Source organism: Amblyraja radiata, chromosome 38 (genome assembly GCF_010909765.2).
Source record: "Amblyraja radiata isolate CabotCenter1 chromosome 38, sAmbRad1.1.pri, whole genome shotgun sequence".
In the NCBI taxonomy this organism is placed as follows: Eukaryota; Metazoa; Chordata; class Chondrichthyes; order Rajiformes; family Rajidae; genus Amblyraja; species Amblyraja radiata.
This window is the reverse complement of record NC_045993.1, coordinates 8996519-9068249: the sequence shown is the minus strand read 5'-3', so window position 1 is coordinate 9068249 and position 71731 is coordinate 8996519. Positions and strand designations below refer to the sequence as shown.

The 71731-nt window shown below is 46.4% G+C and overlaps 2 protein-coding genes and 1 non-coding gene across 3 annotated transcripts; all 3 read left to right on the top strand.

The window, feature by feature from the left end:
* Positions 1 to 23438: 23438 nt before the first annotated feature.
* Positions 23439 to 31700, top strand: rpl3 (ribosomal protein L3). Its single transcript, XM_033013511.1, has 10 exons — positions 23439 to 23511; positions 24225 to 24417; positions 26385 to 26553; positions 26806 to 26941; positions 28607 to 28793; positions 29094 to 29254; positions 29731 to 29832; positions 29915 to 30010; positions 30822 to 30941; positions 31563 to 31700. Exons 1-10 carry the CDS (start codon positions 23509 to 23511, stop codon positions 31605 to 31607), a joined length of 1212 nt encoding a protein of 403 aa, XP_032869402.1. The 5' UTR covers positions 23439 to 23508; the 3' UTR covers positions 31608 to 31700.
* On the top strand, positions 28925 to 29015 carry LOC116967140. Its single transcript, XR_004410158.1, has one exon. It is a non-coding gene; the product is annotated as a small nucleolar RNA U83B (small nucleolar RNA).
* A 7047-nt stretch (positions 31701 to 38747) lies between the features above and the next one.
* ift27 (intraflagellar transport 27) lies at positions 38748 to 51270 on the top strand. The gene is made up of 7 exons (XM_033013094.1): positions 38748 to 38953; positions 41236 to 41315; positions 43156 to 43215; positions 43820 to 43879; positions 46823 to 46940; positions 47893 to 48002; positions 48701 to 51270. Exons 1-7 carry the CDS (start codon positions 38920 to 38922, stop codon positions 48797 to 48799), a joined length of 561 nt encoding a protein of 186 aa, XP_032868985.1. The 5' UTR covers positions 38748 to 38919; the 3' UTR covers positions 48800 to 51270.
* Positions 51271 to 71731: the final 20461 nt, after the last annotated feature.

The window sequence follows — 71731 nt, the reverse complement described above, 5'->3', positions numbered from 1 at the left end:
GTACAGTTTGATAGCCACAGGGAAGAAGGATCTCCTGTGGCGTTCTGTTGCTGAAGGTGCTCCTCAGGTTGACCAGTGTGTTATGGAGAGGGTGGACTGTATTGTCCAGGATGCTCAGCAGCTGACGGAGCGGAGTGGAGCCCTTACTGCAGACGTACAGTCGTCTCTGTCCCTTCTTGTACATGTCTGAAGAAGGGTCTCGATCCGAGACGTCACCCATTCCTTTTCTCCAGAAATGCTGCCTGGCCCGCCGAGTTACTCTATCTTTTTGTGTCTATCTTAAGCAAGATAGTAAGTACATTACTCTGAGGCAGTGCATTAGGATTGCCACGTTTCCATCGCCATCTTCTACCCTTAAAGTTCAGAGTTCAAGTTCTTAATGGGCATTAATGTCCATTGTCCTGGTGGTGGCTTTGTGTCCGAGTTGCCGGGCTCAGTCTGTCCAGGTGATACTGTGGGTGTCCCCCACCGTTGCTCTTGCTTCACGAAACATGCGCTTAGACACTTGGATCTGCGCTCGATCTAATTGAATCCCAGGCTGTCATCAACACACCTGTACTCCAGGTCCAGTTCCAGACCGAGAGTCTGAAGGAGTGTCCCGACCCGAAACGTCACCTATCCGTGTTCTCCAGAGATGCTGCCTGATCTTCCGAGTTACTCCAGCACTTTGTGTCCCTTTTGTGTATTAACCAGCATCTGCAGTTGTTTGTTTCCACTACTTAGAGTCACAGTCATATAGCGTGGAAACAGGCCCTTCGTCCTGACTTGCTCATGCTGACCAACATGCCAGATCTACACTAGTCCCACTTGCCCACACTTGCCCATAACCCTCTACCCTAACCTATCCTATCCAAAGATTATAGAGCAGAGCAAGATAGGCCACTCCTCCGAAATCCAATGGGCTGACGTGTAGTACGTAACGGAACGTCACGGCCGCCATTTGTTTATGCCAAACGCGACATCTTTGATAGCGGGGACGGACTCCACAGTTCTACAATCTGCTCTTACATCAGGTCGCAGGGAAAAGCAAAGATACTCGAGGCTCCTCGAGTATCTTTGGGGGAAGAGGACGTTTCCTCCACTCCTGAGTTGATCCAGGACTGATTCTCGGCCCCCCGGATACCAGATGAAGGCGGCCGGCGGGAGAGCCTCAAGCTTCTGCCCGCGGTCGGCGCTCCCGAGGGAGGCAGCGGGCAATGCTCCTCTAGTATCTACGGTGTAATCCGTTCCAAAGATTGATCCGCACAATCATCTTTGGTGTAATCAGTGTTGTAGGGAACAGTGTTTTATATATAATCGATCACTTCACATATTTAGTTCATATTATTGTAAATTGCAGCTCATTAAAATGGCGTCATGTCATACCCATGTCATACTACGCTTTTTTCGCAGAGTGGCGCATCTTGCTCTGCTCTATAATCTTTGATCCTATCCATGTCTTCTCCGTGGCCTTTGATACCCAGTAAGATGTCGACTTTATTTGCTTGGTTTGGTTTCTTATTTTGATTGCTTTGTTGCGTGGTTATTGTTTTTTGCTCATGTTTTATCTGACACAACGACAATACCTTATTCGGTTATAGCTGACAATCGGCAATAACGGACACCAGTTGAGTTTAGTTTATTGTCACGTGCATAACGGAGGGTTTACTGTATCTGCAATTCTGCACAGAGCACAGGGAGGATCCAGGATTTGGGGCCTAGTGATATTGAAGTGATTCCAGGCTGGGAAGGTACAGTGTATGACTTCAGGCTTTAGAAATACAGCATGGAAATAGGCCCTTCAGCTATCCTACACACCAGGGGCAATTCACAATTTTTACCAGAGCCAACTAAACCTACAAACCTGCACGTCTTTGGTTTGAGGGTGGAAACCGGAGAAACCCACATGGTCACAGGGAGAATGTACAAACTCCGTATGACAGCACCCATGGTCAGGATCGAACCCGGGTCCCTGGCGCAGTGAGGCGGCAACTCTACCGCTGCGCCACCGTGCCGCCCTTAATAGAGGGGAACTTGCAAACAGGGGTGCGCCCACACGCCCGCTGTTCCTACCCTCGTTCTGCCGACCTTACGATAACAACAGGCACTTGCGAGGTGTGGTTGAAGATGCCTTGGCCAGTTGCAGCAAGTGTGTTTTGTAGATTGCTACCGAACGGGTAGATTAATGCCTGGCCCAGGCAGATTATATTGAATTCAGCCCGCACACTTCTTCAGAAGCCAGCGTGTAGAAAGGGTCATGATCGGAGACATCGCCTGTCCATCTCCCTCCTCAGATGCTGCCGACATCCACTGGCTTCCTCCAGCAGTTGGGTCTTGCTCAAGATTCCAGCATCTGCAATCCCTGTGTTGCTTGCTTCCCCTAGAGATACTGCGCGGAAACAGGCTCTTCGGCCTACCAAGTCCGCGCCGACCAGCGATCACCCCGTACACCAGCACTGTCCTGCACACCAGAGACACACTATGTTTCACCCAGAGAGTTGTGAATCTGTGGAATTCTCTTCCACAGAAGGCAGTGGAAGCCAATTCACTGGATGTTTTCAGTAGACAATAGACAATAGACAATGGACAATAGGTGCAGGAGTAGGCCATTCGGCCCTTCAAGCCAGCACCGCCATTCAATGTGATCATGGCTGATCATCCCCAATCAGTACTCCGTTCCTGCCTTCTCCCCACATCCCCTGACTCCGCTATCTTTAAGAGCCCTATCTAGCTCTTTCTTGAAAGCATCCAGCGAACCTGCCTCCACCGCCCTCTGAGGCAGAGAATTCCACAGACTCACCACTCTCTGTGAGAAAAAGTGTTTCCTAGTCTCTGTCCTAAATGGCTTACTCCTTATTCTTTTCAAGAGAGAGTTAGATTTAGCTCTTAGGGCGAAAGGAATCAAGGGATATGGGGAAAAAGCAGGAACGGGGTACTGATTTTAGATGATCATATTGGATGGTGGTGCTGGCTCGAAGGGCTTAGTTCAGTTTGTTTAGTTAACTTTAGTTTAGTTTAGTTAACTTTAGTTTCATATTGTTTCGTTCATTGCCACGTACCGAGGTACAGTGAAAAGCTTTTTGTTGTGTGCTAGTCAGTCAGCGAAAAAGTACATGATTACAGAGTACAGATACAGGATAATGGGAATAACATCTAGTGCAAAATAAAGTCAGCTTAAAGATAGTCCGAGGGTCTCCAATGAGGTAGATGGTAGGTCAGGACCACTCTCTAGCCGATGAGAGGATGGTTCTGTTGCCTGATAACAGCTGGAAATAAACTGCCCCTGAATCTGGGTTGCGTTTTCACAATTCTGTACCTCTTGCCTGATGGGAGAGGCGAGAAGAGGGAGTGACCGGGGGTCCTTGATTATGCTGGCAGCCTTGCCGAGGCAGTGAAGTGTAGATGGAGTCAATGGAAGGGAGGTTAGGTTGCCTGATGGGGCCGAGTGGCCTGCAACTTTGCTGTGTATGGCACAAAATCCTATGTAACAATTAAATTATAATGATTTGTAGACAATAGACAATAGGTGTAGGAGTAGGCCATTCGGCCCTTCGAGCCAGCACCGCCATTCAATGTGATCATGGCTGATCATCCCCAATCAGTACCCTGTTCCTGCCTTCTCCCCATATCCCCTGACTCCGCTATCTTTAAGAGCCCTATCTAGCTCTCTCTTGAAAGTATCAAGAGAACCTGCCTCCACCGCCCTCTGAGGCAGAGAATTCCACAGACTCACAACTCTCTGTGAGAAAAAGTGTTTCCTCGTCTCCATTCTATATGGCCTACCCCTTATTCTTAAACTGTGGCCCCTGGTTCTGGATTCCCCCAACATCGGGAACATGTTTCCGGCCTCTAGCATGTCCAAACCCTTAACAATCTTATATGTTTCAATAAGATGCCCTCTCATCCTTCTAAACTCCAGAGTGTACAAGCCCAGCTGCTCCATTTTCTCAGCATATGACAGTCCCGCTAATCCCGGGAATTAACCTTGTAAACCTACACTGCACTCCCTCAATAGCAAAAATGTCCTTCCTCAAATTAGGGGACCAAAACTGCACACAATACTCCAGGTGTGGTTCACTAGGGCCCTGTACAACTGCAGAAGGACCTCTTTGCTCCTATACCCGACTCATCTTGTTATAAAGGCCAACATACGTCTGAAGAAGGGTTTCGGCCCGAAACGTCGCCTATTTCCTTCGCTCCATAGATGCTGCTGCACCCGCTGAGTTTCCCCAGCAATTTTGTGTACCTTACCATTCGCTTTCTTCACTGTCTGCTGTACCTGCATGCTTACTTTCATAGTGTTCAAGAAGGAACTGCGGATGCTGGAATAATGGCTTACTTTCATAGATTGATGATGGCTTACTTTCATAGACTGATGAACAAGGACCCTCAGATCCCGTTGTGCTTCCCCTTTGCCCAACTTGACGCTATTTAGATAGTAATCTGCCTTCCTGTTCCTGATTTGAATGCCTGCGGCCAGCTAAAATTCACTGAGTTCCCCTATAACGTAATCGCTAAGGTTAGGGCACATCTATGGCCCAATTAGTCTAATGGTCTGTTAAAATATTCATTTGTTAATGGGAACCTACTTAAAGGACATTAATGTCACAACACAGAGCGAGCAAGGAGCTGTAAGGTGAAGTTGCTGTTCAGCTGCAATGTAATGTGACTTTGTAGTTACAGGTCTACTCAAGACACACACTCAGCTGTACCCCAGCATGGCTCAAACCGTAGACCATTGGGTTCTGAGTCAGGAGGTTGTTTGGTTCAGATCCTGCTCTGTTCAACAATGTTGAACATTAACACCTCCGATGTTGTCCTCAAGAGCCAAGGCACGTGGGCACCAAGTGTCCCTACCTGCTGAGGTTCTACCTGTCTGGTTGTGAAGGATGGGCCTGGTTAGCATGGAGTCGCTAGGCCAAAGGGCCTGTTTCCACACTGTATCTCTAAAGTCTAAGAAAGATAATTTGGAGAGGGAATGCTGGAGCAGCACAAGATTTTAACACTAAAAACAATAAAGTCTGGAAGCTGGATATAAAATGCTGTGGTAACTTAGCAGGTCAGGCAGCATCTCTGGGGAAAAGGATTTGATGACATTTCGGGTCTGAACCCTTCTTCAAGTCGTCAAGTCACATTTATTTATATAGCACATTTAAAAAACAACTCTCGTTGGCCAAAGTTGCTTTACATTTGTTATAAGAATAGCACAACAAAACAAGCTACAGACATATATACATGTAGCCCTCACTCAGAGGATGTCAGGAAAGGCTTGGGAGTATAGATAAGTCTTTAGTCTTGACTTATAAGAGTCGATGGAGGGGGCAGTTCTGATGGGAAGGGGGATGCTGTTCCACAGTCTAGTGGCTGCAACCGCAAAGGCACGGTCGCCCCTGAGCTTATGCCTAGACCGTGAGATATTCAGCAACCTCAAGTCGGCCGATCTGAGGGGCCTGGAGGTGGAGTGGTGGGTGAGAAGACTTTTTATGTAGGTGGGGGCAAGCCCATTGAGGGCTTTGTAGACATGGAGGAGAATCTTGAAGTTTATACACTGTTTCCACACTGCATCACTCTGTGACTCTAGTTCCTCTCTACACATCTGCAGTTCCTCCCTACACATCTTCAGACTTTGTACCTTTCTGCCCCATCACCACAAATTCCAGGCCCACCATGAGGTAGAGCTTTTCTTCCGTCAACTCCACCTCCGTGTCTTTTTCTATGGGAAGGAGTCCTCACCTCCCAGTTTTCACCCCATTCTCCCATCTCCAACATGTCCTCCCCCTCTCCTCCAGCCAGTCTTCTACCCTCGTTAGACCTTTTTTCTAAATGAATCTCCAGAGATGCTGCCTGACCCTCTGCTTTACTCAAGCGTTTTGTGTCAATCTTTGGTATAAACCAGCATCTGCAGTTCCTTGTGTAACTCAGCGGGTCGGGCAGCATCTCAGGAGAGGAGGAATGGGTGACGTTTCGGGTCGAGAACCTTCTTCAGAAGTCCTTCAGGAGGAGGACCGTTGGAGACGGAGGAAGGGGTCGTCCTTCTCATAGAAAAAGGCACGGAGGCGATGGAAGAAAATACTTAAGTCATTGCGGGCCCAAAACACATTGAGATGGGCGTGGAGGGGTACAAGGGTGTGAAGAACCTTCAGTCTGAAGAAATGGTCTCGACCCAGAACATCACCCATCCTTCTTTCCAGAGATGCTGCCCGTCCCGCTAAGTTACTCCAGCATTTTGTATCTATCTTTGTTGTAAACTAACATCTGCAGTTCCTACCTGCACATCTGCAAGACAAGTTTGGAGTGAAATGGACCAAATGCAGGCAGGGGGACTCGTGTAGCTGGGACATGTTGGCCGGTGTGGGCAAGTTGGGCCTGTTTCCACACTGACTCTAGTTCCTCTCTACACATCTGCAGTTCCTCCCTACACATCTGCAGTTCCTTCCTACACATCTGCAGTACCTCCCTACACATCTGCAGTTCCTCGCTACACATCTGCAGTTCCTCCCTACACATCTGCAGTTCCTCCCTACACATCTGCAGTTCCTCCCTACACATCTGCAGTTCCTCCCTACACATCTGCAGTTCCTTCCGACACATCTGCAGTTCCTCCCTACACATCTGCAGTTCCTCCCTACACATCTGCAGTTCCTCCCTACACATCTGCAGTTCCCCCCTACACATCTGCAGTTCCTTCCGACGCATCTGCAGTTCCTTCCGACATCTGCATTTCCTCCCTACACATCTGCAGTTCCTCCCTACACATCTGCAGTTGCTCCCGACACATCTGCAGTTCCTTCCGACACATCTGCAGTTCCTACCGACAAACTGGAAGCTGTGCAGTGCATTGCATACGAAAACCTTTTGAGCACTTAAGTGTTTACAGATCAATTCCCAGCCAGTTCCTGCTGGTGGAGATGTTTCTTTAATCTGCCGTCATTCCTTGCACTCTTACTCAATCTATAATTGAATCTTATTTGGTTTCCTCATTAATAAAACAACAGCACTCCCTGTGCAACAGTCAAGTGAAAGTCAAGAATATCCCAAACCAAACCGTGTGCTGCTGAAGGTGTGATCTCCGGGTCAGGTGAATGTGACTTTCCAAATAACAATGATGAATGGTGATATAATAATTATATTTCTGCCGGGAATTGGCTTGATTGGTAGCGTGAGCATATCTTCATGTGGATGGAGTTTTAATTGTAACTTGGCTAAATATCTTGTCAAAATCCATTTGCTCTAATGCTGTCTCAGTATGATCATCTGCCTCACTATCTATCCCCTCTGGACTCATTTAAAACTGATTTCATTTTTAAAGTCAGAGCAATAGCGAGCGGTACAGCATGGAAACAGGCCATCATCGTCTCTATCTCTCGTTTCCCTTATCCCTAACCAGTCTGAAGAAGGGTCTCGACCCAGATCGTCACCCATTCCTTCTCTCCAGAGATGCTGCCTGGCCCGCTGAGTTACCCCAGCTTTTTGTGTCTATCTTCGGTTTAAACCAGCATCTGCAGTTCCTTCCTACACATGGAAACAGGCCATTCAGCCCATTGAATACTAGTTTCCTAATCCTTTAGGGTAGCGCATTGGTGCAACTGGTAGTGCCGCTGCCTCACAGGGTTCGATCCTGACCTCGGGTGCTGTCTGTGTGGAGTTTGCACGTTATCTCTGCGACCGCATGGGTTTTCGCCTCGTGATCCGGTTTCCCCCCTCATCCCAAAGACGTGTGGGTTTGTAGGTCAATTGGCCTCTGTAAACTGCCTCTAATGTGTAGGGCGTGGATGAGAAAGTGGAATATACTAGAACTAGTGTGAATGGGTGATCGATGGTCGGTGTGGACCTGGTGGGCTGAAGGGCCTGTTTCCATGCTGTATCTCCAAATTAAACTAAACCTATACTTATCCAACTCATAAAATGCTGGAGTAACTCAGCGGGTCAGGCAGCATCTTTGGAGAAAAAGGATGGGTGACATTTCGGGTCAGGTCCCTTCTTGGTTGAGGATCTGAAATGTCACAATAGACAATAGACAATAGGTGCAGGAGTAGGCCATTTGGCCCTTCGTGCCAGCACCGCCATTCAATGTGATCATGGCTGATCATCCCCAATCAGTACCCCGTTCCTGCCCTGACTCCGCTATTTTTAAGAGCCCTATCTAGCTCTCTCTTGAAAGCATCCAGAGAACCTGCCTCCGCAGCCCTCTGAGGCAGAGAATTCCACAGACTTGTCACCTGTCCATGTTCTCCAGAAACTCTGCCTGGCCTGTTGAGTTACTCCAGCACTTTGTGTCTATCTTTGGCATAAACCAGCAACTGCAGTTCTTGCATAATGTAACAAAATGCTGGAGTAACTCAGCGGGACAGGCAGCATCTTTGGAGAGAAGGAATGGGTGATGTTTCGGTCGAGTCCCTTCTCAGGCTGGTTAGAGGGATAAGGGGAATGGGAGGTATAGACGATGATGTAGAGAGATAAGAACAATGGGTTCTTCATTATCATGTTTACCAGGTTCAGTGAAATACATTTTTTGCACACAGCTCAACAAGACTGTCACCATACATAGGTACTATCCCCCGGTTGGTATAGAATGTACACAACAGCCCACCGAGTCCATATGCAAGAGCAGTGGTGGACTGGCCAGGGTGTCAGCTTGCCTGATGGCAAGTGGGCCCCTGATGAAGTGATAGCAAGTGATGGCAAGTGGGCCCCTACTCTCTAGAATTTAGGAGATTGAGAGGGGATCTTATAGAAACTTATAAAATTCTTAAGGGGTTGGACAGGCTAGATGCAGGAAGATTGCTCCCGATGTTGGGGAAGTCCAGGACAAGGGGTCACAGCTTAAGGATAAGGGGGAAATCCTTTAAAACCGAGATGAGAAGAACCTTTTTCACACAGAGAGTGGTGAATCTCTGGAACTCTCTGCCACAGAGGGTAGTCGAGGCCAGTTCATTGGCTATATTTAAGAGGGAGTTAGATGTGGCCCTTGTGGCTAAGGGGATCAGAGGGTATGGAGAGAAGGCAGGTACGGGATACTGAGTTGGATGATCAGCCATGATCATATTGAATGGCGGTGCAGGCTCGAAGGGCCGAATGGCCTACTCCTGCACCTAATTTCTATGTTTCTATGATAGCATTGTAGTTGTGGGTGGGCCCCCTTTGTCTCCTGGCAACCAATATTTTTAGACCCAGTCCGCCACTGTGCAAAAGGTGCCATTTTGACGGCATTTTGCAGTCCCACGAGGGCCCGTTGCAGCCGTCACCTCCATTCCGGGCGTCCCGCGATCCGATAGCCATCTTGCGACGGACGAGAATGGACCACGTGGAGTGAGGACGCCACTACCGATGGAAGGAAGAATGTAGGACCCTGCGTGGGGGGGGGGGGGGGCGCTGTGAGGGGGGGGGGGCTTGTAGAACATGGAGGACCCTGCGTGGGGGACCACGGGAGGGAGGGGGGAGGGGGGAGAACAAAGATGCAAAGAATTCCGCAGCTGAGCAAACTCTGCTTTCCAACGAGGTTATGCCTACTCCTCTGCCTGGACATTTCACTTATCCTTTGAATCTCATAGACTCCAAAAACCTATTGATCCCGGCCTTGAATGAAGTCAGTGAGACAACATCGACAACTCCCTGGAGACAGCAGTGAGTCAGAAGGTCATGGGTTTGACACCACGGATTTGATCCAGAAGGGCGGCAAGTTGGCACAACTGGTAGAGCTGCCACCTCGCCAGCGCCAGAGACCCGGGTTCGATCCTGACTACAGGTGCTGTCTATAAGGAGTTTGCACGTTCTCCCTGTGACCCTGTGGGTTTTCTCCAGGTGCACCGGTTTCCTCCCACATCCTAAAGATGCGCGGGTTTGTAGGCTAATTTGTCCCTAGTGTGTAGGATAGTGCTAGTGTACGGGGTGATCGCTGGTCGGCACGGACTCGGTGAGCCGTAGGTCCTGTTTCCACGCTGTGTCTCTAAACTAAAATACATGAGCCCAAGCAGCCACAAAAGGCATAAAATGTTGGGGATCCTCTTCCGGTCGGGCAGTACCCATGGAGAGAGGAGCAGAGCTAATACTTCTTCTAGGTGATATTCTGTCAGAAATAGGAAAAATAGTAAACCTCCCAGTGCTGTGTGTGTGGAGTTTGCACGTTCTCCCTGTGACCGTGTGGGTTTCCTCTGGGTGCTCAGGTTTCCTACCACATCCCAAAGATTTGCAGGTTAATTGGCTTCTGTAAATTGACCCTAGTGTGTCGGGGTCTACCTCTAGGTGGCGCCATACATCCTTACGTGGCAACCACGCCAACAGCCCGTCTCGTCTTTTGCTGTTTTGGTTTGTGTTTACTTGTATGTTTTTAGAGTATCTTTAGTTTTTGTATTATGTGGTGGTGGCGGTGTTGGGAGCGGGTTGGGGAAACATTTTTTTATCTCTTTCCTCGACGGAGATGCGACTTTTTCATCGTATCTCCGTCTGCGCTGGGGCTTTAACATCGTGGAGCTGGCGGTCCCTTTGTTAGGGACCGACTGCGGGAGCTCCGACCTCGGGAGCGCCGATCGCCCCGATGCAGGAGCTTCGATCGCCCCGACTGCGGAAATTTCGATCGCCCCGACCACAGGAGAAAAGGAGGAAAAATGGTATACGTTATTCGTTATTGAATGGCGGAGTAGACTTGATGGGCCGAATGGCTCAATTCTGCCCCTACAATGTAAAAAGTTATAGAAAATGGTGTTATATATACTTGCATTATTAGGATAAGGAGGTAAAGGGCTGGAGAGTTTCAGACTTGCGATAACAAAGTTAGTTTTTCCCATGGGATTTTCAGGAATAAAGCTCTTTTCAATAACACAGACATTTTGTGTTTTATGAGTGTTTGATTGATGCATTTTTGAAATAACACACTTGATCCTTGAATACCGAGGGTTGATTTATGTGCTGGTACTTTTGGAATAACGTGCTCAGATTTACTGCTGACAGCAGTCGTCGCCTGTATGTTTAGTTTGCGCATTTTTGAATGACGCGCTGCTTTGCCAGAACGTATCTCCCGCGTAAAACGCGAGATGCCTGTAATATGTTTACATGTGTTGCTGCAAGATAAAAACGCTGGCGGTCGTATGTTGCATTAAGGGTACAGTTGCACAATTATCAACAGGAGCACTGCTTGTCAAATTCAGCGGATACCTTAAGCTAAAGTATCTGCTGTGTTCTTAAGTGATAAAGGTGTCTGGTCATTGATTGTACACAAAAATGCTGGATAAACTCAACGGGTGCAGCAGCATCTATGGAGCGAAGGAGATAGACAACGTTTCGGGCCGAAACCCTTCTTCAGACACAAAATCTGGTCATTGATTACTGTGGGGAGGGTGCACGGAAACAGTTTTTTTTCCCTCTAGACTGTTTTTTTTTTAACTAAGACAGCTTTTTTTCTTCTGCTTGTCAATTCCCAAAGTAACTTTAAAATGGTTTAGTTTAGAGATACAGTGCGGAAACAGGACTCTCTGAGAAAACCCACCCAGGTCACAGGGAGAACGAACAAACTCCGTTCTGACAGCACCCGTAGTCGGGACCGAACCCGGGTCTCTGGCGCTGTAAGGCAGCAGCTCTACCGCTGTGCCACCGTGCCATCCTTAAGATAACTGACAAAGGATAAAAACAGAAGGAAGAATCGTCTAATTGTGTTGGTAGTGAAAAAGATGGGAGGGACATGGGCCATGGGGAGGAAGGTGAGTACAAGGGAAACTCTATACAAGACATTGGTGAGACAGCATTTGAAGTATTGTATTCAGCTTTGGTCACTATGCTATAGGAAGGATGTTGTTCAGCTGGAAAGAGTGCAGAAAAGATTTATGACAATGTTGCTAGGAATTGAAGGTTTCAAGGTCAGTTTATTGTCCTATGTACCAGTTAAGGTACGGTGAAATTTGAGTTACCATACAGCCATGCTAAGTGAAAAGCAACAAGACACACAACCACATAAAAGTTGACATAAACATCCATCACAGTGGATTCCACATTCCTCACTGTGATGGAAGGCAATAACGTTCAATCTTCTTCCTCTTGTTCTCCCGCGGTCAGGGCAGTCAAACCATCCGCAGTCGGGGCCATCAAAGCCCCCGCAGCCGACGATCGAAGCCCCCCCCCCCCCAGTCGGAGTGATCGAAACTCCCTCGTCGGGGCAGTTGAAACTCTCTCCGTGCAGAGAGGCCACGAGTCAGCCTCTTCTTACCAGAGACCGCAGGCTTCACAATGTTAAAGTCCACAGGCCCCGCGGTTGGAACTTCCATGCCCGGCAAAGGGATCGCAAGCTCCGCGATGTTAAAGTCCCGTAGACTCCCGCGGTTTGGAGCGCCCATCGGTCTCCAGGGAAGGCCGGCAACTCCACGATGTTAGGCCGCAGTGCGGACGGGGATACAACACGGAAAAAATCGCATCTCCATCGAGGTAAGAGATTGAAAAAAGGTTTCCCCCAACCCTCACCCCCCCACCCACCCCCCACATAAAACAAACCAAGGAACACTAAAACATACTTTTTAACACATACTAAAAATAACAAAAAGAAGAATGGACAGACAGACTGTTGGTGAGGCAGCCATTGAAGGCCTGGGCAGGCAAGAACCTTATTCCTTGGAGCGCAGGAGAATGAGTGGTGATCTTAGAGAGGTGTATACTATCGCGAGGGGAATAGATAGAGTGAATGTACAGTCTTTTACGCAGAGTAGGGGAAATCAAAAATGGGAGGACATAGGCTTAAGGTGAGGGGGAAAAGGTTTAATAGGAACCTAAAGGGCAAATTTTCACACAGACGGTGATGGGTATATGGAATGAGCTGCCAGAGGAGGTTGTTGAGGCAGACATTTAAAAGACATTTGGACAGGTACATGGATAGGATCGGTTTAGAGGGATATGGGCCAAATGCAGGCAGGAGGGACTAGTGTAGATGAGGCATCTTGTACAGCATGAGCAAGTTGGGCTGAAGGGCCTGTTTCCGTGCGGTCCGGCTCTATGACTCTATCCTTGCAGGAGTGTGGGATCCATAACCAGTATACAAAATAGGTGCAGGAGGAGGCCATTTGGCCCTTCGAGCCTGCACCGCATTGTTGACAGTCCTGACCAGTCTGGTGGAGGGAAAGTTATGGTTAAGGAAAAAGGAACAGTCTGAAGAAGGGTCTTGACTGAAAACGTCACTCATTCCTTCTCTCCAGAGATGCTGCCTGTCTCGTTGAGCTACTCCAGCATTTTGTGTCCGCCTTCGGTGTAAACCAGCATCTGCCGTTCCTTCCTACAGGTCACTGAAGCAATGGTGTGCGGACAGTGGTGTCATCAGAACAGCAGCAAGGGCCCAGGGAAACTAGACAAAGGAAGCAGAGGTGTAATCAAGGAGTCTGTAACAGATACGGATCGCTATCCATTGCTTGAGTTGGAAATGTTACACTTGTGTACATGGAACAGTGCTAAAGCAGCATTGTTCCTACCAATGGATTGAGTGTTACATGAGATGATAAAAAAAGCCTAACACTGGACACTTGGCTACATGGATAAGAAAGGTTTAATTTAGAGAAACAGGCCCTTCGGCCCACTGAGTCCGCACCGACCAGCGATTCCCCCCCATACTACCATTATCCTACACACACTAGGGACAATTTACACATACACCAAGCCAATTAACCTACATGCAGTACCTGTACATCTTTGGAGTGTGGAGGGAACCGAAGATCTTGGAGAAAACCCACGCGGTCACAGGTGACGAAACGTCCCTTATATCATTCTTCCAGAGATGCTGCCGGACCCGCTGAGTTACTCCGGCATTTTGTGTCTTTCTATAACAAAACATTTTGTCGTTAGGTGAGCAAAATCTTGAAAGGATAAGTTAATCTAATTTAAAAGCTTCATGAACATTGAGCCTTGATGTATGCTATGGTTGCTATGGTTGATTTAATATTTCCATGTGCGGAAGCAAAATCAGAGTGGAACTGGCCGCAAGCATTGAACGAGGCCCTTGGAGCAGCAGGGAGTTAAATTGAAATCTATAGACGCAGCCATTAATCTGAGCTGCTTCAATGATTCGGCCTCCTCCAGTGATATCTGTTTTATCAGCCAGATCGCTCCGTGAAGCCTGAGGGAAGAGGTTGTAATTGAAGAGGGTGAGATTACCACGGCCTCAAATCCCTCAGTTTGCCGAGACAGATTTCGGGTCTTCGATCGAAAGGCACGGCATGGAAAGGGGGGTCTTCGACCCGTCGAGTTCACAATACAATACAATACAATTTTATTTGTCATTTGAACCTCATTGAGGTTCAAACGAAATGTTTCTGCAGTCATACACACAAGAAAGAACCAAGACACAACACAATTTACACGAACATCCATCACAGCGCATCTCCTCCTCGCTGTGATGGAAGGCAAAGACTTATCTCTCCCCTGCACTTCCCATTCCCCTCCCGATGTCAGAGTCAAAGTCAAAGCCCCCGGCGGGCGATGGTAATTGTCCCGCGGCCCTTTAACGCCGCGCCGGATGGTGCAAGGCCACGCTCCGGGTCTTGGTGTTGGAGCCCCCCGGCGGGCGCTAGCGAAGTCCCGCAGCCATTCCAAGCCGCGCGGGGCGGTGATGTAAGGCCCCACTCCAGGTCATCTTCAACCCCGCAACTCGGGCGGGAGAAGTCGCCATTGCGGAAGCCCCGAAAAGCGGTCTCCCAGCAGGGACCCGCGGGCTCCCGGTGTTACTGTCTACCAGACCTGCGGTTGGAGCCTCCGAAACTCCGGGGTCGGGTCGCAGCAGCGCGCCACCACCGCTCCTCCCGCTCCGAACTCGGCCAGCTCTACGATGGTGAGTAGGTCCGCAGGCTCCGCGATTGGAGCCCTAGGTCGTTCCTGCTGGAGGCCGCTCCACGTTGCTCAGCCCCAACGACAACGGAGACCCGACAAGGAAAAGGTCGGGTTCTCCGTGCAGGGGAAAGATTTTAAAAGTTTCCCCACCCCCCGCCCCCCGCACACATATACCCCGTCAAAGAAAATAAAAACTACATTGAAACAAGACAAAAAATAATTAAAAAGACAGACGGACTGCGGAGGCCGCTGCAACGTGAGTCGCACCGCCCACCGGTGACCTCCGATCACCCTTTCACATTAGTTCTACGTGGAAACAAATATGCCGGTCAATGCATAAAATGACACAAAGCGCTGGAGTAACTCAGCAGGTCAGGCAGCGTCTCTGGAGAACATGGATAAATGTCTCCAAAGTCACCTATCCATGTGCACCAGAGACGTTGAACCAAAGATGTAGCATCCCTGGAGAATATGGATAGGTGGTTTTGAGTCCCGGAACGTCACCTATCCGCGTTCTCCAGAGATGCTGCTTGACCAGCTGAGTTACTCCAGCACCTTGTGTCCTTTTTCACGCTATTTCTAAGTCATCCCACTTTCTCATCCACTCCCTACACGCGGGGGGCAACTGCAGAGGCCAATTAACGCACAAACCTGCACACCTTTGGGATGTGGGAGGAAACTGCGGCACCAGGAAGAAACCCACGTGGTCACAGGGAGAACGTGTGCACTACACACAGATAGTACGCAACGTCAGGATCGAATCCGGGTCTCTGGTGCTGCGAGGCAGCAACTCTACCACTGCGCCACCGTGCCGCCCACTTGAAGCATAATATTCACAGGACCGTGTGCGACCAACTCCAACCCTTTGTGTTGTTTTGCACGCTAGTTCTACATTAACCCACTTTCTCTTCCACTCTCTACACATTAGGGGCAACTTAACCTACAAACCTGCATGTCTCTGGAATGTGGGAGGAAACCAGAGCACCAGGAGGAAACCCATGCGGTCACAGGGAGAACATGCAAACTCCACACAAACAGTACCCAAGGTAAGGATTGAACCCGGGTCTCTGGTGCTGTGAGGCAGCGGCTCTACCCGCTGCGCCAATGTACCGCCTGTTCTAAATTCTGAGTTTCTGCAGGGCTAGATTGTGCTTAGTAGAATCATTGTAATGAAACATATAAGATCGTTAAGGGTTTGGACACGCTAGAGGCAGGAAACACGTTCCCGATGTTGGGGGAGTCCAGAACCAGAGGCCACAGTTTAAGAATAAGGGGTAAGCCATTTAGAAAGGAGATGAGGAAACATTTTTTCTCACAGAGAGTTGTGAGTCTGTGGAATTCTCTGCCTCAGAGGGCAGTGGAGGCAGGTTCTCTGGATGCTTTCAAGAAAGAGCTGGATAGGGGTCTTAAAGATAGCGGAGTCAAGGGATATGGGGAGAAGGCAGGAACGGGGTACTGATTAGGGATGATCAGCCGTGATCACACTGAATGGCGGTGCTGGCTCGAAGGGCCGAATGGCCTACTCCTGCACCTATTGTCTATTGTCTATTGTCTAATAGAGTGTTAGAGGGCTATGGTAATCAGGACGAGATGCAGCTTTTTTCTCTCAGTTTTCGAGGGTAAGCAGGGAAGGATATAGATCATGTGCAGGCAGTTGAGATTAATTTATTTTGGCATCATGTTTGGCATTGACATTGTGGGCCCCAGGGCTTGTTCCTGGGCAGTACTGTTCTACGTTCCATGTTCCATGCAGTTTGTGGAACAGTCTTATCAGTGTTTATAAATGGTGGGAAGAAAGCATTTAATGGGGGAAATTGTGGAATGATAGTATTGTTACTCTACAGGAAGAGACCACTCGGCCCCCTTGTGTTCGTGCCAGCTCTTTGTAGAGCAACCTTGTTGGTTGCTAGTCTGGCCAGAAGGGCCTCGACCCGAAACGTCACCCATTCCTTCTATCCAGAGATGCTGCCTGTCCCGCTGAGTTTCTCCAGCATTTTGTGTCTATCTTCATCAACAATGGACCATTGTGGGCTCCATCTTTCCTCGATCATCGGTGCCGGCTCTGATTTGTTCTGGACCTTTCCATACCTCTAGTTTCCCGCCCCCCTGACTCTCAGTCAGACTAAGAGTTCCAACCCAAAACATCACCTACTCCTTTCCTGCAGAAATGCTGCCTGACCCACTGAGTTACTCCAGCATCTTGTGCCTCTTTTGAAAGATCCTGCTTGATTCTTCTATCTCCACCACAGACAGTACACACCAGGTCTGAAGAAGGGTCTCGACCCGGCACGTCATCTTATCCATGTTCTTCAGGGACTCTGTCTGACCTGCTGACATACTCCAGCACTTTGTGTCTTTTTTGTTGCAAATCAGCACCTGCGGTTCCTTTTTTCTCCAGATCATAACTACTGTCTTTAAAGAAAAGCTTTTCCCTTGTCCTTGATTTATTTAAGCAAAATTTCAAAAATCTGGAGGCCAGATCAAGGGTCGGGGTGGGGGAAGGGGAGGGGGACCCATTTAAACCTGGACGTCTTTGGAGTGTGGGAGAAAACCGGAGCACCCGGAGAAAACTCACACAGTCTTGGGGCGAATGTACAAAGTTTGTACACACAGCACCCTCAGCCAGGATCGAACCTGAATCTCTGGTGCAGTAAAGGGCCTGTCCCACTTACGTGTCTGCTGGCACCGAAATTTTCAACATGTTGAAAATTCAGCATGTGGTCGTGAGAGGTCACCCGCGACATGGTGCGACATAGAGGGAGTACAGAGAAGGTTCACCAGACTGATTCCTGGGATGACAGGACTTTCATATGAAGAAAGACTGGATAGACTCGGCTTGTACTCGCTAGAATTTAGATGATTGAGGGGGGATCTTATAGAAATTTACAAAATTCTTAAGGGGTTGGACAGGCTAGATGCAGGAAGATTATTCCCGATGTTGGGGAAGTCCAGAACAAGGGGTCACAGTTTAAGGATAAGGGGGAAGTCTTTTAGAACCAAGATGAGAAAATCATTTTTTACACAGAGAGTGGTGAATCTCTGGAATTCTCTGCCACAGAAGGTAGTTGAGGCCAGTTCATTGGCTATTTTTAAGAGGGAGTTAGATGTGGCTCTTGTGGCTAAAGGGATCAGGGGGTATGGAGAGAAGGCATGTACAGGATACTGAGTTGGATGATCAGCCATGATCATATTGAATGGCGGTGCAGGCTCGAAGGGCCGAATGGCCTACTCCTGCACGTATTTTCTATGTTTCTATGTCGCCAGGGGTCGCCTGTATGGTCATGAGAGGTCTCCTATGGTCGTGAGAGGTCTCCAAAGAGTCGTAGCGTCTTTCTGGTCGCCGCTGAAGTTTCAACATGTTGAAAATTTCGACGACCTATCACGGGAGCCAGCAGTCGTTTGTAAAGGTCACGTAAGTGGGACGGGCCCTTTACTGCAGCATCGTCGTGCCACTGTGCGGCCCAACCTCTGAGAGTGGCATAGACTTGATGTGCTGAATGGCCAATGTCATCCAAAAATGTGAAGAATTACCTTAAAATGGAAGCAGGGCTGTTTTGGAAAGATAACAGGAGGCACTGCTTTGTTTAAAAAAATACGTGGTGAAAATCCGGAACTTTGGCAGCCACAGCTGAAATTTTAATACCGAGATTGATTGGGTTTTGCTTTCGGCAGTAGGATTAAGGGTTAGGGATGCAAGGCAGGTGGTTAGGATTGGGATATAGATCAGCCGTGATCTAATTGAATGGTGTAGTATTCTCGAGGGGTTAATGAAAGCAGTTGTTCGGAATAGTTACTGACAGAAACTGGGAGCTGGTCTGCCCAATATTTTAATTCACTTCAGTCAAAGACATGTTATATTAACTCAAACAACATTCAATCATGAGGAAGAAAGCAATCATTCAGAACTAAAGAAAATACAAACACAAAGAGGCAGCATTTGAAGTTCTCGAACTACTCTTGTTCCTATTTTACTGCAGCACTATTTTACCTCAAATCGATTTCAATGGTGCTGTTAGAAATATGGACAATAGGTGCAGGAGTAGGCCATTCGGCCCTTTGAGCAGCACCGCCATTCAATATGACCATAGCTGATCATCTAGAGTCAGTATCCATTTCCCGCGTTTCCCCCATATCCCTTGATTCCGTTAGCCCTAAGAGCTATATCAAACTCTCTCTCGAATACATCCAGGGAATTGGCCTCCACTGCCTTCTGTGGCAGAGAATTCCACAAACTATTGTCACTTATCAGTGAGTCTGTGGAATTCTCTGCCTCAGAGGGCGGTGGGGGCCGGTTCTCTGGATACTTTCAAGAGAAAGCTAGATAGGGCTCTTAAAGATAGCGGAGTCAGGGGATATGGGGAGAAGGCAGGAACCGGGTACTGGTTAGGGATGATCAGCCATGATCAGATTGAATGGCAGTGCTGGCTCGAAGGACCAAATGGCCTACTCCTGCACCTATTGTCTATTGTCTATTATGCGAAGTGCAAACGCACAGTGAGATTTTTTCTTACAAACAGTCCAGTAGGGTATCGCCATACCTAAGCCCATCCTTGATGTGTACAGAAATAATCTACCGAGCCCGCTTGCAAGAGACACCATTTTCAAATTCCAGTCCACCTTCTAGTTCCCCAGTTCTAGGCGAGACCCAGGCTGCTGCAAGGCCTCCAGCCGTCGCCTTCCCTGGATGCGACAAGCCCTCTCCTCGCCCGTCTACCTTTGTTCCCCGGGGCGCCTCCTGCAGTCGACCTTAAGGGAGCGGTTGCCAGACCCTCGGTTGCCTCTCCTCTCCTACCGGCCTTGCTCCTCGCCCGTCGTTGTCACCGGTTCCCAGCTCTGGTCTTCGGGGAGCGAGCAGGGGCCGGCTTGGCGGGCTCCCGCATCCAGTCCGGTGGTCTACTGGGTCTTGCGTTCGGTTGACCAAGGGCCGCAGCTGTCAGGGAGCTTCAGCCGCACACGGGCGGCCCCACAATTGCTCTTCGTCACATACATTTTCTTTGCACGACCACCATTTCTCAACCAAGAAGGTGAGAAGTTATCTTAACTGCTGCAAACATGAGCCCAAAGGAAGCAAATGTTGGAACGAAGATCATGTGATAGGAGCAGAATTAGACCATTCGGCCCATCAAGTCTACTCTGCCATTCAATCATGGCTGATCTATCGGTCCCTCCTAACCCCATTCTCCTGCCTTCTCCCCATAACCTCTGACACCCGTACTAATCAATAAAAGAACTGCAGATGCTGGTTAATACACAAAAGGACACAAAGTGCTGGAGTAACTCAACGGATCAGGCTGCATCTCTGGAGAACATGACTAGGTGACGTTTCGGATCTTCAGACTGTTGGACTTATCAGCAATGTCCATGTTTCATCTTGTGTTGCTGACTCTTGTGTACTGCCTAGGCGAGGCCTGCTGTATGATTTTACCATGTTGTATGCAAAACAAAGCATTTCACTTGGTACATGTAACAATAAAATATCATTGAATCTGTGAAAATAGTAAAGGGACATCACCTTTGTGAAAAAAGGACAAAATATATATTTTCCCCTTTCTCACTGAGGTTTTTGAGAGGCATAGCTTTGGTTGGCACAGGTAGGTCAGAACTTTATTTTCCCAGAATGGGAAAATCAAATACTAGAGGGCACAGCCTTAAGGTGAGAGGAGCAAAGTTTAAAGCAGATATGCATAGCAACTTATTACACAGAGGGTGGTGTTTGCCTGGAATGCGCTGCCAGGATTGTTGGTTGAGGCAGATACAATAGTGGCAATTAGAGGCTTTTGGATAGGCATAAGGATTTGCAGCGAAATGGAGGGATATGGATTATGTGCAGGTAGATTTGGTTTTGGCAACATGCTCAGCACAGACATTGTGGGCCGAAGGGTCTGTTCTCAGTCTGTGCTGTTCCATGTTCTAATACAGGAAGTGACATATGAATGAAAATATGGAATAAAGGTAAACAAAGGGACTTTGAGCGCAGGAGGATGAGGGGTGATCTTATAGAGGTGAATAAAATCATGAGAGGAATAGATCAGGTAGATGCACAGAGTCTCTAGCCCAGAGTAGAGGAATTGAGGACCAGAGGACATAGGTTTAAGATGAAGGGGAAAAGATTTAATAGGAATCTGAGGGGTAACTTTTTCACACAAAGGTTGGCGGGTGTATGGAACAAGCTGCCAGAGGAGGTAGTTGAGGCAGGGACTATCGCAACGTTTAAGAAACACTGAGACAGGTACAAGGATAGGACAGGTTTGGAGGGATATGGACCAAATGCAGGCAGGTGGGACTTGTGTAGCTGGGACATATCGGCCAAAGTGGGCAGGTTGAGCCGAAGGGCCTGTGTCCATGCTGTATGACGCTATAAATAAAGGTGAAAGTATAAATTGCTGCTAAAACACAAAGTACTTGTGCTAAGACAGGATAGGTGCTCAACCAAGAAAACCCAAGTCCAATGCCAAACTAAACCATAAACCACTGTACCACTGTTTGTAGCACGTTAGTACCTGCACTAATGTAAAGCACTTTGGTCAACGAGAGTTGTTTTTTAATGTGCTATAGAAATAAAATTGACTTGATTTGAATTTGACTCCTATCTCACTAGGGACTAACTTTACTGTACCACTCTACTGCTTTTTTAAAAATTGCTGTTTTTTTCCCTTTTTCCTTCCGCCCACAATATTTAATATGAAAAAGAATATGTGATTCTGTTCCATTCTGTTTGTAGTTTGTTTGGTTGTTTGTTTGTTTGTTTTTCTTTTGCAGCAAAGTCCGCGAGCATTGCCACTTTTCATTTCACTGCACATCTCGTATGTGTATGTGACGAATAAACGAGGGCATTCGATCCAATCTGTGATCCCAGCTACAAAGACAGATGTGTACAGCAATTCGTTCTTCCCCCGCACAATTAAAGCATGGAATAATCTCCACCCAACTATAGTTACCCAACCAAATGCAACTAAATTTAAAGTAGCTCTTTCTTCCCAATAAACCTTTCTGGCTTAAGCCCTCCCTTCACCATCTCCAGTTTAAATTCCATTTGGAATATTTTGGAGGACCAAGAAACCAAGAACTTGACTTGACGAGCAATGCACACTTAGGCTATAGGACAATAACTAACTTCATATTCAATAATAAGCTATCTACATGTTAACAAACACACAAGCTAAATGTTTAACCAAGAAAAATAATATAATAACATTTATTGAAAAGAATAAAACAAGTTTAAGTTGTATTTGTTGATTTACATAATGCCATTCTTAAGCATTTATTTATTTATTTATTTATTATTTATTTCGAACAGAATAAAAGAATAAAAAGCAAATGTGAAACAGCATACAAAAAAACAAAACAAAAATATTTATAAAGTGTCATAAACAATATCTATAAATAAATGAAATCATATGTGTCCGAAAAGGAGCAGGAAGAAGCCAAAGCTTATTAATTCCCACCCCTTATTCAACTGCTTGTAATTATCATACAAATTTAGCAGCTAGACGAAAATGTCGGATGGAATTTTCGCACTGTGTACACATTGTATATATTTATTACTTGGACAGGGGCCACAGAGTGGCACGGGTGGGGGACAGTTTGGTGGAATTTGACAAATGTAAAAAAATTTGTATAGTCTCCGAAAATGTCGGATGAATTTTTTGTTCGAATGGTTCATGAATTGTATATATTTATCAATTGAATAAAGTCTATTTTGAAATAAAAAAAATATATATATATGTACACCATATGTACACCAGCCACTATATGTACACCAAATTATTTACATTTATACACTAATCAAATATTTACAAAGCCATACAAAAAAGAAAAAAAAAGTAAAGAAAAACCCCTCATATACTATACAGTATCTTAGTCATATATACAACCCATCACTCTATAATCACCCTTCCCAATACAACTTCATATTCAATAATAAGCTATCTACATGTTAACAAACACACAAGCTAAATGTTTAACCAAGAAAACTAGAAAACTAGAAAACTAGGGAAACTAGAACTAGGGGACATAGTTGCAGAATAAGGGGGGGCTCTTTTAAAACTGAGATGAGGAAGAACTTCTTCACCCAGAGGGTGGTTAATTTATGGAATTCACTGCCCCAGGGAGCAGTGGAAGCAGAAACATTAAATATATTTAAATCTAAAATAGATGGTTTTTTAGCTGCCAAGGGGATAAGGGGCTACGGGGAGAGGGCAGGGATATGGACCTAGGTATGGTTAGTATAGTAAGACCTGAGTGATCTCCTGGACAAGTGTCGATCGCCTGGATTGGGGTCGGAGAGGAATTTCCCGGATTTTTTTCCCGAATTGGACCTGGGTTTTTATCCGGTTTTTTGCCTCCCCCAGGAGATCACGCGGTTCTTGGGGTGGAGAGGGGAGATAGAGGTATAAAGGGGAGGGTAGTGTCTTGTGTTCTGTGTCTTGTGTCTACTGTTTGTGGGTAAGGGTGTCTGTTTAGTGTTCAGCCATGAGCGAATGGCGGTGCGGGCTCGACGGACCTGGTGGTCTACTCTCGCACCTACTTTCTATGATTCTATGATTCTAAAACCAATGAGAACAATAATATAATAACATTTATTGAAAAGAATAAAACAAGTTTAGTTGTATGTGTTGATCTTTGATTGATGGCAGCACTGGACTTGGTTCCTGGAAGTGACGTTGCCACCGCATACGGTATAAAAGGGCGAACGCGGGGCCAGGGCCTCCTCTCTGTCTCAGGCCCGAGTGCAAGATGGTGAGTGCCGCATCCATTAAAAATCACTGCCATCCGATCACATAGCGCCTCGCTGCAGCCGCCAGCTTCAACCAGCCGCATCTAATAATCATCTGAGCATTATATGAGTCGGGTATTTTAAAGGAATAAAGCAGGATGGCGGTTCTTTTATTTGTCGTGCTCCTGGTACAAAATGGCGACTGCCATCTTCACCCGTTGCGATGCAATCCGAACAATATCGGGGCCATCCTGCTGTTTCAGCCTCCGGGGTTTGACCACAGTGGTGCTAGGATGATTTAGTTTGGCGTTGATGCCGGTATTTCCTCATTTCAAAGTAATCTAAGCGGTGAATTTGGGAAGTGTGTTCAACCTGCTCTAAAATGGAGTCTTGAAAACTGGGCCGGGCTATGGAGAAGAGATTCCTCCAAGCCCTTAATAAAGTCCAAGGTTTGCAATGTAGTGATTGTAGCCTTGGGTGTGTGGGGGGGACGTTGACATTTATCTTAGTTTTAACTTTATTGTGCATTACTCTAAATGTCATTTGCATCAGTTTAAAACGAGAAACATTGCACTTCTATTTTGGACAGATGCACAACTCCAAAGGGAGTAGTTTCATGTATTGCAGGCAGACTTTTAGAACTGTTCCAAGTTGTTATGAGGTTGGATGATTTTTGTTTTTGGTTGTGCTTGCCTAGTTAACATTTTGTTTTCGCACCACTCTTCCCTCCTTTCAGTCTCACCGCAAGTTCTCGGCTCCCAGGCACGGCTCCCTGGGCTTCCTGCCCCGCAAGAGGAGCCGCAGGCACAGGGGGAAAGTGAAGAGCTTCCCCAAGGACGACTCTAGCAAGCCCGTCCACCTGACTGCCTTCCTGGGGTACAAGGCTGGCATGACCCATATTGTGCGGGACGTTGACAGGCCTGGATCGAGTGAGTAATGTTTAATTATTTCTGTGTAGCAGAAACCCGAGTACTGTATAGTAAAAAGCCAAGTGGGCCTTTATTCCTGCTATCTTGCGTGTAATTGATCCTTGCTTTGACCTTTATCCCCATGTCTTGCAAATCCTATCGACCTTTAATATATTTAATGTCTTTCCATTCAGGATTTAACTTCCCAACCCCATGAAAGGCTGATGAAGGGTCTCGACCTGAAACATCACCTATTCCTTTTCTCAGAGATGCTGCCTGACCCCCTGAGTTACTCAGCATTTTGTGTCTATGGTGTAAACCAACATCTGCTCTTTCTTCCTACACAAAGGAATTCTATCTTTACATGAGCCATTGTCCCAGTTTTAAGTTTTCTATCAGGAGATGACTTAAAAACATTCATTCTGTCAAATGGCTGCCATCTTTCAATTCATCGAATTGCCAGAATAAACTAATATTTTTCTTATATGATCACTTAATTTTTAGTTGCATTATGTTACATAGCCTGTGGAAGCAAGACAATAGGTGCAGGAGTAGGCCATTTGGCCCTTCGAGCCAGTTCGAAGCAGTTGGATTGAATAAACATAGTATATGTTGCTAGAGGTGACATACTTTTTGTGTGCTTGCCATTCTTGGTTGAAGGAAAAGTGTTATAGTCAATGAGCAGAGGCCATTTGGCCTATTGAATATGTCCTGGCTCTTAAGGAGCTGATCTGATTCTACTTTATTCCCGTTAGTTTTTCCAATACTGCATTCCTCGTGGTAGAGATTGCTACGGATTCTCCACATTACTTGAAACCAGTTAATTGGATATTTTGGGGATATTGGTAGCATTTTCTACTGTAAAATGTTACATTGATTGTATTGTAAATCAAGTATTGATTTAATTTGGCTGCCATTTTGTTTCCAGTATTAATTCCTGTCTCCATTTCCCCCTCTTTTGGAAAATTACAGTTAACTTCTATTGCCCTTTGCTTATACCTCTGTGAATCCCCCAGTTTGTAGTAAAAAAATAACTGCTAACATTTTCCCCAAGCAATATCTTAGAGGAAATACAATTCAACCAAGTGTATTGAGCTTTAGTACATGCTAGCACTTGAAGGCAGTCAGTAAATTAGATGCGCTAATGTCAGCAACATATGCATAGCCAATGTCTGCTGCTTTAAATGCATTGTAAACATGAGGACTAGTGTGTCTGTCTTGTGAGGATGGGCTTTCTGTTCACTTAGTTACATGCACTGTTTCAGGGTCTTGGGTTTTTGGACAGAGCATGGCAGCCTAATGGCCTTAATCCCAGTCTGGACCATGCAAATGACACACAAATTGTGAGTTCCCTGCAAAGTCACATTGGCAGATTTGAGATTGTAGTCCTGTTAAACTTCAGAGAACAAGGAACAGGCAGATTGATCAGCCCCTCAGACGTGAATTTGATCGTGTACATGGTGGAAGTTGGGTGTCCTTGCGGTTGAGATGATTGGCAAAGTAATATTTTTTAATCACATGGGGCAAAGTAAGGTGCCATTTGTAATCGTGAATATTTGTAAGGACTGGGTTGAGGGTGATAGTGATGACTTGTGCAACTACACATGATGAAAAACTCGACGGGCGGACAGAAACAGCCACTAATAGTGGCTTTTGCTGAGTGTCGTGTTTCCTGATTGTAGTACAGCAAAAACAAGACTTGTCTGGTTTAGCTTTTGTTCCTATACCTTGTAGTATTGTGGAACTGAAGAAGGGTCTCGACCCAAAACATCACCAATTCCTTCTCTCCAGAGATGCTGCCTGTCCCGCTGAGTTACTCCAGCATTTTGTGTATCATTGGCATTGTGGGAAACTGGTTCTATCTGTAGATGATATTCTGCTTCTTCTGCCAGCTACATTGCAGCAATTCCAGTGACTGGCTAAACCAGCTGTGCTACGATTTCTGAGAAAACAATAATCTTATTAACATTCCTGATAATTTCCCGCAGAGGTGAACAAGAAGGAGGTGGTGGAGGCCGTTACAGTGGTTGAAACTCCTCCGATGGTCATCGTTGGTCTTGTTGGCTATGTCGAGACTCCTCGTGGGCTTCGTACCTTCAAAACTATCTTTGCAGAGCATATCAGTGACGAATGCAAGAGGCGCTTCTACAAGAACTGGTAAATGTGCCAAGCAATTCCAAAGTAATTTTTAAATAAATTCTAACCGGATGATGTTTAAAATGTGGATTTGATTATCAGCAGCTCCGCTCGACTGTGGCAACACAGTTCGATGAGCTCTGGCTCCGCTTGTTGGATGAAACTATCCTTTGATCCCAACAATGAGCCTCCCCTCCTCGGTGGTGCTGATTCCTTCCGCTCGCACAGTGTGTGATGAGGGGTCGTGCCAATGTTCTCTGTCTGTTCATGAAGGTACAAGTCCAAAAAGAAGGCCTTCACAAAGTATTGCAAGAAGTGGCAAGATGAGGATGGCAAGAAACAGCTGGAGAAGGATCTGAACAGCATGAAGAAGTACTGCCAAGTTATTCGCATCATTGCTCACACACAGGTAAGCTCCAGGACTTGACCTAATTTAGTATATTTGGGGTATCCAGAGTAAAACATCTTACATTTGGCTGCTCCAGTCCCTATAATTGCTGTTTGTGACACAATTGTACCTGCAAAATATTGTGTCCTAGTATTAAATCCAATGGAAATCATAAATTTTCCTTGCATTTTGTTGATGTATTCTGTTTTCTGACAGACCATACATTAAAGCTTTCACATGAATAGTTTGAGTGAGGAGGAAGTGAAGTTGTAGAAAGCCTTTACTTTGAAATACTGAACATCCCTCCTGGTTACTGCTCTGCCCAGTCAAGATATCTATTAAGGGACACAGATTGATAATAATAATACATTTTATTTGTATAGCGCTTTTCAAGGACTCAAAGTCGCTTTACATGGTGAGTCAAGAACAAAACAAAATAGAGCAGTAAGACAGATGCAAAGGGGAGGGTGACATGGGACTAAGGGTATGCAGAGGTGAAGAGATGGGTCTTGAGGCGGGACTGGAAGATGGTGAGGGACTCAGAAGTTCGGATCAATTGTGGGAGGGAGTTCCAGAGCCTGGGAGCTGCCCTGGAGAAAGCTCTGTCTCCAAAAGTGCAGAGGTTGGATTTCAGAATGGAGAGGAGACCGGCTGAAATGGATCTGAGGGACCGTGAGGGTTGGTAGGGGGAGAGGAGGTCAGTGAGATAAGGGGGGGGGGCAAGTGGTTGAGGGCTTTGTAGGCGAGGACCAGGATTTTGTAGATGATCCGGTGGGAAATGGGAAGCCAGTGAAGTTCTTTGAGGACTGGGGTGATGTGGTGCCAGGATTTGGTGTGGGTAATGAGTCGGGCGGCTGCATTCTGGACCAGTTGGAGTCGGTTGATGTTGCTGGAATTGATGCCAAAGAGAAGAGAGTTACAGTAGTTCAGTCGGGAGGAGATGAAGGCATGGATGAGTCTTTCAGCAGCGGGGGGTGTGAGAGAGGGTCTGATTTTGGCAATGTTGCGGAGGTGAAAAAATGATGTTTTGACAACATGGCGTTGTCAATAGTTTGACAATAGTTTACATGTTTTGGTTAATCCTCAATAGGATGCTTGGTTATAGACTGATATATAACAGGGACTATTTCTATAACAGGGACTATTTTGAAATAGGTTTGTAGATTTGGAACGGGTTCAGGAGTACTAATGGGGTTTATACGTGGACTTCCCTGATTCATTCAAATGACCAGAGCATTAATAGTAATTAAACATGCAGATTCTTATTTAACTTTCTAATAAACAAATATCTATCGCATTGGCTTTTGAAATCAAGAAACCTGAGCTTTGTTTGAAGAATTCTAGCATTTCCATTTAATTTAGTAGAATGTATGGGGTGCAGTTCATCCAGTGTTTTTGGATTGAATTTGGAGGAAGTTCTGGGGCCTGGGAGGGTCATGGAAGTGGCAGGTGACACAAGCAGGTAATGGAGTTAATGTAAGCGAGTGATAGGATCTGGGTGAGTTGATGGAGAGTAGCCATTTTTGGAGAGTAGAAATTTTTGAGCAGCCGTAGATTGGGCCAGAATAAATGTCACATTGAAATGTAGGTGGTCACGGTTATAGTACAAGTGGTGGTTGAGGAATGGGTTGGTGGTGCAGTATTGTACTCTTGAACACTCGTTCTTAACGTTTAATTCGTTTACAGATGCGCCTGCTCCCTTTGCGCCAGAAAAAATCGCACATCATGGAGATCCAGTTGAATGGAGGAACCATTGCAGACAAAGTTGACTGGTCAAGAGAGAAGCTGGAGCAGCAGATTCCCATTACTTCCGTGTTTGGTCAAGATGAGATGATCGATGTCATCGGTGTAACCAAGGGCCATGGCTTCAAGGGTAAGGACCATGCGCATTTCGCTTTTGCTTGATTATAGTCTGGGAATTAACTTGTTTACGCTTTTTATCTAGTATATGTGGAATTAACTGTATAATAGACTTTGGGTAAACTTTCTGCTCTTTAGGGGAGAGTACACATGATGAGAACACGTGGAATAAGTGTTAGCAATAGCACCTGATTCTAATGAGGATCCTCCATACTGCCTTCCTTCTGAGATCTACTCCAATGATGAGTTTAAGAGTAGTTGTATTGTAATAGCCTGTTGACCATCACTAATAGCAAGTCTTTCTCTTCCCGAGGGGTGACAAGCCGTTGGCACACAAAGAAACTACCGAGGAAGACTCATAAAGGTCTACGCAAGGTTGCTTGCATTGGAGCTTGGCATCCTGCCCGCGTGGCTTTCTCTGTTGCCCGTGCAGGTCAGAAAGGTTACCACCACCGCACTGAGGTCAACAAGAAGGTACGGACATAAAGAATGATCAAATTGTCAGAATTTTGTGTTGCTGGGAAAGTCTTCATTGTCAATTGGCTTTGCTTAACCACTCAGCTGTGAAATTGGGGGCCAAACCAGTTCAAAGTTTTCTTTCCTCAAACATTTCCAAAGCAGTTTTTTCCCCCCCATAGTGTGATCTGATAATTTCACCTTGGGATCTGAATTTCTTAATGCTCAGATCCACGATACCCCAGCAACAAAAATGTTTTTTGGGGGGTGTGTTAATGTGAACAAATCGAGTGTCCAGGTGGCATTTTGCAACATTTGAAGCATCTCCTGTAACTTAGTTTTGGCTTCAGTATGTTAGTTCGTATGGCTGGTATGAAAACTGCTGCCTTGCTTAGACAGGTGTCCTTGGCTTTGTGCTGGTTAAAGCCTCAAGGCATTCCTGTTGTAGCAAATCTCTTCCGAACTGAGATGTAACAGAACTATCCCCTTTTCAGATTTACAGGATAGGGGGAGGCTACCAAACAAAGGATGGCAAGTTAGTGAAGAACAATGCCTCTACAGAGTATGATCTGACAGACAAGAGCATCAACCCTCTGGTGAGTTAACAGATTATCAATGGCACTCTACATCCGTGATGTTGGAGGCTTCAGGTTCTAACTGCACTCATTGTTTCGGCAGGGAGGATTCCCCCATTATGGTGAAGTGACCAATGACTTCCTCATGGTGAAAGGCTGCGTGGTTGGTACCAAGAAGCGTGTGCTCACTCTGCGCAAGGTGATTTCTCCACTTTATTGTTGTTGACTCAGCCAAGTTTGTTTTCCTACCCTAGTGCAGGTGGGAAATGCTGCAGCTGGAGTCGGGTCATGTAAATGTACTGGAGGGGCTCCTTGGGGTCAGGCAGCGTGCCCTGCGGAGTCCCCTTTAGCTGTTTATCTTTTGTGTCGGAGTCCAGCATCTCTAATCTTCAGTTAAATGTGCATTTTGACTTGACGGATATTGTGGAGATTGTACTTTGCAGCCATACAATATCCTGTGGCACATTTCTCAGCCTGTGACTTGAAGTCAAAATGCACGCTCAAGTCATGATACAGGAGACTGCAGATGCTGGAATCTGGAGCGAAGGAAAAACTGCTAATGGGGTTAAGATTGTCTGGAAGTTTATCTTGTAAATCACTGGCAAAGTCATAATTGGCCACCCAGTGCAGGGGAAGTAGTTAGTCCCTTGTAGGACGTTAGTGAACCCATTGAGTTATGTCAGCTATTTCATGGTTGCCATTAAGTTCCTTTATTTGAGGATGTGGTAAAAGATTAATGGTAGGTTTGTCCATGCGGTTGGAATCTATTATTGTCCCTTTTATTCAAGAGATCATGATGCTAGGTACTTTGCACTGCTGCAAGCCATGTGGAAGACTTGCATTCTTGGTCTTAAGAGTTGGTGGGATTGTCAACCCTATTTAATCTAGTGGATATACTGGCTTCGCATGCAGTCCAGGTTTCGAGTGCGACTATCCCATTTCAAGTATTTTCAGATCTAGCTGTCATTCTTTCTGCAGATCACTTACATTTTTCCCCTTGTCTCCTGCAGTCGCTGTTGGTTCAAACTAGCCGTCGTGCTGGGGAGAAGATAGACCTGAAATTCATTGACACCTCTTCCAAATTTGGTCATGGTCGCTTCCAGACCATTGAAGAGAAGAAGGCGTTCATGGTGAGTGATTTACCTAGAATTGTGGTCGTTCATTACTGTAACACGTGTCTTGAATCATTTTGAAAATATTTTTATTGTCCTGCCAAAATTGTTTTACAGTATACTCAATTTGCCAGATCTATGGCTTGTGTAGCCTCTGTCCTTTCCAAACAGTCGCTGTGGATAAAGAAAAAACAGTGAATATATTTAATTCTGCAAAAGGCATTTGATAGTGTTTTGCCAACGGTAATGTGTATAACAAACGCTTACAATATAGTGGGTTTTTCTGTGGCTTAGTCATTTATACAACGTTAAAAGTTAACACCAGTGATCCCTCAAGCACACATATAGATCTTGCTAACCAGAACAAAACATTTCTGCCTACTGTTAGCTGACCAATCCTCCATCCAACAATAGTACATTAAATCTTCCACTGTAAGCTTTTGTTATGCACATTACCGTTATCAAATGCCTTCTGAAGAATGAAATAAATTGACTGATTTATCTTTATCTACAACATGTGATATTTCCGTTGTAGGATTTCTCTTCCCAGTAGATTACTGTTCTCAGGATTGAATGACTTTTGTTCTGACCGGCTCTTGTGGCTTGCTCTTAATCTTCCTATTGTCTTTCTCCTTCCAGGGACCACTGAAGAAGGATAGAATTATAAAGGAGGAAACTGCATAAACCGTGGGCCAATTTTGTCAATTGTAACTTTGATCCTGCTGTGATTGTATTCTTCAATAAATACTGCTTTCAAAAAGCAATTTACATCTTTAAGAATGTTTGGTCCATTTATGTTCAAAAGTTTGCTTCTGACCTGATTGTTGCCTGCTTTTCATTTCCCTTACTGTGAGTTTCCAAAGGTTCACAGTATTCCTTTTGGGATAATTACAGCTGTCCCCGTTCTTGGCTTGGCATGGTGTCATATTTTCCCCTGCTGCTCTTGCCATCTGGTTTTTCAACGTAATTGGATTTAGCCATAGGGATAACCATACCAAGCTTTGTACCATAACAGCAGTGCATTGCTTAAGCTTTGTTATGTTGGTACTGGTATACCACTGTCTTTGTTGCATTTTAGGATTAAAACTCTGAAGATTACTTTCAATTTCAACACATGGCCATCGGCCATAGTTTCAGTTCTTGTGGCAAAGCACTGCTGATGCTAGGATTCTACATTGCAAAATCATGTACAGATCGAGTGCGGCAAATCTTCATTAGCCTACAAGAGTGACCCTAGTTGACTCGTTAATTGCCCATCCCACAATCCTTGGCTCTTTACAGGACAGGATACAGGACACTGAGCGCCCGCACGACAAGACTGAAAAACAGCTTCTACCATAGAGCTGTGACACTACTAAACTCTATCCCCCTCCCACACTGATCCCCCCCCTCTCTCTCACACACCCGCCAATACTCCTGTATGTTTATGGTTATAGTTAAATTTTTTAATAGTTCTTTTTTTTAAATTGTATTTTTATACTTATATTCCTGTGCAGCTGGAGGACTGCTCCAACAAAATTTAGTTGTCTTGTACAATGACAATAAAGATTATCTATTTAGTCTCCTATATCGCACATCGCTCCAGTAATGCCCAAATATAAATTTGTACTAGCACATTTTTTGTAGACATGTTGCATCCCACAGCTTTGGGCAACCTCCCTTTACAGATGTGGCTGTAACTTTAAAACTGTTTTGCTCTTCTATCTCGAACTACTTGTTTTAAAGTAATTGTGACAACTTATCCTGTAACATTACTGTTATCCAGTCAACCCCTCTTTGTGACTTAAACATAATTTTCTCTCTCTACCACTTCTGATCTTCAAAACACAGGTCATTTGAATGAATCACGGAAATCCATGTCCACATCCCATTGCTGCTTTCCCCCTTAACCAGGGTTTCCAAATGTAAAACAAAAACTATTTTAGAATAGTACCCATTATATATCAGCCGATAACTGAGCATCCCATTGTAGGCCAAGAATGTTTTGTCATCAGTCCCAAAACTGAAAAATGAAATTGGAGGGAAGAAGCTGCTCCTGAGTGTTAAATTTTCATTCACCATTACTTCACAATGGCACTAGTAAAATGAGAGCGTGACCAGGGTGGTGTGGGTATCTGGTGCTGGCTGTCTTTATGAGGCAGCAACTCTTGTAGACTCATTTGATGGTAAGGAGGTCAGTACCTGTGATAACCACAACATATAAACATTGTCAATCTACCACCACCAATCTCTGTCCCATGAAGTCTTTGATCTGAAATTGACTCCTCATGGATGCTGTTTGAATTGCAATGTGCTTTGGGTATTCTGCTTTTACTGCTGGCTCTAATCAGGCAATGAGATGGAATGAGTGAAAACTCAAAAGTGGAAAATGTAATGGTAAAATTTATGGAATGAATTTGAGTTTGGAGCCATGATATGGAATTGTAATTAGTGGTGGAGGCAAAGGGCTGGACAAGACTGGAGAACTTGAGTGATTGAATTTTTAAGAGAAGCCCATTATCTTCTGCTGAATTAGGTCGATGTGAGTTAATGTCAGGAATGTTTTTCTGATTATCAAACTCAGATTGAACATTGAAGAAGGGTTTCGGCCCGAAACGTTGCCCATTTCCTTCGCTCCATAGATGCTGCTGCACCCGCTGAGTTTCTCCAGCATTTTTGTGTACCTTTGAACATTTGCAAGTTTGACTGGATCTCTTCATGATGTTGCATGCAAATTTGTCACTTAAAAAATCTCCATGCTTAAATATCCTGAATAAACATAATTGTCAAAATAGACATCTTGGTTAAAACATTTGGTATAATTGCCGCTATCCTTGTTTGGTGGGGGTGAGTATTAAAAATTGCAAATTATTGACACTAATATGTTTTAGTCAATTGTATAGCTGAGATAGAGGTCCTTTCAATGGTTCTTTATTGTCACGTATGCACACTGAAGTTCTTTGCACAACCCACAAATGCACAGTCGCCATATTTCGGCACCGTTTACAAAGAAAATGTTCCTACTGTGGCCTATTGGCCCACTGTGCAAACCATCATGCCAATCTACATTATTTCCATATTCTTCTACGCCTTGCTCTTTTGAGCAATTTTAGGCATTGTGAGCAATTATGGGCACCATATCTGAGGAAGGGTATGCTGGCTCTGGAGAGGGTCATGGAGGATGTTTACAAGAACGATCCCTGGAATGAGTAGGTTAACCTATGATAAATGCTTGTCGGCACTGGGCCTGTAGTCGCTGGAGTTTAGAAGAATGAGGGGGGATCTCATTGAAACATGCAGAATAGTGAAAGGTTTGGATAGAGTGGATGTGGAGAGGATGTTTCCACTAGTGGGAGAGTCTAGGTCTAGAAGTCATAGCCTGAGAATTGGGCCATTCGGCCCATCAGGTCTACTCCACCATTCGATCATGGCTGATCTATCTCCCCCTTCTTGCGTATGGCGTGCATAGCCTAAAGTTGCAGGACAACGTGTTCTATTTGATCTTATTTGATTGTGCACGCTAGGTTAATTCACGACATAGCGGCCTCTGCAGTCCGTCTGTCGTTTTTTTTTTTTTTGTCACGTTTGTATGTAGTTTTTATTTTATTTTTAAACTGGGTTGGGGTGTGGGGGGCGGGGGGTGGGGAAACGTTTTAAAATCTTTCCCCTGCACGGAGAACCCAACCTTTTCTCTGTCGGGTCTCCGTTGTCGTTGGGGCCGAGCACCGTGGAGCGGCCTCCAACCAGAACGACCTGGGGCACCAGTCGCGGAGCTGCGGACTTACCCACCATCGTGGAGCTGGCCGAGTTCAGAGCGGGAGGAGCGGTGGTGGCGCGCTGCTGCGGCCCGACTCAGGAGATTCGGGGGCTCCAGCCGGTGGACGGTGACACCGGAAACCCGCGGGTCCCTGCTGGGAGACCGCTTTTCGGGGCTTCCGCAACGGCGACTTCTCCCACCCGAATTGCGGGGTTGAGGATGACCTGGAGCGGGGCCTTACATCGCCCGGCGCGGCTTTAAATGGCCGCGGGACTCCAACACCAAGACCCGGAGCGCGGCCTTGCATCACCCAGCGCGGTTTTATAATTGCCGCGGGACTTATTTACCATCGCCTGCCGGGGGCTTTGACTCTGACATTGGGAGGAGAATGAGGAGTGCAGGGGAGAGATAAGACTTTGCCTTCCATCACAGTGAGGAGGAGATTCACTGTGATGGATGTTTGTGTAAATTGTGTTGTGTCTTGGTTCTTCTTGTTTGTGTGACTGCAGAAACCAAATTTCATTTGAACCTCTGGGTTCAAATGACAACAAATAAATTGTATTGTATTAATTGCATTCGTTGAAACAGGGCGGACCACGTGAAGGTTGCAATCTCCCACCCCTATCTCCCCCTCCAAACCCCATCCTCCTACCTTCTCCCAGTAAACCCTGACACCCTTACTAATTAAGAATCTATCTATCTCTGCCTTAATTCAATTCAATTCAATGCAATTCAATTTATTTGTCATTTGGACCCCTTGAGGTCCAAACGAAATGTCGTTTCTGCAGCCATACATTACAAAACAAAAAGACCCGAGACACAACACAGTTTACACAAACATCCATCACATCGCTGTGATGGAAGGCAAAAAAACGTATCTCTCCACTGCACTCTTCCCCCCCCCCCCCCCCCCCCCCCCGATGTCAGAGTCAAAGGGCTGGCGATGGCGATTGTCCCGCGGCCATTAAAGCCACGCCGGGTGATGCAAGGTCGCACACTGGGTCTAGGTGTTAGAGCCCCCGGCGTGCGCTCGCAAAGTCCCGCGGCCATTCCAAGGCCCCGCTCAGGTGCTTTTCAACCCCGCAACTTGGGCGGGAGAAGTCGCCGTTGCGGAAGCCCCGTAAAGCGGTCTCCCAGCAGGGACCCGCGGGCTCCCGGTGCCGCCGTCCGCCAAACCCGCAGTTGCAGCCTCCGAAACTCTGGGGGTCGGGCCGCAGCGGCGCTCCACCACAGCTCCACCCGCTCCGGACTCGGCCAGCCCCGTGACGGTGAGTAGTCGGCAGCTCTGCAGCTGGAACCCCAGGTCGTTCCTGTTGGAGGCCGCTCCACGTTGTAGCCCCAACGACAAAGGAGACCCGACAAAGAAAAGGTCGGGTCTCCCGTGCAGGGGAAAGATTTTAAAGTTACCCCCTCCCCCCCCACCCCCCACATACATACCCCAACAAAAAAACAAAACAAAAACTACATAAAAACGAGACAAAAAATAATAAAAACACAGACGGACTGCAGAGGCCGCTGCTGACGAGAGTCGCGCCGCCCACTCTGCCTTAAAAATATTCACTGACTTGGCCTCCACAGCCTTCTGTGGCAAAGAATTCCTCTGGTTCGCCCTCTGACGAAAGAAATTTCTCCTCATCTTCCCAAATTAAGAACCTTTAATTCTGAGGCTATGTCCTCCAGTCCTAGACTCTCCCACTAGTGGAAACATTTGTAGGTATCAGGATAAGGAAGGTGGAAATCTGTACTTTAAAAGAAAACTAGGCACAAGGCAAAATAATTTGCAGGTTTACTGCAAATATTTGGGAATGGGACTGACAGGCTTATTGAAGAGAGTAGCCAAGCTCGCCCATGCTGACCAAGTCTGCACTGGTCGCACCTGCCCATATCCTACAAAACTTTTCCTATCCATGTACCTGTCCAAATGCCTTTCAAATCTTCTACAAATTTCTCGCAGATTCCTATTGAATTTTTCCCTTCACACCTTAAACCTAATCCTCTGGTTCTGGATTTCCTACTTTGGGTGCATCTACCCTATCTATTTCCCTTGTGATCTTATACAATAAAGTTGAGTCATTGGTTGATCATAGGCTTCCGAGTTTACAGCACATGGTCATGGCATAAAAAAAGAAAACTTAAATGTTTAGTTATTTTGGTACAAGAACTGTTCCAGAGCCGCTGTCTGAAAAAAGCTCAGAGAATTGATAAGGCCAAACTGCACCCCCTCCACATACACCTGGATCTCCTGCCATCAGGCAAGAGATATCGCAGCATCAAAGCCCGGACTACAGGGCAGCTAAACAGCTTCCTGCCACAGGCTGTGAGGCTGCTAAACAGTCACTCTGTACTCAGTCACCTGATCTGCGGCTTGGCACGGACACTTTAATAACTGGCACTGGCCACTTTAATAACTGGTACTGGCCACTCAAATCAGCTGCCCCGGACATTTTTATGATTGGTTTTACTATTTTAACGTTGTTGTTTTACCTGCTTTTAACTATTTATACTGTTCCATCAGGGACTGGATTGTTTTTTGTGTTATTATGTGTGAAATGTTTTAAATTTCATGTGCGATGCTCCGGTATTTCATGTGCGATGCTCCGGTATTCCCTGGGAAACGTCTTTTCATTTTGCACTGTACAACTGTTGTTTGCAAGATGACAATAAAGGTTGATTGATTGATTATTTTGTCACATGTTTAGTTTATTGTCACATGTACACACGAAAAGCTTGTGTTGCATGCTAACTAGTCAGTGGAATGACTGCATGATTACAATTGAGCCACCAGTGTACAGATACATGAAAAAGGGAATGATGTTTACTGTCCCTGAATCTGGAAGTATGTTTTCACACTTCTGTACCTCTTGCCTGATAAGAGAGGGGAGAAGAGTGAGTGACCGGGGTGAGTCTCGTCCTTGATTATTCTGCTGGCCTTGCTGGGACAGCGTGAAGCTTAGATAGAGTTTAGGGAGGTTGTTTTGTGTGAAGGTTTGGGGCGGTAACAGCTGACTATGAAGAAACAGAATGCAAGAAAACTGGACGAGGGATTAGTTGGGGACGTCTCCAAATGGACATAAAATGCTGGAGTAACTCAGCAGGACAGGCAGCATCTCTGGATGAAAGGAATGGGTGTCTGAAGAAGGGTCTCGACAAGGAACGTCACCCACTCTTTCTATCCAGATATGCTGCCTGTCCCATATAACCATATAACAATTACAGCACGGAAACAGGCCATCTCGACCCTTCTAGTCCGTGCCGAACACGTATTCTCCCCTAGTCCCATATACCTGCGCTCAGACCATAACCCTCCATTCCTTTCCCGTCCATATAACTATCCAATTTATTTTTAAATGATAAAAACGAACCTTCCTCCACCACCTTCCCTGGAAGCTCAATTCCACACAGCCACTACTCTCTGAGTAAAGAAGTTCCCCCTCATGTTACCCCTAAACTTCTGTCCCTTAATTCTTAAGTCATGTCCCCTTGTTTGAATCTTCCCTACTCTCAGTGGGAAAAGCTTATCCACGTCAACTCTGTCTATCCCTCTCATCATTTTAAAGACCTCTATCAAGTCCCCCCTTAACCTTCTGCGCTCCAAAGAATAAAGCCCTAACTTGTTCAACCTTTCTCTGTAACTTAGTTGCTGAAACCCAGGCAACATTCTAGCATGTTGTGTCTATCTTCGGTGTAAACCAGCATCTGCAGTTCCTTCCTACCAAAGATACTAGAGGAGCCTCTAGCATCTTTGCTTCCTACACTGAAGATCAAGCCAAGTTAAGGTGTGGATACAAGGAACTGCAGATAAGGTGTTAACATGTGCCTGTGTTGTTTCCCTGACCCAAGAGGTGGATTGCTAAATAATAAACCTATCTTGAATGTAAAATGGAAGTTCACAAGCATTAATAGTTCTTTGTAAAATGTAAATATTGCCACCACAGGCATTTGCAGGGTTCTTCTCCAGGACCAGAGGAAGCAGGGGCGGTGCGAATGACAGGGAATAAGCCAATTAAATGGCGGGGAATTTGAGCGACACGGGTGCTGACCAATGAGAAGGAGGATTGTGGGCGGGATGCCTGGAGAAGGGGCGGGCTCGGCGGTTGCCGGGGGAGCGGTAACCAAGGCCGCAGTGGAAGCCTGAAGCGGAGCTGGGGACGTTTGGAAGAGCCGTTTATTGCTAAATTGCGATCACAATTTTTCAATGTCGGGTTTGCATTGATCAAGTTAAGCGTATAGCGAGCCGGGAATCTGCTACCAGTGGCAGGCATGGTGAAACTGCGGGCCAAATGCCTCCTGGCCGGTAAGTTGAGTGAACGGAATGTGCAGGAAGGAACTGCAGATGCTGGTTTCAACCGAAGATAGACACAAAATGCTGGAGTAACTCAGCGGGACAGGCGGCATCTCTGGAGAGAAGGAATGGGTCGAGAGTCAGAGTGGGGGTGGGGAGGGAGGTATTAAAAGGTTCAGAACAAATCAGAGCTGGCACCGTCAAGGAAAAGTGGTCCATTGATGATGAAGATAAGACACACAAACCTGGAGTAACCCAGTGGGACAGGCAGCATCTCTTCTTCTTCTTCTTGCATGTGGCGTGCACAACCTAGGACAACTTGTTCTATTTGATCTTACTTGATCGTGCACGCCGGGTTGATTGCATTCGTCGAAACAGGGCGGACCATGTGAAGGTTGCAATCTTCCACCCCACAGCATCTCTGGAGAGAAGGAATGGGGGACATTTCGGGTCGAGACCCTTCTTCAGACTGAGTGAAGCTGCGTTTGTGTCGCGCCTGCTGCCTCGCCAAGACATGTCCAAGCCTCTCACTGCTGACCGGGAGCTCCTGAAATCATAATTCATAAATCAACAAAATGTTGGAATAACTCAGCGGGCCACTAGAGGGTATAGTTATAATGTGACAGGGGGACAAAGTTTAATGACGTTTTGGGTCGGAACCCTTCTTTCCTTCCCCCTCACCTGTATCAACCGAATACCATCTAGGTATTCCCCTAGGTACCCCCACCCTATATCAGTCTGAAGAAGGGTTTCGGCCCGAAATGTTACCTATTTCCGCTCCATAGATGCTGCCGCACCCACTGAGTTTCTCCAGCACTTTTGTCTACCATCTAGGTTTTGTTTTCTTCCACCTCTCATCCAGCTTTCTTCCTCCCTTCATCAGTCAGGTCCTGGTCTCCAGAGTTGCTGCCTGAACCACTGAGTTACTTCATCACTTTGTGTATTTTATTTTTCCTTTAATGATGATTGCAGAGAGGACCTGTTGACCTCAGTACACTAGGACCTCCGAAGAAACAGAGTTGTATTTAAATAGGTATGGGCAGCACAGTTGCACATTTAGTAGAGGCTCTGCCTCACAGCATCAGAAACCTGACATGGGGAGATGTCTGTGTGGAGTTTGCACGTTCTTCCTGTGACTTTCCACTGGATGCTCCAATTTTCTCCCACGTCCAAAAGGCGTGCCGGTTTGTAGGTGAGTTGGCTTCTGTAAATTGGTCATTGTGTGTAAGAAATGGAGTGAAAGTAAGAAAACGTAGAACTAGTGAACAGGTAGACACAAAGTGCTGGAGCAACTCAGGGGGTCAGGCAGCATCTCTGGTGAAAAAGGATGGGTGATGTTTCGGGCCGAGACTGAAGAAGGATCCCAACCCGAAACGTCACTCATCCTTTTTCTCTAGAGATGCTGCCTGACCCGTTGAGTTATTCCAGCATCTTGTGTCTCTCTTTGGCATAAATCGGCACCTGCAGTTCTTTGTTTCTATATTTAGTCTGAACGGGTGATTGATAGTGTGTGTGCACTCAGTGGACCGAAAGGCCTGTTTCCATGTTGTATCTTTCAATCAATCAAACTGTCAATGTTAGGACAAGGGGGACAAAGGTCTACAAAAATTAAGTTCGCCATGAAGTGTGCAGACGAATCAAGTGGTGAACTGCTGAGAGGAAAGTCTAGTTTACTGAGATTTAAATTGGATTATTAATAGCAACTTCTGGATTACTGGTACAGTCATATTCTACCATATTTCAGTATACAGAAAAATATACACATGCTGGAAATCCGAAACATAAATCAAGAATGTTGGAAACATTACGTCCGGCAGCATCTGTGGAAAGATCAATAATTTTTCAGATCTAGAATCCTTTGTCAAAGTTTCTGATTTTTAGTTTAGTTTAGAGATACAGCGTGGAAACAGGCCCTTTGGCCCACCGGGTCTGCGCCGACCAGCCATCTCCACATATTAACACTATCCTACATATACTAAGAACAATTATACCAATTAACCTACAAACTACCTCTTTGGTGTGTGGGAGGAAACCGAAGATCTCGGAGAAAACCCATGAAGGTCACGGGGAGAACGTACAAACTCCGTATAGGCAAGCACCCGCAGTCAGGAACAACCCCGGGTCCCTGGCAGCAACTGTGATGAAGAATTCTGCACCGTTAACATAAGGTTTTTCTTTCCACTGATGCTGCCTATCCTGCTGTGTTTCCCCCAGTATTTTTAATTTAAACATATTCTACTAAATTGTGTGTATTACTTGTATTTTTAACATCATTGTTCAACTCTCTTCTTTAGGTGACTCCACTGTTGGGAAAAGTGCTTTGGTGCAAGTATTCCGTAGTGAAAGTGCTCATTTTCTGAAAAATTATACCTTGGTAGGTCTATTAATCTGTTTTTTTAGCATTGGAAAAAACCCCAGAAGTGATGTTTATTTGAAGGGCCATTCAGCTTCAAGCTTGCTTTACCATTTAATTCCATCCAGACTGACGTTTAGACTTTAGAGATACAGCGCAGAAACATGTCCATTGGCCCACCGAGTCTGCGCCGACCAGCCATCCTCGTACACTAGCACTATCTACACATTAGGGACAATTTACAATTTTACCGAAGCCAATTAACCTACAAACCTGTATGTCTTTTTAGTCTTCTTCGATTTTCCAGCATCTGCAGTTCCTTCTTAAACATCTACCTGCCTAAATGCTTCTTTAAAGTTGTGATAGTACCTGCAGTCAGGAAGGAGGTTTCAAGGTGAAAGCAGATAAAGATTAAAAATGAAAAACAGAAAATATTGAAAACACTCAGCAGATCAGACAGCATCTGTGAAACGTTCCCTTCACAGAAGCTGCCTGACCAGCCGAGTACAACGTTTTCTATTTTTATTTCATATTTCCAAGATTTGCAGTTTTTGCTTTTGGAGGGAGGGACTCAAGCGTTCCGGACCTGTCACTTGTTGAATTGAGAAATTGCATGAATTTGATAACTTGGACGATGAAGATGTTTGGGAGGTAGCCTGATTGCTCCCCCTGTGCTGAAGATGCATGCAGTTAGTTGTCTCAAAAAAGATGCTGAGTGGAGGGTGGCAACCTGCTTGGAGCAGCTGTTGTCCTCCCCTGTTTGCTGAGAAAAGCTTGAAAGCAAAGCACGAACATGGTGCAATCACAAGGAGGCTGATTTTGTGTTCAGTCAAAAAGCAAAGTGCATCTGTCATAAACAAGGCTGAGTCAGGCAAGAGACAAACTGGCTGAAGGCAAATTGATGCTGAAAAGAGTGCGGGGAAGGTTTACGAGGATGTTGCCAGAACTTATAGACTTTAGAGATACAGTGTGGAAACAGGCTCTTCGGCCCATCGAGTCTGCACCGACCAGCGATCACCCCGTAGACCAACTAACTTGCACGCACTAAGGACAATTATGTAACTTAACACAGCAAATTAACCTACAAAGCTGTGTCGGAAAGAACTGCAGATGCTGGTTTAAATCGAAGATAGGCACAAAATACGGGAGTAACTCAGCGGGACAGACAGCATCTCTCAGACTGAAGAAGGGTCTCGACCCGAAACTTCTCCCATTCCTTCTCTCCAGAGATGCTGCCTGACCCGCTGAGTTACTCCAGCATTCTGTGTCAACCTACAAACCTGTTCGTCTTTGGAGTGTGGGAGGAAACCGGAACACCTGGAGATTAGGGCTGCATATTGGCGCAGCAGTTGAGCTGATGCCTCACAGTGCCAGGGACCCGGGTTCTCAGGAGATCTTGACCTTGGGGGCTGTCTCTGTGGAGTTTGCACGTTCTCCCTGTGACCGAATGGGTTTTTTCCGGGTGAATCCGGTTTCCTCCCACACCCCAAGGACGTGCAGGTTTATAGGTTAATCAGCCTCTGTAAATTGCCCTAGTGTGTAGGGAGTGGATGAGAAAGAGGGATAACATAGAACTAGTGTGAATGGGTGATCGATGGCCGGCGTGGACCTGGTGAGCCGAAGGGTCTATTTCTGTGCTGCATCTCTAAACTAACGTCTGATCTTTGGATTGTTTGTACAGACTTCTAGATTACTTGTAACTTGATCACAAAGACGCTGTAATCCTCATCATGAATGCAACTTTCGGCGATTTATTTGGATATGAATTTTGTAAACATTGATTGATTTATTGAAGGTCTAGTTCGTGAGGTTACAGATTGGTATGGAAATTGAACCTACTAACACTCTTTTCCCTGTTTAGACAACTGGAGTGGATATCTTTGTAAATCCAGTCCTCATACCAGACACATCGGACAGTGTGGTGAGTAATTAAGAAACATTTGATTGTTCTCCCTGAAATGTTCTGTTCGGTACCAAAAACAGAAAATGCTGGCAAAACTCTGCAAGTCAGGCAGTATCAGCGAAAAGAGAAACTTTTCGGGTTGGCAACCCTTCTGAAACTCTGGCAGTTTCTCTTCACACAGATGCTACCTGATATGCTGAGTTTTAGTTTAGTTTCATTTAGTTTAGAGGCATAGTGCAAAAACAGGCCCTTTGCCCGATCGAGTCCGCACCGACTGGCGATCCCCGCACATCTAACACGATCTCACGCACGCCAGGGACAATTTTACATTTATACCAAGCCAATTAACCCACAAACCTGGAGAAAACCCACGCAGGTCACGGGGCGAACGTACAAACTCCTTTCAGACAAACACCCGTAGACAGGATCGAACTCGGGTCTCTGGTGCTGTAAGGCTCTACAGCTTAGCCACCATGCCGCCATTTTTACCAGCATTACATTTTTGTGTTTTTGACTTCCAGCATATGCAGTGTTTTTAAAATGTCCCAACTGCTTCTGTTTAGTATGACTTTTAGCAATTTGGACATTGATTTGTTATATTCTCTCTCTTTTCTGTGCCCAGGAGCTTTTCCTATTTGATTCTTCGGGAAAAGAAATCTTCTATGACACGGTGGAAAGTCAAGTACGGTGATCGCTTAATGATTTAACTCTCGATGGAACACCCTTGCTAATTGTGTGCCGCATAGGGCAGGCAGGATCATTTAATATTAGGCCTCTTCCATCAGCGCTGTGAAGCAATATAAGGGCTACAGTGCAAAAGCATTCTTAAAAAAGACTCGGATAAAAACTGAAGATGCTAGAAACACTCAGTAACTCAGTAGGTCAGGCAGCATCTGTGGGAAAAGAAAAGGAGTTACCATTGGAAATGTGTTATCTCTGTTTCACTTTCCGTAGATGCTGCCAGGCCTGCTGAGTATTTTCAGCATTCTCTGTTTTTAAGTATGTAGAAACAAAGAACTACAGATGCCGGTTATGACACAAAAGGACACAAAGTGCTGGAGTAACCCAGCGGGCCAGCAGCATCCTTGGAAAAACATGAATAGGCAACGTTTCGGGTCGACACCCTTCTACAACCTGAAGATGGGTTCCGACCGAAAACGTCACCTATTCATGTTCTACAGAGATGCTGCCTGGCCCGCTGAGACACTCCCGCACTTTGTGGCCTTCTCGGTTTTTAAGTCGGATTTCCAGCATTTGTGGATTTGATTCCCAGGGATGAACCTCCCTATTGCACGCTACTGCGGCTACACTGGATCATTCAATTAAATGAACGCGGGCACTAAACCTTTCCTGGGCTGGCACGTGTTTGAATGCAGTCTCGTGTAAATGGGTTAATGCTTAACTGCTCTTTGTTTTGTTAATTTTTCTTAACTGCAATTGGGTTCAAAATTATTTCCTGATTTGATAGTAAGTAAGAACTGCAGATGCTGGTAAAATCAAAGTTAGAGCCAAAATGCTGGAGTAACTCAGCGGGTCAGGCAGCATCTCTGGAGAGAAGGAATGGGTGACGTTTCGAGTCGAGACCCTTCTTCAGATAATTTATGAGATAATTTATTTTATTTTCAGTTTTTTTAAAAACGATACAATGTGGAAATAGGTCCTTCAACCTACCAAGTCCATGCTGACGAGCGATCACCCCTGCACTAGTTCTATCCTACACACTAGGGACAATTTACAGAAGCCCAATTAATCCACGTCTTTGGAATGTGGGAGGAAACTGGAGCAGCTGGAGAAAACCCATGCGGTCACAGGGAGAACGTGCAAACTCCGCACAGACAGCAGCCATAGCCAGGATCGAACCCGGGTCTCTGGCCCTGTAAGGCAGCGACTCTACCGTTGCGTTCACTGCGCCTTATTCACGGGTTGTGGGCATTGCTGGCTCGGCCAGCATTTATGGAGCATCTCTAATTGCTCTTGAGAAGGCACTGGAGATCTGGCTTCTTAAATTGCTGCAGTCAATTTTTATTTTGGCAGTTCCCGAGCGCCAGAGCCATGGTCAGAATGAAGTGCAGCATGGAAACAGGCCCCTCAGCTCACCGAGTTTGCATCAACATCCATACCCCTTCATCCTATTTAGTATTCTCCCTAGCATTGCCATCAACATGGCCCCCCAGTTTCTACCACTCACCTGCACATTTAAATGTATGCAGGGACAATTTACAATGACTAGTTAAACCATCAACTAGCATAGGGACATAGGAAGAAATCGCAGGACCTAGAGGAAACCCACATGGTCGCAGTGTTTAAGAAAGAACTGCAAATGCTGGAAAAATCGAAGGTAGACAAAAATGCTGGAGAAACTCAGCGGGTGAGGCAGCATCTATGGAGCGAAGGAATAGGTGACGTTTTGGGTCGAGACCCTTCTTCAGATTGAAACGTGCAAACTCCATACATGTAGAAGCAAGCTGGTTTGCCAAGGAAAGATACAAAATGCTGGAGTAACTCAGTGGGTCAGGCAGCATCTCTGGAGAATATGAATAGGCAATGTTTTGGGTTAGGACCCTTCTTCAGACTGATTATAGTACGGGGGGGGAGAAGGCTGGAAGAGGTGGTGGATTGAACCTAGGTCGCTGGTGTTGTGAGGCTGTGGGTTGATAGACACCTCCCAGGTTAGGACAAGGTTCTGCTGCTGACGACTGTTTGCAACCCAGATAGTTTGCAAGTCCTAAATGCAGCCACTGACAATGTATTTAAATAAAACATAGGTCAACCAAGGGCAACATGTAGTTAAACCAGAGCGGGTTTAGTGTGGTGTCGAGGGTTTCGACGTGGTTCAGAGCGGGTCAGAGGGGTTTAGATGGGGTTTAGAGGATGTTACAGGTGTTTGGAGGGGTTTCGAAGGGTTTAGAGGGGTTTAGAGCAGTTTTCTAGGAGTGTAGAGGACTTTACATGGGTTTCATAGAAACATAGAAAATAGGTGCAGGAGTAGGCCATTCGGCCCTTCGAGCCTGCACCGCCATTCAATATGATCATGGCTGATCATCCAACTCAGTATCCTGTACCTGCCTTCTCTCCATACCCCCTGATCCCTTTAGCCACAAGGGCCACATCTAACTCCCTCTTAAATATAGCCAATGAAGTCCCGATGTTGTGGGAGTTGTGAATCTGTGGAATTCTTTGTCACAGAAGGTAGTGGAGGCCAATTCACTGGCTGTTTTCAAGAAAGAGTGAGATATAGCTCTTAGGGCTAATGGAATCAAGGGATTTGGGGAGAAAGCAGGAGCGGGGTACTGATTTTGGATGATCAGCCATTGAATGGCGCTGCTGTCTCGAAGGGCCGAATGGCCTACTCCTGCACTCCTTTCTACGTTTCATGTTTAACTCATGTTGCTGCAAACTAAATTCCCTCATGGCAGAAGATGCCTGCAGCAGCCAGGAAGTCCATCCCACCGGTCTCCCAATGCTCAGTCGTATGTACGAGCTGTACATAAGTCTGGTGTTCGTAACCGGGAGAGGACCTGTATTAGCCGCGCCACTTAAATGATAGGGAGATGCAATGTTTGAATCCACTGACAATGGAGCAACGGAAATTTTAAATCGCTGTGTGTTTGCTTTATTTAATCAGTGGGAGCTCGCCGGCGCTATCTGCCTTGTGTACGACATCACCAACGCCACATCCTTCAGCAGCTGCACAAAGTGGCTGGAAAGAGCCCAGGCTCAGGCTCCCAACGGCCAGTTGCCAGGTCAGTGGTCCTGTCACCCTGGGGATGTGCTTGCAGATTGCCGCTGTCTCGGCAAGGCCACCAGCATGATCGATGACGAGTCGCACCCCGGCCATTCCCTCTTCCCCCATCAGGCAAAGGTGTATAGACAATAGACAATAGGTGCATTCGGCCCTTCGAGCCAGCACCGCCATTCAATGTGATCATGGCTGATCATCCCCAATCAGTATCCCGCTCCTGCCTTCTCCCCATATCCCCTGACTCCGCTATTTTTAAGAGCCCTATCTAGCTCTCTCTTGAAAGTATCCAGAGAACCGGCCTCCACTGCCCTCTGAGGCGGAGAATTCCACACTCGCCACTCTCTGAGAAAAAGTGTTTCCTCGTCTCCTTTCTAAATGGCCTACCCCTTATTCTTAAACTGTGGCCCCTGGTGTAGATGTGTGAGAATGCACTCCTCCGGATTCAGGGACAGTTTCTTCCCAGCTGTTACCAGGCATCTATCGACAATTGCATTAGTATGGGTGTCAGAGGTTATGGGGAGAAGGCAGGAGAATGAGGTTAGGAGGGAGAGATAGATCAGCCATGATTGAATGGTGGAATAGACATGATGGGCCGAATGGCCTAATTCTACTTCTATCATTTATAATCTTAAGAAAAAACTAGAGAGCAGTCCTGAGCTACTATCTATTTCATTGGAGACCCACGGACTATCTTTACTGGACTTTATGTTGCACTAAACGCTATTCCCTTTATCCTGTATCTGTACACCTTGGACGGCTCGATTGTAATCATGTATTGTCTTCCCGCTGACTGGTTAGCACCCAACAAAAGCCTTTCACTGTGCCTCAGTGCACATGACAATAAGCTAAACCAAATGACTAAATGAATGTCGGAAACGGTGCATGATCAACGGGAAGAGTTCAACTGTAAACCTGGCATCTCGGTGAGATTGTTTTTTTTTATTGGTTTGCAGGAGTTCTTGTTGGCAACAAAATGGATCTAGCAAGCAGGCGCATTGTGGAGTACAAACAGGCAGAGGACTGGGCAGCCAGCCAGGGCATGGAATACTTTGAAACCTCAGCTGTAAGTACAGGGAATCATATCGCCCCTCTAACTAGAGAGCAGTCCTGAGCTTTGATCTACCTCATTGAAAACCCTGGGGCGATCTTTAATCAGACTTTACTGGAATTTTATTTTGCCAATCAGTCTGGCTGACTGGAATAAACATTATTCCCTTTATTATGTATCTGTACACTGTGGATGGATCGATTGTATTTAATTATGTATAAAATTTCCGCTGACTGATTAGCATACAACAAAAAGCTTTTCACTGTACCTCGGTACATGTGATAATAAGCTAAAGTAAACAAAAAATATTACAGCAGGATCTTGATCAGCTGGACAAGTGAGCAGAGGAATGGTTAAATGGAGTTTAATGCAGATAAATGCAAGGTGTTGCATTTTAGAAAGTCAAACCAGGACAGCACCTTCACAGTGAATGGCAGTGTTGGGGAGTGTTGCACAGCAGAGGGGATCTCAGAGTAAGAGGACAAAGAGGTGGAGGTGAAAATGTGTAATTATGTTGAAGAACCCACAAAGTGAAGCTGAGATTTACGGAGGTGAGAAAGGCGAGTGACAGCAAGCACCCCAAAGGTCGCTGCCGAGATTATCTGGGAATGGTGCACCACCCTACATGGACCTCAGGGCCGGGGATGGTTGTGCAAGTGATTGGGCTTCTCCTGCATTCTCGAACATCTTTCACTCTCTGTTTTTTATTCCAGAAAGAGATGGAGAATTGCGACAGTCCGTTCCTGAGCCTGGCCAAAGCATTTCACCGTATGTACGAGGAGAAGCTGGAACACATCCAGTGCGTTGTGTGAGACCAGCCCCTTGCGGACGTTTGACCGTCATTTCCTCTTCCTGCCCAGTGGAGTGACTACATTGTAATCAGACGCCTCTTCAAGAACTCGCCCTATCTGGCATACCAGATCCACCAGAGCCTAGAGCAGTAAATCCTCGTTGTAACAGACCCCTTTATAACGGATGTTGGATATAGCGGACATACCTGCTGATGCCAGACCCAGTATTAACCATCATCTACAGTTCTTTATTTCAACTACATACAATGATAACTTTGAAGAAGGGTCTCGACCCAAAATGTCACCCATTTATTCTATCCAGAGGTGATGCCAGTCCCGCTGAGTTCCTTCAGATTTTTGTGTCTATCTTTTGTTTTAACCAGCATCTGCAGTTCCTTCCTACACATGATCAGTGGCGGACTGGCCAGGGTGTCAGCTTGCCCGATGGCAAGTGGGCCCCCTATATCAAGTGGGCCCCTGATGAAGTGGGCCCCCTTTGTCTCCTGGCAACCAATATTTTTAGACCCAGTCCGCCACTGCACATGATAATACCTCAGTTATAACAGACAATCAGCAATAACGTACTCCTTCCCTCCCCTCCTATGGTCTGTTATAACGGTGGTTTACTGGACTCTGCTTTGACCCTCGCTCACCTATTTTATTGCTTTGTACCCTCGTATCAATGTAAACTCCATTTCTCTGTATTTATCTTTCCCTTTCTACTCACATCTCTCTCTCTCGCAAATACCTGCATGCTATAAATCAACCAGGTGATGTCTGAAAGTGCCACTGTGACAGGACCAGTTGCAAGCTCCTGTGTTAAAAGCGTCAGGGAGAGACCACTGAAAACTGCTTCAGTTCAAACGGTGAAGGGGAGATTGGGAATTTCTGTAACGCAGTTCGATTTAAGCGCCCATTTGTTCTCCCTGCATTCCATGGCTAATGCAGACAGGCTGGTTAGCAGACAGTGAAGTCTGTTTTCCATTACTTTGAGGTTTGAGTGGAAGTATTTTATTATGTGAACCCATGTTACTGGTTTAAACCCCGTGGTCCAGTTTTGTGCAGAAATGTAAAGGGCTTGTAATAATAATAATAATAATAAATTTTATTTATGGGCGCCTTTCAAGAGTCTCAAGGACACCGTACAAAAATTTAGCAAGTAGAGGAAAAACATGTAAGCGGAATGAAATAAATAGTAGAGACATGACTAGTACACAAATTAAAGACAGAATTCAATTCAAAACACAATATGAGGCAATTCAAGCACAGATGAAAAGGGAAGGGGGACGTGGGGCTAAGGATAGGCAGAGGTGAAGAGATGGGTCTTGAGGCGGGACTGGAAGATGGTGAGGGACACGGAATTGCGGATCAGTTGGGGGAGGGAGTTCCAGAGCCTGGGAGCTGCCCTGGAGAAGGCTCTGTCCCCAAAACTGCGGAGGTTGGATTTGTACCACTTTCACAACCTAATTCACAACCTTTATTACTCGTGGACATTTTTCATCATGTTGAAAAAACGCCCCGACCTACATGATGCCAGGAGTACCTCCGACTAGCATCACGAACTACCTAGGACCTCCTACGACCTTGTGACGACCATGCTGCGAGTATGAGTCAAGGGCAAACTCAGCAGGCGTCGTGAATTAGGTCGTGAAAGTGGAACAGGCCCTTTACTTTAGTAAGGCATTTTATTAAACAAAATATTGGCATTGTAACATTTAACGGGCTGCGATTCTTTTTACTTTAGTCTTGAAATTATTTCCTCTTTGGGACAAGAGTGAGCTTGCATTTAATCAGCACCTTTTCCAATCGGAGGACATCCTGATCTGCAGCCTGTGAAGGCTACACATTTGTCTCGACAATTCTCCACATTTACAGCCTGTTTAGTGTAGGTTGTGGGATATATCTTGATCAGGACCTAGGGGAAAATTTATCAGCCTTTCTTCAGAATAGTGTGTTAGAGTCATATAGTGATACAGTGTGGAAACAGGCCCTTCGGCCCAACTTGCCCACACCGGCCAACATGTCCCAGCTACACTAGTCCCAGCTACCCGCATTTGGTGCAAAACCCTCCAAACCTGTCTTATCCATGTACCTGTCTAACTTAAATGTTGGGATAGTCCCTGCCTCAACTACCTCCTCTGGCAGCTTGCTCCATACATCCACCACCTTTTGTGTGAAAAAGTTACCCTTCAGATTCCTATTCAATCTTTTCCCCTTCACCTTAAACCTATGTCCTCTGGTCCTAGATTCACCTACTCTGGGCAAGAGACTCTGTGTATCTGTGGAATTCATTGTTGTGGAATGTTTTACTACTGCAGTATTTTGTTATCAGATTTTTCATATTCTCAGGTCTGGAACATAAGATATTAGAGATATCTAATATTTCTCTTTCCACCGATGCAGCCTGATCTGCTGGGTGTTTCCAGCAGTTTTTATTTTTATTTTTTATTTCCTTACAACATAAAAGTTGGCCTCAGGGGCCATTAAATCTATGCTGAAGTCTGTGATTCCTTCCGGTGTCCAGAGATTAGACCGGGAATGTTGGACCTGGAATATTCTGCTCCTGGGAGAGCCTTGGGCCAGAGGGCATAGTGTCAGAATATAAGGATGTACCTTATGGAATGGAGATAAGGAGGGATTTCTTTAGCCAGAGGGTGGTGTCTGTGGAATTCATTACCACTGATGGCTGTGGTGGCCATCATTGGGTATTTTTAAATCAAACATTGATAGGTTCTTGATTAGTAAGGGCTCCAGAGAGAAGGCAGGAGAATGGGTTTTTTTCTGGTGTTCTGGTATCCTCCCACAGGTTTGTAGGTTAATTGGCCGGTAAAATTGTAAATTGTCCCTAGTGTGTAGGATAGTGTTAGTGTATCACTGGTTGGCGCTAGCCTCAATGGGCCGAAGGGCTAGTTTCTGAGCTGTATCTCTAAACATTAGTCAGTCTCTATGGAGCGAAGGAAATAGGCAACGTTGCTCCATAGATGCAGCCGCACCCGCTGAAATTCTCCAGCAATTTTGTCTACCTTCGATTCTCCAGCATCTGCAGTTCCTTCTTGAACAGTCAGTCACCTGTATCTTTACTTCATCATTCCCCTTCCCCATCTGACCTTTTTGTCCTCCTCTGCCAATGTTGCTCTAATGATACCCAACGTAAGCTCAGGGAACAGCACCTCATCTCCCAAGTAGGCACATTACAGCTCTGGACCTCTAGTAACATCTTCGGATAAACCTCACTTATTCCACAGATGTGGCAGTGACTTTGATTCAGTTTGTTATGTTTTATATCATTTTATTCAAGCAGCCAATATTTATTCAATAGGTTTTCAACTATTGGTTTCCTTGATAATAAAAAGACAAAGTGCTGGAGTAACTCTGCAGGTCAGGCAGCATATCTGGAGAACATGGATAGGCGACGTTTTGGGTCGGGACTGTTTTGTGTCTAAACCAAGCTAAAAGACATGGGAGATATCTGATCTTTAAAACAATTATTTGTCGGAAACTTTTCAGGCTCTAAATTAGTAGGATTGGTTAATTATTCAAGATTCAAGATTCAAGAGAGTTTATTGTCATGTGTCCCAGATAGGGCAATGAAATTCTTGCTTTGCTTCAGCACAACAGAATATAGTAGGCATGAAAACAGAACAGATCAGTGTGTCCATATACCATTATATAAATATATACACACATGAATAAATAAACTGATAAAGTGCAAATAAACAGATAATGGTCTATTAATGTTCAGAGTTTTGTTTGAGTGGAGTTTAATAGCCTGATGGCTGTGGGGAAGCGGCTATTTCTGAACCTGGACATTGCAGTTTTCAGGCTCCTGTACCTTCTACCTGAAGGTAGCGAGGAGATGAGTGTGTGGCCAGGATGGTGTGGGTCCCTGATGATGCTGCCAGCCTTTTTGGCATGTGTACTGGGATACAGTGAAAAACTTTGTTTTGTGTACTATCCGGGCAAATCATTTCACCTCACAAGTACAACAGCAAGTGCTAAAAGAGAGGAAATGGGGTGCAGAATATCGTCATGTGATAGGAGTAGAATTAAGCCATTCGGCCCATCGAGTCTACTCCGCCATTCAATCATGGCTGGTCTATCTCTCCCTCCTAACCCCATTCTCCTGCCTTCTCCCCATAACCTCTGACACCTGTGTTACAACTACAGACAAAGTGATTATTAAGGTAGATTATTACTAAATAAATACCATTAATAAAGTCTGTAGACTTTAGTGATATATAGTGTGGGCCCTGTTATCTCCAGACTCATGATTAAACATCTGACCTAAGTCACAATGAGCTTAGACTTTACACTTTACTACAGAGATACAGCACAGAAGCAGGTCCTTTGGCTCACCGAGTACACACCGACCAGCGATCACCCCGTACACTAGCACTATCCTGCACACTAGGGACAATTCACAGAAGCCTGTTCACCTACAAACCTGCACGTCGTTGGAGTGTGGGAGGTAACCGGAGCACCCGGAGAAAACCCACGCGGTCACAGGGTGAAAGTACAAACTCCGTACAGACAGCACCCGTGGTCAGATTCAAACCCGGGCAATGGGCGGTCTTGCCTCATTTCAGGGTTGCCAGGCATAGCATCAACACACATTCTAATTGTGAGCAAAAAATGACTGCCAGAGAAACTCAACAGGCCAGGCAGCATCTGTGGAAGGGTGGTGCAGTGGTAGAGTTGCTGCCTTGCGTCTCCTATCTAATTGTGAATTGCTTTTAAACATGGAGACTTTAGATGGCAGCAAAGAGTGGCTTTAAGTTGTGGGCGACCATGTTTCAATCAACGCACACGCACCCACATGAGCTGTGAAAAAAAACCACAGGCTTTAAAATGATTCTTTGCAGACAGCAGGAATATATTTGGCATGTTTGAACATGATTTAATTTCCCTTTATTTGAAATGCTTGAGCTAATCCATGAAACATTCACAGGGTGAGTACAGCACTGGTTGGGAATATAAGTCTTGTTATCCTTTCTCATTAAAACAATCGCACATCAGATACATCACAGGTAAGAAACAGAGTCAAATCCGCTCGCTATGTCATCCCATCAAACACTTCCACGTCAGTTACAGCATAGGCTAGTTAAAGGAAGACTCCCTCTAGATTGTCACATCTAAATGGTGGCGCAGCTGTAGAGTTGCTGCCTTACCAAAGATCATAGCTCTGCTCTATGATCTTTGGGGTTTCTCCAGGTGGTCTGGTTTCCTCCCACGCTCCAAAGATGTACAGATTTGTAGGTTAATTGGACTTTGGTAAAATTGTAAGATTGTCCCTAGTGTGTAGGGATAGTGTTAGTGTACGGGGATCGATGGTCGGTGCAGACTCGGTGGACCAAAGGGTTTTTGAGCTGTATTTCTTTTTTTTTCTTCTTTTTTTTAAATTAGTAGACATATTATAAAATATAGTTACATATTATAGTAAAAAGACCTCATATACATCAGTCATACATTATTAAAATTTTCAATTATCAATTACCTCTGCTTCTAGTGTTTTTATTTTTTATAGAAAGAGAGAGAAAGACAGGGTAGAAAGTTACAAATTAAAAAAAACAGAAAAACAGAGGAGGTGGAATGGGTTACCTGTAATACGTCAATGGAGATAGGTTCGTAGATTATAAAGTATAGCTTTTCATCTCATCCTGAGTTCAAGTTTCAGTTGGGTCCTCGTGCTGTGCCAATCTATCCCTTCAGATAGTTAATGAATGGAGCCCAGATTTTATCGATTGAGCTGTATTTCTAAAGTCTAAATTCCTTTGCTTCCTTCCTGCAATTCTCATACTGATATACACAGCCTTTTACCCTGTCGGGGAATGAAGAACCAGAGGAGAGAGGTTTAAGGTGAGAGAGGAAAGATTTAATAGGAACAGACTTTTCACTCAGTGGATGTTGGGTGTATGGAACAAGCTATCAGAGGATGTAGTTGAGGCAGGGACTATAAGAACATTTCAAAGACATTGGAACAGGTACACAGATAGGAAAGGTTTTGATGGATGTGACAATAGACAATAGGTGCAGGAGAGGCCATTCGGCCCTTCGAGCCAGCACCGCCATTCAATGTGATCATGGCTGATCATCCCCAATCATTACCCCGTTCCTGCCTCCCCCCCCCCCCCCCCCCATATCCCCTGACCGCTATCTTTAAGAGCCCTATCTAGCTCTCTCTTGAAAGTATCCAGAGAACTGGCCTCCACCGCCCTCTGAGGCAGAGAATTCCACAGACTCACAACTCTCTGTGAGAAAAAGTGTTTCCTCGTCTCCGTTCTAAATGGCTTACCCCTTATTCTTAAACTGGTGGCCCCTGGTTCTGGACTCCCCCAACATCGGGAACATGTTTCCTGCCTCTAGCGTGTCCAAGCCCTTAACAATCTTATATGGACCTAACGCGGGCAGGTGGGACTGACATAGATGAGGCATCTTACTTAGCATGGGCGAGTTGGGCCGAAGGGCCTGTTTCTGTGCTTTTTTTTAAACTCTATGATATAACAGGAACACACTTCTACAGTTTAACACCAATCCACTTATTAAGTGGAGCCTGATCTACTTGCCATTTTATGATGTGTCCATGGGCCTGGCAGATTAATTGCATGCAGTGTTATTTGCATTGCATTACACCAAGATTTCAGGGTCTCTTGCCTCCCCTCTGCTGACACAAGGACAGTAAGTGGAAATGGAGAGGGCAGTGCATGTGGACAGAGCTTGGCTTCATTTCCACAATGACTCAGTCAGCCTGGAAGGGCAACAGGCAAATTGATAGACATTTGGCACAAATACTTCAATCAGAGCCATGCTTTTCTCTGAGCTCCAAATTCACCTTGACTTCACCCACTATGTCCCGGTTTCTCACAAGATTATATTTTAACCAGAGTTATTTTTACAAGCAGCCCTACTATCTGTGAGGCGCCTGTGTACTGACCCACTGATGTGCAGCACTGTGTAGCTGCAATGATACTTCTCTCAGTACTTCTGCTTGTACTCGCTAGAATTTAGAAGATTGAGGGGGGATCTTATAGAAACTTACAAAATTCTTAAGGGGTTGGACAGGCTAGATGCAGGAAGATAGTTCCCGATGTTGGGGAAGTCCAGAACAAGGGGTCACAGTTTAAGGATAAGGGGGAAATCTTTTAGGACCGAGATGAGGAAAACATTTTTCACACAGAGAGTGGTGAATCTGTGGAATTCTCTGCCACAGAAGGTAGTTGAGGCCAGTTCATTGGCTATATTTAAGAGGGAGTTAGATGTGGCCCTTGTGGCTAAAGGGATCGGGGGTATGGAGAGAAGGCAGGTACAGGATACTGAGTTGGATGATCAGCCATGATCATATTGAATGGTAGTGCAGGCTCGAAGGGCCGAATGGCCTACTCCTGCACCTATTTACTATGTTTCTTGGCCAGGCCCCCAGCATTTATACGTCATTTCTTAAAACATAGCTAGAGCACTGTAGCCTCACTGTAGGGAAACATAGAAACAAGATGCAACAGCAGGCCACTCGGCCCTTTGAGCCAGCACCGCGATTCAATATGATCACGGCTAATTGGAGAGATCTTTCAAAGATCTAGCATATGGGTGATATCCCAAATGGCCTTTGTCTTGTCAATTAACATTGCATGGAATTTGAAACGTGTGTATGATTGAAGATCCACATACGTTTCTGGGAGATGCAGTTCCTTTAGATTCTGGACATGTATACACACATATACGCCCTTCGGGAAAAAAAATCGAGGCAGGTCTCGGGATCGAGCTGGATTTGTTAATAGCAAATCAGCTGATAAGGGGGTCTGATTTTACTGTAGCTAATCCCACCTTTAGACTCTAGCGATACAGCACGGAAACAGGCCCTTCGGCCCATTGAGTCCGCGCTGACCAGCAAACACTAGCGCATATCCTGCACACTAGGGATGATTTACAATTCACAGAAGCCAATTACCCTACGAACCTGCACGTCTTTGGAGGGTGGGGGAAAACCGGAGCACCCGGAGAGAACGTACAAACTCCACACAGGCAGCACCCGTCGTCAGAATCACACCCGGGTCTCTGGCGCTGTAAAACCCCCTGGCCCACGGTACGAGTTCATTCCAAGAGCTCTCTCTCCCGAGTTTGCCCTGATTCGAACTCGGAGATTTACGGTAATGGCCACTCGTCGGTACTCGGGGCTCTCGTGGACATTTTTCAACATGTTGAAAAATCTTCACGAGTCTTGCCTGTCGTTAGCGAGTCTTCCCGAGTACCTGCCGTTAGCGTTACGAGCCGCTAAAAGACGTCCCCGAGCTCAGACGTACCCGCTACGTTCATTCTCCGTGCTTACCACGAGTTTGATTTTTTTAGAAGTCGGGAGAACCCGAAACGTTGCCTATTTCCTTCGCTCCATAGATGCTGCCTCACCCGCTGAGTTTCTCCAGCACTTATGTCTACCCCTGAAAACTATGGCTCATTGAGTGCTTATTCAGTACTTAAATCTGATGAGTGTTTCTGCCTTCCAACACACCATCAACATAGAACAGTACAGCACAGAAACAGGCCCTATGGCCCACAATGTCTGTGCCCAACATGTTACCACAAGTTAAACTGACCTCCTCTGCCTGCACGTGTTCCATATCCCTCCACTCCCTGCATATCAGTGTGCCTATCTAAAAACCTCTTAAACACCACCACCACCACCCCATGGCAGCATGTTCCAGGCACCCATTCATCTGAAGAAGGGTTTCGGCCCGAAAAGTTGCCTATTTCCTTCGCTCCATAGATGCTGCTGCACCCGCTGAGTTTCTCCAGCACTTTTGTCTACCTTCGATTTTCCAGCATCTGCAGTTCCTTCTTAAACCCATTCATTACTCCATGAAAAAACACTTGCCCCGCACAGAGCTAGATAGGGCTCTTAAAAATAGCGGAGTCAGGGGATATGGGGAGAAGGCAGGAACGGGGTACTGATTATTGATGATCAGCCATGTTCACATTGAATGGCGGTGCAGGCTCGAAGGGCCGAATGACCTACTCCTGCACCTATTGTCTATTGTCTATTGTCACCTATGTGGTCACAGGGGGAACGCGCAAACTCCGTACAGACAGCACCCGTAGTCAGGATCAAACCTGGGTCTCTCCGGCGCTGTGAGGCAGCAGCTCTACCTCTGCGCCACCCTGTCTTTGTGTTCCTCCTACATTGTGTGCTCTGTGTGTTACGCACGGACCCCGGCTCCATTTGTTTTGCTCCCCTTGCCCTTGCCCTGCGCTTTGCCCAAACCAACCTTGCCAGGCACAAAATGCTGGCGTAACTCAGCGGGACAGGCAGCATCTCTGGGGAGAAGAAATGGGTGACTCCAGCATTTTGTGTCCACCTTCGATTTGAACCAGCATCTGCAGTTCTTTCCCACACATGATTTTGCCAGGCTCTAGGCCCACCTCCAGGCCTGGGCCCACTGTGCCCCCCCTCCCAGCCACAGCCTTGCCCTAGCTAACACCTGGCCGTGCAATCTCTGCCAGGGCTGAGACCTCGCCCCAAGCTCCAGCCCTGTTGTTCATTAGTCCCCATATTGCCTTCACATCACGAAAGAACAAAGGACAGCAGTGCTTCCAAAGCTTGGTTACCATGGAAACAGCCATTATTGGTGTTAGTCCTCAAATATATAACTAGTTCAGTAATGTTTCCCTCGTGGAGCCACAGCAGAGACATCAAGCCTGCATTTTGTGCGCAAGTCTTAAGAATGACCCCATAACCCTCTGAGTTAATGTCTCAGCTCAAAGACCCCTCGTCAGATGGGTTTATCGAAAGATCTTCGGCCTGGAATGTTAACTCTGTTTCCCTTCCCACAGGTCTGGCCTGATCTGCTGAGTATTTTCAATATTTTCTATTTTATTTTAAATATCTAGCTATATTTAAGAGGGAGTTAGATGTGGCCCTTGTGGCTAAAGGGATCAGGGGGTATGGAGAGAAGGCAGGTACAGGATACTGAGTTGGATGATCAGCCATGATCATATTGAATGGCGGTGCAGGCTCGAAGGGCTGAATGGCCTACTCCTGCACCTATTTTCTATGTTTCTAGTAGTCTTTTTAAAATAAAATATTCCACAATCTTCTGACTGTAAACCATTGTAAACTACGATAGGCAGGTTCCAGCTAATAGCCAGTTGGCAATAGGCTCCTTCACAAGCTTTGGAGGAGCAAAGCATATCGAATTGCAGGGTGATGCAGCTCAGAAGGCCATTCAGCCCATCGTGTCATTACTGGCCCTTTTGAAAGACTTGTCGTACTCCCCTGCCTTTTGGGGCGGCACGGTGGTGCAGCGGTAGAGTTGCTGCCTCACAGCCCCAGAGATCCGGGTTCGATCACGGCGACTGCCGCTGTCTGAACGGAGTTTGCACGTTCACCCTGTGTCCGCGTGGGTTTTCTCTGGATGCGCCGGTTTCCCTCCCAAACTCCAAAGGCGTGCGGGTTTGTAGGATGATTAACTTTGGTAAAAATTGTCCCTAGAGTGGGATAGTGCTAGTGTTTGGTGATCGCTGGTCAGTGCGGTCTCAGTAGGCCAAACAGAATGTTTCGGACTGTTTCAGCATTGTATCTCTAGAGTCTAAAGTCCTACTGTTGTACAGTGTCCTGTGAATATTACCCTTCCTGTGGGCAGCACAGTGGCACAGTGGTAGAGTTGCAGCCTTGCAGTGCCAGAGACCCTTGCCGCGATCTCAGCTGCTGTCTTTGTGGAGTTTGTACTACTCCCTGGGACAGCGTGGGTTTCCTCCAGATGCCCTGGTTTCCTTCTAGGTACCAAAGATACGAGGGGACTGTGGATTAATATCCCCTCTTTAAATTGCCCCGAGTGTGTAATTGCCGCGAGTTGATGCGAAAGTGGGATAACATAGAACTAGTGTGAACGGGCGATCGTGGCATGGACTTGTCGGGCCGAAGGGCCTGTTTCCATGCCGCACCTTTCAATCAATTCAATCAATCGATCGTACGTATCCCAGTCGGAGGACCACGCTGAAGCAGTGGGGATCCAGCTTCTACCGATATTGTATGCCTTTAGGCTTTAGAGATACGTCACGGAAACAGGCCCTTCGGCCCACCGAGTCAATGCTAACTAGCGATCACCCTGTAAAATAACACTATAATACACACCAGGGACAATTTAACAACTTACCAAAGCCAATTAACCTACAAACATGCACGTCTTTGGAGTGAGGACGTGCAAGGAAACTAGAGCACCCAGAGACTTTAGAAACATAGTAAATAGGTGCAGGAATAGGCCATTCGGCCCTTCGAGCTTGCACCGCCATTCAATATGATCATGGCTGATCATCCAACCCAGTATCCCATACCTGCCTTCTCTCCATACCCCCTGATCCCTTTAGCCACAAGGGCCACATCTAACTCCCTCTTAAATATAGTCAATGTTTTCTTTAAGGATGCAACACGGAAACAGGCCGTGCTGGGTCCGCGCCGACCAGCGACTAGCTGCGCAATAGCACTATCCTACACACGAGGGACAATTTACACAAGCCAATTAACCCACAAACCTGCACGCCATGGGGATGTGGGAGGAAACCAGAGCACCTGGAGAAAACCCACGTGGTCACAGGGAGATCGTACAAACTCTGTACACAGACAGCACCTGTAGTCAGGATCGAACCCAGGTATCGGGCGTTGTGAGGCAGCAACTCAGCCGCCCTAACCGATCTGTAGCCACTCGCTTTGGGCTCTGTTGTCACATCACTGGCCAATACCATTGCCTAATGAGAGATGGCTTCTCCCTCCTGTTCCTACCAAGAGGGTGGAGCTGTGCCTGCCCCTTTTCCGGGGATACGTCCTTGCCCGGGTGCGGATAGAAAGGGAATACGCCCTGTCTACGGGCACCCTGAGGGAGTTCCGGGACCGCTGGGCACCGAGGGGGGTTGAATGTATCCTGGACAAGGATTGCAATATAGTTGTTTAGCAGTTGCTTAGCATTTTTGTTCGTCTTGTATTATGGTGGCGTTTTGTTTTATTGTATTGTAAATACTATTTTAATATTTGAATAAATATTTTTGATTTAAAAAAAAAAAAAAAAAAAAAAGAGGGTGGAGCTGCCTTGGTGCCGATTATCACCAAACATTTTGTGCGTGGCACAATTTGACCCAAGGCTTCACATGGCGATGAATGCATCCAACTGTTGTCAAGCCAGTTGTTGGTGTGAGCTTCCTGTGTGAAAATTGGCTGCCACATTTCCTGAAGCATAACATCGGTTACACTTCAGAAAAATCTTGGCCGGCTGTGATCTGAATTGGCAGTGGTGGAGGTGCGGGGTGTATGAAAGACTTACTGTGAAGACATCACTTCCAGTCTCATTCCACACGGCAGAATCTTAACTACCCTCTTTCCACAGATGAGATCCGAGTTCTTAGCAAAAGGATTTGAGTATAAGAGCAGGGAGGTTCTACTGCAGTTGTACAGGGTCTTGGTGAGACCACACATGGAGTATTGCGTACAGTTTTGGTCTCCTAATCTGAGGAAAGACATTCTTGCCATAGAGGGAGTACAGAGAAGGTTCACCAGACTGATTCCTGGAATGGCAGGACTTTCATATAAAGAAAGACTGGATAGACTCGGCTTGTACTCGCTAGAATTTTGAAGATTGAGGGGGGATCTTATAGAAACTTACAAAATTCTTAAGGGGTTGGACAGGCTAGATGCAGGAAGATTATTCCCGATGTTGGGGAAGTCCAGAACAAGGGGTCACAGTTTAAGGATAAGAGGGAAGTCTTTTAGGACCGAGATGGGAAAATCATTTTTTACACAGAGAGTGGTGAATCTGTGGAATTCTCTGCCACAGAAGGTAGTTGAGGCCAGTTCATTGGCTATATTTAAGAGGGAGTTAGATGTGGCCCTTGTGGCTAAAGGGATCAGGGGGTATGGAGAGAAGGCAGGGATGGGATACTGAGTTGGATGATCAGCCATGATCATATCGAATGGCGGTGCAGGCTCGAAGGGCCGAATGGCCTACTACTGCACCTATTTTCTATGTTTCTATGTTTCTGTGTTGTGGATGAAGCCCGGACTATCACGCAAAACCTTGCTCCCTTCCACAAACTCCATCTACACCTCACGCTGCCTCGGCAAGGCCAGCATCATCATCAATGACCCAGTCTCACCCCCGGTCACCCCCTCTTCTCCCCTCTCCCATCAGGCAAGAGGTACAGAAGTGTGAAAACGCACACCTCCAGATTCAGGGACAGTTTCTTCCCTGCTGTTATCAGGCAACTGAACCATCCTACCACCAACTAGAGTGTGGTCCTGACCAACCATCTACCTCATTGGAGACCTTTGAACGATATTTAATCGGACTTAATGGGTTATATGCTTTATTCTTTATCTATCTATTCACAGTGGAAGGCTGGATTGTATTCATGCACTTGGTGTTGAATGGATAGCAGGCAACAAAAAAGCTTTTCGCTGTACCTCAATACACACATGATAATAATGAACTCATGTAAACTGCAGCAGAGTCAATTTTAGCAAAAGCTACAAAAACCTTCAGGCCTCCTCCTCTTCCCCACATTGTACACGTTCCTCACTGGTTCTTGTCGACAAGATGCCAACACATCTGACTCTAACTCCAGTTGGAACATAGACCATAGAACAGTACAGCACAGGAACAGGCCCTTCGGCCCACAACGTTTGTGCCGAACATGATGCCGTTAAATTGATCCCATCTGCCTGTACATGATCCATATCCCTCTATTCCCTGCATATCTATGTGCCTATCTAAAAGCCTCTTAAATACCACTATCGTATCTGCCTCCTTCACCACCCATTGCGGTGTGAACCAGGCCCCCAGCAAAAAAAAACTTGCCCCGCTCATCCCCGTTAAACTCCCCCCCCCCTCTCACCACCAGGGCAGTGGTAGAGTTGCTGCCTTATGCCCCTGTCCCACTTAGGAAACCTGAACGGAAACCTCTGGAGACTTTGAGCCCCGCCCAAGGTTTCCGTGCGGTTCCCGGAGTTTCCCGGAGATCTTTGTCAGTCTCTCTACCTGCTTCCACTACCTGCAACCTCCGGCAACCACCTGCAACCTCCGGGAACCGCACGGAAGGAAACCTTGGGTGGGGCGCAAAGTCTCCAGAGGTTTCCGTTCAGGATTCCTAAGTGGGACAGGGGCATAACAGTGCTTGCCCCGCCGGAGCCTGGAGACCCGGGTTTGATCCCGACTACGGGGTGCCGTCTGTACGGAGTTTGCACGCTCTCCCCGTGACCGCGCGAGTTGTCTACAAGATCTTCGGTTTCCTCTCACGCTCCAAAGATGTACAGGTTTGTAGGTCAATTGGCTCGGTAAATGTAAAAAGTGTCCCTAGTGTGTGTCGGGTAGTGTTAATGTGCGGTGATCGCTGGTCAGCCCGGACCCGGTGGGCCGGTTTCCGCGCTGCATCTCAAAACTAAACTAAACTTATAGCTGCGCCCCCTAGTGTTGGACATTTCCACCCTGGGGGAAAGGTTCTGACTGTCTACCCTATCTATGCCTCTCATAATGTTATATACTTCAATCATCTCCCCTCAACCCCCTACACTCCAGCGAAAACAGTCCAAGTCTATCCAACCTCGCTCTGCAGCTGAAACCTTCGGATCCAGGCGGCATTCTGGTAAACCACCCTCTCCAGTCTCTCTAAAGCTTCTACATCCTGTAATGGGGCGACCAGAATTGCATACAATACTGCACATGCGGCCTAACCAATGTCCTATAGAAGGTACACAAAAATGCTGGAGAAACTCAGCGGGTGCAGCAGCATCTATGGTGCGAAGGAAATAGGCAACGTTTCGGGCCGAAACCCTAGAGCTGCATCAGGACTTCAATAGACAATAGACAATAGGTGCAGGAGTATGCCATTTGGCCCTTTGAGCCAGCACCGCCATTCAATGTGATCATGGCTGATCATCCACAATCAGTACCCCGTTCCTGCCTTCTCCCCATATCCCTTGACTCCGCAATCTTTAAGAGCCCTATCTCTTGAAAGTATCCAGAGAACTGAGGCAGAGAATTCCACAGACTCACAACTCTCTGTGAGAAAAAGTGTTTCCTCATCTCCGTTCTAAATGGCTTACCCCTTATTCTTAAACTGTGGCCCCTGGTTCTGGACTCCCCCAACATCGGGAACATGTTTCCTGCCTCTAGCGTGTCCAAACCCTTAACAATCTTATATGTTTCAATGAGATCTCCTCTCATCCTTCTAAACTCCAGAGTGTACAAGCCCAGCTCAGCATATGACAGTCCCGCCATCCTGGGAATTAACCTTGTAAACCTCCTGTTGCTCTCAATCATTTCACAATACATTCACACACAGCACCTCTAGTAACGATCAGGCACCGCTCACCACTAGGGACAACCCTTTTTCTCTGCTGTTAAATATTTAAACCGGGAGCAATTAGTAGCTCTGTCATTAGTTTTCAGTTTGGAAATACAGCGTGGAAACAGGCCCTTCGGCCCACCGAGTCCGTGCAGACCCAGATCACCCGTACACTAGTTCTATCCTACAATCCTTCTGAACCTTCTGAATTTTGTAGTCGGCAGGGCAGTACTCTGCACATCGCCAACTTTGACAATTAAACATTTTTACCAAGCCAATTAACCTACAAACCTGTACGTCTTTGGAGTGCGGGAGGAAACCGAAGTTCTCGGAGAAAACCCACGCAGATCACGGGGAGAACGTACAAACTCCGTACAGACAGCACCGGTAGTCGGGATCGAACCCGGGTCTCTGGCGCTGCATTTTGCTGTAAGGCAGCAACTCTACCGCTGTGCCATCGTGACTCTGGGGCCAATTTACAGAATAACCTAATAACCTACAAACCCGCACGTCTTGGGAGTTAAATCTTTCTCCTCTCATGAATGTCATGTCACGATACTCTGAATACGGTCTGACCGACCAGTGCCATACAGCGTCAGCATTACATCCCTGTTTTTATATTCTAGTCTTTAGTTTAGTCAAGAGGCACAGAGCGGAAACAGGCCCTCCGAGTCTGCGCCGACCAGCGATCCCCGCACGCTAACACAATCCTACACACGCCAGGGACAATTTACAATTTTTCCAAGCCAAATGAATCTACAAACCTGCACGTCTTTGGAGCGTGGGAGGAAACCAATATATTTACAATTGTTCACTTCTTTGGCGTGTGGGAGGAAACAGGAGCGCCCGGAGAAAACCCACGCAGTCACGGAGAGAACGTACTAACTCCGAACAGACAGCGGAGCAGACAGAGCCTGTACGGAGTTTGTACGCTCTCCCCGTGACCTGTGTGGATTTCCTCCGAGATCTTCGGTTTTCCTCCCACACTCCGGAGACGTGCAGGTTTGTAGGTTAAATTGGCTGGGTTTTAAATGTGACATTGTCCCCAGTGTGTGTAGGGTGGCGTTTGTGTGCGGGGATCGCTGGTCGGCGTGGACTCGGTGGGCCGAAGGGTCTGTTTCAACATCGAGAAGAGAATCCAGAAGATGTTGTTTCAGTTAACCCCCCCCCCCCCCCACACCACGTCTCCTCCTCCAATCTCAATAGACAATAGACAACAGGTGCAGGAGTAGGCCATTTGGCCCTTCGAGCCAGCACCGCCATTCAATGTGATCATGGCTGATCATCCCCAATCAGTACCCCGTTCCTGCCTTCTCCCCATATCCCCTGACTCCGCTATCTTTAAGAGCCCTATCTAGCTCTGTCTTGAAAGTATCCACCGCCCTCTGAGGCAGAGATTTCCACAGACTCACAACTCCCAGAGATGAAAGCTTCCCCTGTGAATGTTGGGGGGGCGTGAAGGACATCAGTCGTATCCGAGAGCATAGATTCCTTCTGAATGCACGGTGTGCTATGGAGGGACAGGCTCTCAGAAGGGTTCCCAACTGGAAAATATGGACACAGGCCAACAGCCTTTCCAAAAAAAAAATAATTTAAAAATCAGGGAAAAAAGCAGAGAGTCGGGTTGTAAATAAGCTGAGAGCAAGGCCGAGGGTTTATGTTATTTTTTCAGTGTTTCAAGTCCTTTGGCATGTCGCATATCAAAGCTCAGCGCAGCATCTGGTATGCAGCAGGGAGCCTGTGTTACTGGCTCAGTGATAAACAGCAGTCTGATGTATAAAGCAACTGCCCCATTGCGCCTATCTTCATCATTGTTAAACTCAGACCCTGAGCTGGAGGGAGAGCCCGTGGTCCAGCCTTGCGGTGGCAGGGCATGGGGGGTTTGGACAGCTTGGCTCCGGTGGTCACCCTAGTGAACACTCTGCTTCTAGAAGCATAGAAATATAGAAAAATTGGTGAAAGAGTAGGCCATTCGGCCCTTCGATTCAGCACCGCCATTCCACATGATTTACAATCAGTACCCCGTTCCTGCTTTTCCCACATATCCTTTGATTCCTTTAGCCCTACAAGCTAAATCTGACTCTCTCTTGAAAACATCTAGTGAATCGGTCTCCACTGCCTTCTGTGGCTGAGAATTCCACAGATTCACAACTGAAGATTTTCTTTCCTCATCTCTGTCCTAAATGGTGGTGTAATCTCTGGAATTCTCTGCCACAGAAGGTAGTTGAGGCCACAGTTCATCGGCTATATTTAAGAGGGAGTTGGATGTGGCCCTTGTGGCTAAATGGGATCAGGGGGTATGGAGAGAAGGCAGGGATGGGATACTGAGTTGGATGATCAACCATGATCATCTTGAATGGCGGTGCAGGCTCGAAGGGCCGAATGGCCTCCTCCTGCGCCTATTGTCGATGTTTCTATGTTTCTAAACGGCCTACCCCTTATTCCCAAGAATGTGTGTGTGGGTGGGGAAGTGTTATAGTGTGCGGGGTGATCGCTGGCCGGCTCAGAATCGGTGAGCAGAAGGGCCTGTTTCCGCGCTGTATCTCTACATTCTAAACTCCAGCCCGTGCAACACAGAACCAATGTTAAAAAGCGGATCTATCTGAGACATGACATCTCCAGCTATGTACCAGGCATGTAATCATTTCAGGGATTGCTGCTCATCCATGTGTGCCTGACACTGCATTGCAGCCCATATATGAAACATCTCTCTAATGCATTGTGCCACTAATGGATCTTGCAAAATCATTTGAACCAGAAATCCTTGAGCAACTACAATAGGTAGACTGGATTACCTAGCAACGATGGTGTTTTGATCTCATTGCGTTTTAAAGAAAAGGGTTGTTGAATTTGGTCTGAGTCTCCCTGATATTCTCTTAAAGCGACACTACACCTCTCGTCATTTCACCACAAAGGGTGGTGGGGGTCATGGAACAAGCTGCCAGAGGAGGTAGTTGAGGCAGGGACTATCCCAACATTTAAGAAACAGTTAGGTAGACAAAAGTGCTGGAATAACTCAGCGGATGAGGCAGCATCTATGGAGCGAAGGAAATAGGCCGAAACCCTTCTTAAGAAACAGTTAGACAGGTACATGGATAGGGCAGGTTTGGAGGGATATGGACCAAACGCAGGCAGGTGGGACTAGTGGGAAGTTAGATTTCTCTAACTTCAAATAACCCCTACACTCCGTCTCTCTCCATCCCTCCCCCACCCAAGGCACACCAGCTTCTCGTTCCCACCTAGCAAACCGCCAACAGTGGCCTGTTTACTTTATCATTGTCATTCATTTGTTCTACATCTCTCTACATCACCATCTATTTCTCTCGTTTCCCTTTCCCCTGACAAGTCTGAAGAAGGGTCTCGACCCGAAACGTCACCCATTCCTTCTCTCCAGAGATGCTGCCTGTCCCGCTGAGCTACTCCAGCGCTTTGTGTCTATCTCCGGTTTAAACCAGCATCTGCAGTTCCTCCCTACACATGTAGCTGGGACATGTTGGCCGGTGTGGGGACAAGTTGGGCCGAAGGGTTGTATCTCTCCGTGATTTTAAGACAGTATGACCAGCCAAGTATGGATGTTTCTCTTCTTCTCCATCCTGACGAGACTGTTGAGATGTTACAGTCCCCTGTTTTTGGTAAATCTGTACATTGATATTCATATTGCTTTGTCTAGATGCTCCCCACCACATCCAGTCTGCTGCTGAAACCTCCCCCCTTCCCTTTGGTATCAATCGATGACTATTCCAACATTTTGGAGGAAGAAGGAACTGCAGATGCCTGTCTACCAAACAAAAAGGACACAAAGTGCCGGAGTAACTCAGCGGGTCAGGCAGCTTCTCTGGAGAATGTGGATAGGTGATATTTCAGGCCGGGCCTCTTCATCAGATTGGATGGACAAAAGTTGGACGTTTAAGAACTTTGTGTCCTTTTGTGTAAACCAGCCTCTGCAGTTCCTTATTCCTTTCTTCAATGTTCCCATGAAGTGGGATGCACAGAGTGAAATCCTCCAATACAATAATTAAAAACCGGGTCAGCCAATTGTCCGTTTTCTTTGCCATCTTGATAATCGTGGATGATTTGCGCATCTCCAACCACCTGTAATCTGACGAGTCTGAAGACGGGTCCCGTCCCATAACGTTACCCGTTCCTTCTCTCCAGAGATACTGCCTGTCCAGCTGAGTTACTCCAGCATTTAGATAGATAGATAGATATAATTTATTGCCACACAACCAGGGTTGGTGGAAATTTGGCCCACTGAGTCCATGCTGTCATATCGATTACCCATTCAAATGTGTTCAAACTTAATTGAGTATTTTGAGGAGGTAACAAAGATGATTGATGAGGGTAGGACCATGGATGTTATCTACATTGCCTTTAGTAAGGTATTTGACAAGGTTCCGTATGGTAGGCAGATTCCAGAAGGTTATGTTGCACGGACTTCACGGACTTAGTCTAGTTTAGTTTAGTTTAACTTAGAGATACAACATGGGGGCAGGCCCTTCGGCCCATCAAGTCCATGCTGACCACCGTTCACTCGTTCACAGTAGTTCTATGCTATCCCACTTTCTCATCCACTCCCTACACACTAGGGGGAAGTTTACAGAGGCCAATTAGCTTACAAACCCACACGTCTTTGGGACGAAGGAGAACCCAGTAGGAACCCGCGCAGTCACAGGGAGAACATGCAAACTCCACACGGACAGCACCCGAGGTCAGGATCGAACAGGGGTCACTGGAGGTGAAATGCAGCGGCACTACGAGCTGCACCACTGTGCTGCCCGGATCACATCAGGTTGCAGGCCTTATTTATAACCTCCTCTTAGAAACATAGAAACATAGAAATTAGGTGCAGGAGTAGGCCATTCGACCCTTCGAGCCTGCACCGCCATTCAATATGATCATGGCTGATCATCCAACTCAGTATCCCGTACCTGCCTTCTCTCCATACCCTCTGATCCCCTTAGCCACAAGGGCCACATCTAACTCCCTCTTAAATATAGCCAATGAACTGGCCTCGACTACCCTCTGTGGCAGAGAGTTCCAGAGATTCACCACTCTCTGTGTGAAAAAAGTTCATCTCATCTCGGTTTTAAAGGATTTCCCCCTTATCCTTAAGCTGTGACCCCTTGTCCTGGACTTCTCTTGTGAGAACTCTTTCCCATTCCTCTAGCCCAGCCCCTCCAAAACCCAGGGATCAATCTCTATAATTGAATTAGGGGCGGCACGGAGGCGCAGCGGTAGAGTTGCTGCCTTAAAGTGCTTGCAGCGCCGGAGACCCAGGTTCGATCCCGACTACGGGCGCTTCTCTGTACGCAGTTTGTACGTTCTCCTCGTGACCTGCGTGGGTTTTTCTCCAAGACCTTCGGTTTCCTCCCACACTCTGCTGAGAGAATGAAGCAGCTGGGCTTGTAGACTCTGAAGTTTAGAAGGATGAGAGGAGATCTCATTGAAACATATAAGATTGTTAAGGGTTTGGACACGCTGGAGGCAGGAAACATGTTCCCGATGTTGGGGGAGTCCAGAACCAGGGGCCACACAGTTTAAGAATAAGGGGTAAGCCATTTAGAACGGAGACGAGGAAACCCTTTTTCTCACAGAGAGTGGTGAGTCTGTGGAATTCTCTGCCTCAGAGGGCGGTGGAGGCTTTCAAGAGAGAGCTAGATAGGGCTCTTAAAGATAGCGGAGTCAGGGGATATGGGGAGAAGGCAGGAACGGTGTACTGATTGGGGATGATCAGCCATGATCACATTGAATGGCGGTGCTGGCTCGAAGGGCCGAATGGCCTACTCCTGCACCTATTGTCTATTGTCTATTGCCTACACTAGGGACATTTTTTACATATACATCAAGCCAATAAATCCACAAACCTGGAGTGTGGGAGGAAACCGAAGTTCTCGGAGGAAATCCGCACAGGTCACGGGGAGAACGTACAAACTCCGTACAGTCAGTACCCGTAGCCAGGACGGAACCCGGGTCTCTGGCGCTGTGAGCCCTGCAAAGCAGCAACTTTACCGCTGCACCACCGTGGGCTGAAGGGCCTGTTTTGGTGACACGCTAAAGGCAGGAAACATGTTCCCGATGTTGGGGGAGTCCAGAACCAGTAGGTTTACAAGGTTAATTCCCGGGTTGGCGGGACTGTCATATGCTGAGAGAATGGAGCAGCTGGGCTTGTACACTCTGAAATTTAGAAGGATGAGAGGAATCTCATTGAAACATATAAGATTGTTAAGGGTTTGGACACGCTAGAGGCAGGAAACATGTTCCCGATGTTGGGGGAGTCCAGAACCAGGGGCCACACAGTTTAAGAATAAGGAGTAAGCCATTTAGAACGGAGACGAGGAAACACTTTTTCTCACAGAAAGTGGTGAGTCTGTGGAATTCTCTGCCTCAGAGGGCGGTGGAGGCAGGTTCTCTGGATGCTTTCAAGAGAGAGCTAGATAGGGCTCTTAAAAATAGCAGAGTCAGGGGATATGGGGAGAAGGCAGGAACGGGGTACTGATTGGGGATGATCAGCCATGATCTCATTGAATGGCGGTGCTGGCTCGAAGAGAAGGCAGGAACGGGGTACTGATTGGGGATGACCAGCCATGATCACATTGAATGGCGGTGCTGGCTCGAAGGGCCGAATGGCCTACTCCTGCACCTATTGTCTATTGTCTATTGTCTATTGACTCCAAAGATGTACAGGTTTGTAGGTGAATTGGCTTGGTGCAAGTGCAAATTGCCCCCAGTGTGTGTGTGGGATAGAGTTAGTGTGCGGGGATTGCCGGACGAGTTGGGCCGAAGGGCCTCTGTATATCTAGCCTAAACCAAACATAATAAAATCTGATATGCAACAGGGAGCTCACGTTTAACAATCACAAGCCTGGGCTGCAAAGCACTACAATGCATCTTTAAGCTAAGTGAGCTGATTTATTAATCCATTTAACATTGCCCTAAATCACATCACCCCCCCCAATATCCCTTGAAGATGCAAGAAACTGGTAGATGTGGTGTAAGATTGGTGACTTTAATTCTGGATCCATTCTCTCTGATCCCCGCTCCAGTGCAGTGACGGTCTCCCTGGGGACTCTTGCCCGGAGATTAAATAGCTGATATTGAAACACAGGCTGACAGAATCAATATCGAAACATCTTTCAGCATTTGAGAGATGCAGAATGAATCTTTAATGCCTTTGGTTAAAAATGAAACCTCTGGAGATGGAGGCACGCTCTCTGTGATCTGTCACTGGGTACAAAGCCTTGCCTTCTCCACTTTCACAGTGGATGCCAATAATCCTTCGGTGGTTCTGCTGCTTGTGGCAGTGCGGAGGAAGGAAGCTGGAATCTAATTGAACCGTATTCCCGGGATGGGAAAATCGGAATCCTAGACGGCAGAGCCTTAAGACAAGACGGGCAGATATTAGAGTTTGTAGATGCAGTGCGGAGACAGGCCCTTCGGCCCACCGAGTTCATACCAACCTCTACGCCTATGTTACCCCGCTTTCTACAGAATAAGGAGTAAGCCATTAAGAACGGAGACAAGGAAACACTTTTTCTCACAGAGAGTGGTGAGTCTGTGGAATTCTCTGCCTCAGAGGTTCCCTGGATGTTTTCAAGAGAGAGCTAGATAAGGCTCTTAAAAATAGCGGAGTCAGGGGAT

Excerpts from the sequence above, each read along its gene's own strand:
- rpl3 (XM_033013511.1), top strand. Across the intron at positions 26,554-26,805 it reads AGGCGCTTCTACAAGAACTG|GTACAAGTCCAAAAAGAAGG; the intron begins GTAAATGTGCCA and ends CTGTTCATGAAG. Across the intron at positions 30,942-31,562 it reads AAGAGAAGAAGGCGTTCATG|GGACCACTGAAGAAGGATAG; the intron begins GTGAGTGATTTA and ends TTCTCCTTCCAG.
- ift27 (XM_033013094.1), top strand. The coding sequence starts at position 38,920 with ATGGTGAAACTGCGGGCCAAATGCCTCCTGGCCG. Across the intron at positions 43,880-46,822 it reads ATGACACGGTGGAAAGTCAA|TGGGAGCTCGCCGGCGCTAT; the intron begins GTACGGTGATCG and ends TTATTTAATCAG. Across the intron at positions 46,941-47,892 it reads TCCCAACGGCCAGTTGCCAG|GAGTTCTTGTTGGCAACAAA; the intron begins GTCAGTGGTCCT and ends ATTGGTTTGCAG.